The sequence below is a fragment of the Procambarus clarkii genome, chromosome 54 (assembly GCF_040958095.1).
Source record: "Procambarus clarkii isolate CNS0578487 chromosome 54, FALCON_Pclarkii_2.0, whole genome shotgun sequence".
NCBI classification, from domain to species: Eukaryota; Metazoa; Arthropoda; class Malacostraca; order Decapoda; family Cambaridae; genus Procambarus; species Procambarus clarkii.
Window position 1 is genome coordinate 12,093,005 of NC_091203.1, and position 72,089 is coordinate 12,165,093.

General features: G+C 39.2%; 4 protein-coding genes and 2 long non-coding RNA genes across 6 annotated transcripts in view; 3 read left to right on the plus strand and 3 right to left on the minus strand.

The window, feature by feature from the left end:
• The first annotated feature begins 12,359 nt into the window (after positions 1-12,359).
• Positions 12,360-13,288, plus strand: LOC123771398 (uncharacterized). The gene is made up of 2 exons (XR_011222812.1): positions 12,360-12,403; positions 12,580-13,288. It is a non-coding gene; the product is annotated as an uncharacterized lncRNA (long non-coding RNA).
• A 7,786-nt stretch (positions 13,289-21,074) lies between these two features.
• Positions 21,075-22,097, minus strand: LOC138352522 (adhesive plaque matrix protein-like). The gene is made up of 2 exons (XM_069305019.1): positions 21,961-22,097; positions 21,075-21,784 (listed from the first exon to the last, which is right to left on the minus strand). The coding sequence occupies exons 1-2, from the start codon at positions 21,970-21,972 to the stop codon at positions 21,323-21,325; spliced, it is 474 nt and encodes a 157-aa protein (XP_069161120.1). The 5' UTR covers positions 21,973-22,097; the 3' UTR covers positions 21,075-21,322.
• A 16,580-nt stretch (positions 22,098-38,677) lies between these two features.
• Positions 38,678-39,700, plus strand: LOC138352523 (adhesive plaque matrix protein-like). Its single transcript, XM_069305020.1, has 2 exons — positions 38,678-38,814; positions 38,991-39,700. The coding sequence occupies exons 1-2, from the start codon at positions 38,803-38,805 to the stop codon at positions 39,450-39,452; spliced, it is 474 nt and encodes a 157-aa protein (XP_069161121.1). The 5' UTR covers positions 38,678-38,802; the 3' UTR covers positions 39,453-39,700.
• A 7,220-nt stretch (positions 39,701-46,920) lies between these two features.
• LOC123771397 (adhesive plaque matrix protein-like) lies at positions 46,921-47,938 on the minus strand. Its single transcript, XM_045763904.2, has 2 exons — positions 47,807-47,938; positions 46,921-47,630 (listed from the first exon to the last, which is right to left on the minus strand). The coding sequence occupies exons 1-2, from the start codon at positions 47,816-47,818 to the stop codon at positions 47,169-47,171; spliced, it is 474 nt and encodes a 157-aa protein (XP_045619860.2). The 5' UTR covers positions 47,819-47,938; the 3' UTR covers positions 46,921-47,168.
• Positions 47,939-64,523: 16,585 nt separating this feature from the next.
• LOC123771396 (adhesive plaque matrix protein-like) lies at positions 64,524-65,546 on the plus strand. The gene is made up of 2 exons (XM_045763903.2): positions 64,524-64,660; positions 64,837-65,546. Exons 1-2 carry the CDS (start codon positions 64,649-64,651, stop codon positions 65,296-65,298), a joined length of 474 nt encoding a protein of 157 aa, XP_045619859.1. The 5' UTR covers positions 64,524-64,648; the 3' UTR covers positions 65,299-65,546.
• A 5,945-nt stretch (positions 65,547-71,491) lies between these two features.
• The window catches only part of LOC123771395 (uncharacterized), a 926-nt gene continuing 328 nt past the window's right edge, over positions 71,492-72,089 (minus strand). Inside the window, exon 2 of the long non-coding RNA XR_006774472.2 lies at positions 71,492-72,089. This exon is cut by the window's right edge and continues 110 nt beyond it. This is a non-coding gene — a long non-coding RNA (uncharacterized lncRNA).

The following is a 72,089-nucleotide window of genomic DNA, read 5'->3' on the forward strand; positions in this document are numbered from 1 at the left end:
GGCTATCACTTCCTTATGTCCGATCGTGATGGTCAAGCGGATTAAGGCGTCCCTGTACATACCAGTTGTGGGAGTATGGGTTCGAGTCACTTCTGGGGTGTGAGTTTTCAGTTGTATATAGTCCTGGGGACCATTCAGGCTTGTTTGCATTTGTGTTCCTCACGTGTGCCCCAAAGAATGAGGTGATTTGATAAAATGCTATGCCCAAGATTACCATCCGAGTGCCGGCGGGGAAGTGGTTCATATAGCCTCGGCTATCACTTCCTTATGTCCGGTCGTGATGGTCAAGCGGATTAAGGCGTCCCTGTACATACCAGTTGTGGGAGTATGGGTTCGAGTCACTTCTGGGGTGTGAGTTTTCAGTTGTATATAGTCCTGGGGACCATTCAGGCTTGTTTGCATTTGTGTTCCTCACGTGTGCCCCAAAGAATGAGGTGATTTGATAAAATGCTATGCCCAAGATTACCATCCGAGTGCCGGCGGGGAAGTGGTTCATATAGCCTCGGCTATCACTTCCTTATGTCCGGTCGTGATGGTCAAGCGGATTAAGGCGTCCCTGTACATACCAGTTGTGGGAGTATGGGTTCGAGTCACTTCTGGGGTGTGAGTTTTCAGTTGTATATAGTCCTGGGGACCATTCAGGCTTGTTTGCATATATATATATATATATATGTCGTACCTAGTAGCCAGAACACACTTCTCAGCCTACTATGCAAGGCCCAATTTGCCTAATAAGCCAAGTTTTCATGAATTAATGTTTTTTCGACTACCTAACCTACCTAACCTAACCTAACCTATAAAGATAGGTTAGGTTAGGTTAGGTAGGGTTGGTTAGGTTCGGTCATATATCTACGTTAATTTTAACTCCAAAAAAAAAAAATTGACCTCATACATAATGAAATGGGTAGCTTTATCATTTCATAAGAAAAAAATTTGAGAAAACATAATAATTCAGGAAAACTTGGATTATTAGGCAAATCGGGCCTTGCATAGTAGGCTGAGAAGTGCGTTCTGGCTACTAGGTACGACATATATATATATATATATATATATATATATATATATATATATATATATATATATATATATATATATATATATATATATATATATATATATATATATATATATATATATATATATATATATATATATATATATATATATATATATATATATATATATATATATATATATATATATATATATATATATATATATATATATATATATGACAATGTCAGACCACGGAGGAAAAAAGAAACAGGAAATTTCCTTAAGTACTTTCGTATATTAAATACATCTTCAGAAGGTCATTTTACAGATCGAGTGATGGGTATAAATAGGCAGGAAGGAGTGGTGAAGTAAGGTGAGGTACAATACTTGGACAACGCAGAAGGCCCATTGGCCCATCAGATGCACCCAATTGGCACATCCGATGTAGCACAATGGCCCATCTGATACAGCAGACATACAAGCATAATATATAGGTAATTATAACATAAAGAAGTAAATATATACAATAAATTAGTGAGACAAATGTTTTTCAATGATTCTACTTAAATCGCCCTTTAGCTGATCTATTAGAAATGGATCTAAGTTATATAGACCACTGCTAATATTCAAATTACTTTCTTTGGTGATCTGTATCAAAGCAGATTCAATTATGTTTCTGTTATAGGTGCTTTTACAATTTGTTATTGAAGAAGCACTCTCCCAATCAATTTGGTGAGCTTTTTCTGACAAATGCACAAACAAAGCATTAGACAATTGGCCATGTTTTACAGAGTATTTATGTTGCGATATTCTACATTTTAAATCTTTAGATGTTTGCCCGACATAGAACTTATTACATTCCTTACAAGGTATTTTATAAATGACGCAATTATCACTACGAGGGCTGTTCCTTACTAATAGCTTACCAACAGTGTTTTCGTAGCTAAACCTTGAAAGCTTTTCTTGAAAGTTTCGTAGCTAAACCTTGAAAGTTTTCGTAGCCTTGAAACTTTTTAATATAGATGTAATGTTTAGCTACGAAAACACTGTTGGTAAGCTATTAGTAAGGAACAGCCCTCGTAGTGATAATTGCGTCATTTATAAAATACCTTGTAAGGAATGTAATAAGTTCTATGTCGGGCAAACATCTAAAGATTTAAAATGTAGAATATCGCAACATAAATACTCTGTAAAACATGGCCAATTGTCTAATGCTTTGTTTGTGCATTTGTCAGAAAAAACTCACCAAATTGATTGGGAGAGTGCTTCTTCAATAACAAATTGTAAAAGCACCTATAACAGAAACATAATTGAATCTGCTTTGATACAGATCACCAAAGAAAGTAATTTGAATATTAGCAGTGGTCTATATAACTTAGATCCATTTCTAATAGATCAGCTAAAGGGCGATTTAAGTAGAATCATTGAAAAACATTTGTCTCACTAATTTATTGTATATATTTACTTCTTTATGTTATAATTACCTATATATTATGCTTGTATGTCTGCTGTATCAGATGGGCCATTGTGCTACATCGGATGTGCCAATTGGGTGCATCTGATGGGCCAATGTGCCTTCTGCGTTGTCCAAGTATTGTACCTCACCTTACTTCACCACTCCTTCCTGCCTATTTATACCCATCACTCGATCTGTAAAATGACCTTCTGAAGATGTATTTAATATACGAAAGTACTTAAGGAAATTTCCTGTTTCATTTTTCCTCCGTGGTCTGACATTGTCACATTCTTAATCACGTGTTTATTTTCGTGATATACACACATATATATATATATATATATATATATATATATATATATATATATATATATATATATATATATATATGTATGGAAACAAGCTTGAATGGTCCCCAGGCATACATACAACCGAAAACTAACACCCCAGATGTGACTCGAACCCATACAAACCATATATATTAAATATGACCGAAAAAGTAAGATTAATAATTCTAACACGAATTATCCCAATATTTCTTATGTTTCTTTTCACTGTCGATAATAACTGAAAAATCAATTCTCCAAAATTCATTTTTATTTCTAGTCTGATGCGACACTTGAACGCGTTTCTTAATAGTTTATTACATTTTCAATGACTTTAGTTTACACACACACAACTATAACCTGCAAACACTAAACAGAATTCTACTATGCTATAAATTAAACGGTTTTCATTTTATATACCTGCATTTGGGTGAGGTGATATGTTACAACAGTTTTTAATGAGGTGAAAACAAACTTTATATGTTTATTTTATATATATATATATATATATATATATATATATATATATATATATATATATATATATATATATATATATATATATATATATATATATATATAAAAAATAAACATATAAAGTTTGTTTTCACCTCATTAAAAACTGTTGTAACATATATATATATATATATATATATATATATATATATATATATATATATATATATATATATATATATATATATATATATATATATATATATATATATATATTTGAGTGAGGTGGGAAGGGTGATGTGGCATTACATTTGAGTGAGGTGGGAAGGATGATGTGGCATTAACACAAGACAGAACACTAGAGGATATTAATAGGGTATTAAAAGTATCAACACAAGACAGAACAGAAACAATGGGTATTGAATAGAAGTGTTTGTAGAAAGCCTATTGGTCCATATTTCTTGATGCTTCTATATTGGAGCGGAGTCTTGAGGTGGGTAGAATATAGTTGTGCAATAATTGGCTGTTGATTGCTGGTGTTGACTTCTTGATGTGTAGTGCCTCGCAAACGTCAAGCCGCCTGCTATCGCTGTATCTATCGATGATTTCTGTGTTGTTTACTAGGATTTCTCTGGCGATGGTTTGGTTATGGGAAGAGATTATATGTTCCTTAATGGAGCCCTGTTGTTTATGCATCGTTAAACGCCTAGAAAGAGATGTTGTTGTCTTGCCTATATACTGGGTTTTTTGGAGCTTACAGTCCCCAAGTGGGCATTTGAAGGCATAGACGACGTTAGTCTCTTTTAAAGCGTTCTGTTTCGTGTCTGGAGAGTTTCTCATGAGTAGGCTGGCAGTTTTTCTGGTTTTATAGTAAATCGTCAGTTGTATCCTCTGATTTTTGTCTGTAGGGATAATGTTTCTATTAACAATATCTTTCAGGACCCTTTCAGGAAAGGGTCCTGAAAGATATTGTTAATAGAAACGTTATCCCTACAGACAAAAATCAGAGGATACAACTGACGATTTACTATAAAACCAGAAAAACGGCCAGCCTACTCATGAGAAACTCTCCAGACACGAAACAGAACGCTTTAAAAGAGACTAACGTCGTCTATGCCTTCAAATGCCCACTTGGGGACTGTAAGCTCCAAAAAACCCAGTATATAGGCAAGACAACAACATCTCTTTCTAGGCGTTTAACGATGCATAAACAACAGGGCTCCATTAAGGAACATATAATCTCTTCCCATAACCAAACCATCGCCAGAGAAATCCTAGTAAACAACACAGAAATCATCGATAGATACAGCGATAGCAGGCGGCTTGACGTTTGCGAGGCACTACACATCAAGAAGTCAACACCAGCAATCAACAGCCAATTATTGCACAACTATATTCTACCCACCTCAAGACTCCGCTCCAATATAGAAGCATCAAGAAATATGGACCAATAGGCTTTCTACAAACACTTCTATTCAATACCCATTGTTTCTGTTCTGTCTTGTGTTGATACTTTTAATACCCTATTAATATCCTCTAGTGTTCTGTCTTGTGTTAATGCCACATCATCCTTCCCACCTCACTCAAATATATATATATATATATATATATATATATATATATATATATATATATATATATATATATATATATAATTTATAATTTATTCCTGAAACCTGTTAAACTGCTTGCCTCTATAATAAAAGAGGGTAACCCATACGACTTATCCTCAACTCCATTTCCAATTCAGAACTTTCTAATATTCCTCCAAGGTTAAATTCTAATTTAATTTTGTGTATATTGTCCCTACGTTCCTGATGGTGGCATCTGCTTTGTTTCGTTGGTAACAATCATTGCTCTACCAATGAATTAAAAATAAAGTAACCAATAATGTAATTTTTAGTATGGAATTAACATTTTTAATTATATTCATTGAATCCATTGCCAATTATCTCTATACCTCTAACATATATTTCAACGTCTTAGATAAGAACTCTCCATTACTGACAGCAAAGATAAAAACCCTATACAGGGTAAGTTGTTGAGATTTATTATTGTTATTCCAACAAGTGAAGGCAAATAGTTCTTAATGCACTCAATCACGTCAACATAGGACTTGTTCACAAACAATCTAATTTTACATGCAGTTGAATGCACCTAGCATTCTTCTACATGATACAAGAATATATAATGGTGAAATTCATTGTTTGTGGATTATATACTAACAATTTAATTGCTTTGTTTGGGCCCTTGGCAGGTACTTTTTTATTTATGTGCTCTACCCAGATTTTGCAAGCACAAGCCTATTGATCAGACTCGCAGTTTTTGTTCAATCCTGATTCCATGAATGACAAACCATCATGCGAGCTAATGATAGAGCTCCCTAAGATGAGCTCGCAGCTAGCTTTTGATCTACACTCTACAATCTTTCATAAAATAAGGTAGCAGCATACTAAGGTTGTTGAAAAAGACACTTTTTCTTGGCTATGTGAGCCGCAGGTGATGAAAGGAAGCTAATGACACAGTCTGAGGCAACATAACTTCGTACTGAATCTCTGTTCTTCATTTATGAACAGGAAGCATTATGAAATCCTTTAGACATTAATCTATAAACTGTCTCCCTCTACGGTAACACTAATGTCTAATTATGTTGGTAATGTTGGCTAAACCACACAATAGAAAGTGAAGAGTCGACGACGTTTCGGTCCGTCTTTGACCATTATCATGTCGATCAAAGACCATTATCACATTTGTCTTGATAATGGTCCAGCACTGACCGAAACGTCGTCGTCTCTTCACTTTCTAGTGTGTGGTTTGGTCAACATTTTTCAGCCACGTTATTGTTACTCCTCATCTGCATGATGGTAATCATTTCCCGCATACTGTCACATATTGCGCTTCTGGCAGAGTCGAGGAGCTGTAGATACCAAGAGAGGTCCTTTCAGGGCGCGCTCCCACGAGTAGCTCACACTTTCTTCTTTCAAATTCTTTTGACGAATTTTGCTGTTTTATATCATCAAACAACAGTTTTCTAATAGCCTTGCACCATTACATTCTTTCTCCATGTGTTTATTTGAATGTGAATTTAATGTAAGCATTTTTGCTCAATCTTTTTTCTCATATATATATATTTTAAGTAATAGCCTGTATAATTAGATAAAAACATTATCTATATGACTAAAAATAAATGATTTGAGTGTGTTACAATTTACTTGGAAATAAACTTAAGTTTTGCTCGTCATTCACTATTATCATGAAACACTTAAATTTCTCGAGTTCATCTCCAATCTCTGGCGTGTTGGTGTGGCCTTCTCTCCTTAACTAGGAAGACTTTCAGACAAATTTAGCTACAGACGGCTTCCGGCAAGATCATATTCGTGATGTGTACAGCCTTGAAAGAGAGAGCGGATTCTTAGTGGCAATATGTAATGCTTGAATGAAATATTGCGAGGGAGTGGGACGTTAAGGTCTTGGTGGAGTGAGAAAAGCTGGGAGTGGGACAGGATGTGGGTAGGTTGAGGTATGGTGTTGGAGGAGTGAGGTTAAATGTGGGTGGGTTAAGGTAAAGTGTGGGTGGGGTACTGCAAGATGTGGGTGGGGTGAAGTTATATCATGTTTAGGTGAAGTAAAGTGTTGCTAGAATGGGGTAATATGTGGGTGTGGAGAGAAAAGATGACGTGGAGTAAGTTTTTATGTGAGGGAAGGGTGTGGGTTGAGTTTGGGTAGAATGAAGTAAAGTGTTGTTAGAGTGTACTAAGGTGTGGGTAAGGTGTGGTAAGGGTGAAGTGAGGAGTGGTTAGGGTGAAGTAGGGTATGGTTAAGTGGAAGCACGGTGTGGGTAGGGTGAAGTAAGCTGTGGTTAGGGAGAAGTAAAGAGTGGGTAGGGCGAAGTAAAGTGTGGTTAAGGTGAAGTGTGTGTGTGTGTAAGAACTAAATAAAATGACAATCAAATCTTACAAATATAAGTTAAAGAGCAAAAACAATGGAACATAAAAGCAGAGAGGAAGAGTCTATAACTGACCGACCTTGTGAATCACAGTAATACAAATGTTACATTCTTCACTCACCTATGTGAATGACCTTGAGATACCACTGAAATAAAAGCTCTGGCCACAATGTATATCAAGGAACCTTTGATGGTTGACTCAGTAAATTACTCACTTACCGCGCAGTTTACTGAAGAGGAAAACACGCACTAATAACAGCGAGCTTGTAGAGATCTTGTAGCAGTACTTATTACCTTTATTGTGTCAAGTAAGATGATTTTTATGTAATTGTTTTAACCTGTTTCAACACAAGTTAAGCTTCCTTAATTTATAAATGATTCAGTATAACTTATTGTAAAGAGAGATTCAATCCACTCTAAATATCATCTTTATTGCCTCAATTCAAGTGTGTCAATTTTTTTTAATCTTTTCACAATGAAAAGTTTTATACATAGTGTACCACGAGCATCATTGTCTCTTATCACTAGTAAGGCCTCCATAAGGTCATTCTGATCGTGTTCTCTGGTTTCTCGCGTTTAAGGTCTACCTCACTACATGATTACGCTCATCCTTGCCACAGCTCTGAGTGCTTCCAAGGATTTTATAAGCGAAACACAAAGCGTTACTCTTCATGATTCCATCCGTTGCATCACGAAAATATTTCTATCCGCCTCTTACCATCTCCGCTCTGAACTATTGCTGATGTTGTATATTAATCAACTCATTATTTATCACTGATATTTTCGGAAAATAAGAATATGAGATGCATGGTAACAAATAAGTTTACAAGTGAACACACTAAAAAAAAAGTCACAATGGAAAATAACTAAATCAGATTTCTAAATCATATTGAGAGTGTTACTGAGAGCACGAGTGAGAGGAGATGGAGAATGGCCGGGAGAGAAAGCGTGACAGAGAGGGAGCATGGCTGAGAGAGAGAGCATAGCCGTGAGAGGGAACCAACCCTTTTTCGCACTCTCTTACAGTCAATATTGACTTATTAAATACGTGCATATGTGACATACTAAACGTACTAGTTTATCTTGAAAAGCTTCACAGAAAACACCGACCTTGCCTAACCTTCTTAGTATGTTAAGATAAGCATGTTATTGCTTCGTAATTACAATTATTACTTAACCTATACCTATAATAGATTAAGTAATAATTGTAATTACGAAGCAATAAGATGCTTATCTTAACATACTAAGAAGGTTAGGTATTGTCGGTGTTTTCTATGAAGCTTTTCAAGGTAAACTAGTATGTTAAGTATGTCACATATGCACGTATTTAATAAGTCAATATTGACTGTACGAAAGTGCGATAACGGGTTGAGGGAACATATGGTAAGGAGAGGCAACATAGCGGCGATATGAAATAGAAAAATGCTTCAGGCATGTGAAGGAATGGGAGCGTGTCAGAGAGAGAGAGAGATTATTAGTAGTGTAAACGGGGCCTATTGGGTGCTAGTTTGATGGTTTCGACATCACCTCGTAGGTCCACTAAAACTTTCCGTGAATAACGTCGACCGTACCTCGTAGCCCACTAAAATATTCCGGGAATGACGTCGACAGCACCTCGTAGGCGTACTAAAATATTTCGTGAATGACAGCGACATCACCTCTTAGGACCACCAAAATATTCCGCGAATGACGTCAACAGCACCCGGTAGGCCTGTTAAATTTCATGTGAATAACATTGTAAACCACTCGTAGGTTCGTTAAAATATTCCATGAATGACGTCATCAGCAACTCACTATATTCTTTTGTGAATAACGCCGACAGCACCCTATTGGCCCACTAAAATATTCCGTGAATGACGTCGACAACACCTTGTAGGCCCACTAAAATATTTCGTGAATGAATTCAACATCACCTCCTAGGCCTGCCAAAATATTCCGTGAATGATGTCATCAGCAGCTCGAAGACGTATTAAAATATTCTGTGAATGACGTCGACAGCACCCCGTAGGTCTGTTAAATATTCTGTGAATGACGTCGAGAGCTACTCGTTGGCCCGCTAAAATATTCCATGAATGATCTCGACAGCACCTCACTATATTCTCTGGTGAAAAACGTCGACAGCACCCTATAGGCCCACTGAAATATTCCGTGAATGACGTCGACAGCACCCCATAGGCCTGTTAAATATTCCGCGAATGACGTCGACATCACTTCGTGTTCCAATAAAATATTTCGTGAATGACGTCGACATCACCTCGTAGGTGCACTAAAATATTTCGTGAAATGCGTCGACAGCACCCTGTAGGCTCACTAAAATACTGCAAAACAAAATGGACTGCTGATTTAATACAGCCCCAATAAACAATACAACCATCTGCAAAAAACAAACTTTTTGTATACAAATTTACATGCCACAATGAAGGATGTCATACCCGATCTAATTTTGGCATGACCACCACAAAGCTTTCAAGAAGAATGACCTGCCGTCAACAAGCTGGAGCCCCTGGAAACCATATTACGAAAACTCCCTTTTGGCTTCCTTACTCCACTCCACCTCCACTTCTACTTACCAACACTCACTGTTGGCTTCCTTACCAACATTCCATGTTGGCTTACATATCAATATTCCCTGTTGACTTACTTACCAACACACCTTTTTTAGCTTCCTTATAGCACTCCCCCCAGTTGGCTTCCTTACTACAACTCAACTTGTTGGCTTCCTAATCAGCACTCCATTTTGGCTTCCTTTTCAACACTCCCCTGTAGGCTTCCTTACCAACACTCCCCTGTAGGCTTCCTTACCAACACGCCCTGTAGGTTTCCTTACTAACACTCCCTGCATGCTTCCTTGCCAAAACTTCCCCCTTTAGACTTCCTTAACCAACAATCTCCCAATTGACCCTATCAACACTCAGTCTGTTAGCTTCTTTACCAAACTCCCTGTTGACTTCTTTACCAACACTTTTTTATTATTAACATCTTTATTGACAAAATTTAATTACAGTTTTGCCTAATCTGAAGATTTCAATTAAGTCTTATTAAATTAAGGATAATGCTGGTATTCACTGTCGTACAGGACAGAGGGTCATACACAAGACAATAGGTCTAAATTGTATGCTGAAGCAGATATATAATATCACGATTACAGTCATTGTTTTAATGTATGAATATGTAAAATCAACTTTCTATTGTGCACTGCCACACAAGGCAGAGATGGGTTTATAAGAGATGCATCCTAAAAAAATTAAATAAAATTGTTCTTCATTCTTAAAATACCCAAGCAAATTTTGAATAAATTGTTACGATGTCGTCCAGTAAACCAGATTAAATGAAATAGTTACACAGTTGGTGGTACAATAGGCCAGGAGGTCTAAAATCTTTTACGGCTTCACATACAACAATATTGTGTTCTAATGAATGTATTAAAGGTTTGTCACTGAGTTTAGAATCTGAATATTCTAGTAGTGGCTCAGCCTGACTAACCTGCCAGATATGCCTATAGATAAGGCGAATTCGCGTAATGACTACATCAAATTGCCTGGTCCGATTACTGCGCTGACCATACAAATACCTATTATTACAAAAGATGCCATATCTTTTAATACTGCAGCTTTCAAGTCACTGGGTATTTCTTAGTTCTTATAAATCTTAATTAATTTCTTTAATTTGTATGTTTCTAATAATTGCATTAGATAATCCAAAGTCATAATCAGTTTTTTTCATTTCTGCAAGCGTCATTAGCCAGTTGATATACCGAGTTAATATTTTCCAACTCCTACATGGGATGGGATCCACACCAATTTTATACAATAGTTATTATCATCGGCAAAAATTACATTACATTTAATATTACAAGCTACTTCAGACATAAATTGTGATGGGTTATTTAAGGACTGCAGAACACTTTTAGAATCACAGAATATCACTCCACCACAATTGAGCTTAATGTAGTCAGTGGCCAGATAAATACCCAATAGCTCAGTCTGTGTCATGCTTGACCAGTTGTCCAATCTCTGTGTACTAGACATGATCATTTCATTCCCATTATATATTGCCCGAAACGCTTTGCGTAATAGTGGCTTTAGGCATTGTATGTACTAGCCCTAACTATAAATACATCACTCTTTGTAAAATCTCTTTTATGTATGTACCTTACCTAAATAAACATTTTGATTTTGATTTTGATTTTGATTGCACATGCACAAACTGTTCTACCAGTGCCTAATTGCACAGAGCCATTATTAAAGGCATAGGATTCAGTTGATTTGAGATTTTGAAGAAGACTGTCAATAGCTTTTAATGTTATACATCTCATATTTTCAGTGTTATACATATCTTTGATATTGATGTGGGTATAATGAAAAGAGACCTGAACATCTTTCCAAGGGGGAATATAGTGAACATTTTTATCAGGATTAAGAGGCACATCCAGTTTCATAAGAATAATGGCACATCCACTGAGCCACACACAGTAACGAGTTTTTTTGCGGCGGATTCAGGGAAGTCAAAATTGTTTAGATTGGATCTGAATTTAATATGAATAGAGCTGGGGGACCATTATTTTTTAAAGTTTAATAAATAAAAAAAAACAGGAATTAACAAAAAATTATTTTAGCTTTCTTTGTAAATCTCATTAAAGTATATTACCAAATTCGCCAGAATATCTAGAATATACTATAAACTACTTACAACGTCTAGCACTAGTTGGTATGGCGTTATGTTTAAGGCATTTAAACCGCAGATAGGTTATTAAAACTCCAACATGAGATTACTTGACAACCACTAAACATATTTCAGTCTTGAGCATACTCAAGGACCAAGGTCAAATATTCGTGCACATATTGAATATTGTGAGACGCCTTTTGGTGTATATGTAATACTTGCTAAGATTAACACGGAATTGTAAAAGTTGCATTCTCTTAACGAGAAGTAAAACATATTCATATATTTAATATTTGACATTTAACAAGGGAATTTTAATTATTAACTTAAGAGAAAACCTTATATTAAAATAAGGATTTTATTATATATTTAATTATTTAATATAATAAAGAAATAAGAAACAATAATAATTATATATTTCTCAGTGGAACGTCATTATAACCTCGAGTTACAATTCAAGGACTCAGGACTCTCCCGTATAAAAGCCCCGGCATCACTGCTGCAAGACACACTCGCACAGCTGTGGCCACAGCTAACCAACGTTCAGTCATGAAGCTCTTGGTAAGTTGCACTAACAATCGGTCTCTCTGATATTGGTTCATATTTATTATAATGCATTATATTTAATATCAAGGAAAGTGGTGGTATTTTTAAAGAATATTTCGTATACGAGAACTGCAATACAGTACTTTACTGCAAAATATTATATGACTATACGTGTAATTTTTCATATTTAGGTGTTTGTGATCCTGGCGGCTGCCGCTTGCGCTTCTGTGATTGAGAAGCGAGATGCGGAGCCCAGTTACGTGACGAGCAATTACGGTAGTGCTTACCCACCATACAGTCACCGTTACCACAATGGAAAGAGGTCTGCCGAGCCAGAGCCTGAACCGTCATACCCAATTTACTCTTACGACTCACGACTTGGTTATGGCCGCCATTACAACAAGAGGTCTGCCGAACCAAAGCCTGAACCATCGTATCCTGTCTACTACGCTCCTCGTCACGTTTATATCCGCCATTTCTACAAGAGATCTGCCGAACCAGAGCCTGAACCGTCGTATCCTGTCTACTACGCTCCCCGTCACGGTTATGGCCCCCATTTCTACAAGAGGTCTGCAGATCCTGAACCATCCTACTCAGTCTTCTCAAATTACGGTTACCGGCCACTCAACGCTTATAGCCACCACCTTTACTAGACTTCTGCTAATCCAAATGACACCATCTATACCTACATTTAGGCCTACGAAAAACCAAACCATCTCAACAATAATTTTTCAGAATATGAGGCCTACATTACAAACAATTGCAAAGATCCCATTCATCGCCAGGATTACTACACTATGATATCCATGAGCTGAATTATAAATTTAATTATACAACAAGATCAGTGTTGCTCTGACGATTGTTATGTTCTACAACAAAGAAATATATCTATATAATGACTTTAAGTCTATTATTAATTATCATTTGTATCATAAATATCAAAGTGGTAATATGATGCTAATGCGATTCAGTGTGTTACTGGTTTGTTGACATTGGCTAGGATGCTTAATATTCTAAATAATTATAATTGATTTATTTATAATTAATAACAATAATTTAATAACTAATCATAGTGTCATTGGGAACTGCTGCCGTGTAATTGCCGCCCGACATTTTCATGATCTGCTATGGTGTAATGGTTAGTGTACTGGCTAGCTTCCTGGTTAGCCTGAGTTCAATTCTCACATAGAAGAAGAAGAGTTTTTGTGTTATATATAACTTGAAATTCATGTATGTGTGTGATAAAATATGGGCTCGAGTTTTCCCCTAGCAAATATAATTGAGTTGGGAGTACGTATGTCTGATCTGTCACCAGTAGCTAGTGTCATTGGGAGCTGTTGTCGGGGAATTGCCGCCCGACAAGCAGGTCTTTTATTGATCTGTTTAGGAATTTGACTACAGATTCTCTGCATAGCAGAAAAGCTGAAGTCCATCAACTTATTTAGTTTTCACACACACACACACGCGCGCGCGCGCGCACACACACACACACATGCAAAAATTGTGACGAAGCAAAAATTATGAGGAGGATTGAAACATAGGATGATAGTAGGAGGCTACAAGATGACCTAGATAGACTGAGTAAATGGTCCAACAAATGGCTGTTGAATTTCAACCCGAGTAAATGCAAAGTAATAAACTAGGCAGTGGAAACAGGAGGCCAGACACAGGATACGGAATAGGAGATGAAGTACTTATTGAAACAGACAGAGAGAAAGATCTAGGAGTTGATATCACACCAAACCTGTCTCCTGAAGCCCACATAAAGAGCATAACGTCTGCGGCATATGCGAGACTGGCTAACATCAGAACGGCGTTCAGGAACCTGTGTAAGGAATCATTCAGAATCTTGTACACCACATATGCAAGACCAATCCTGGAGTATGCGGCCCCAGCATGGAGCCTGTACCTTGTCAAGCACAAGACGAAGCTGGAAAAAGTCCAAAGGTATGCTACTAGACTAGTCTCAGAACTAAGAGGCATGAGTTATGAGGAAAGGCTGCGGGGAATGCACCTTACGACACTGGAAGACAGAAGAGTAAGGGGGGGACATGATCACAACCTACAAAATCCTCAGGGGAATCGACCGGGTAAACAAGGATGAACTATTCAACACTGGAGGGATGCGAACAAGGGGACACAGGTGGAAGCTGAGTACCCAAATGAGCCACAGAGACATTAGAAAGAACTTTTTCAGTGTCAGAGTAGTTAGTAAATGGAATGCACTAGGAAGTGATGTGGTGGAGGCTGACTCCATACACAGTTTCAAATGTAGATATGATAGAGCCCAGTAGGCTCAGGAATCTGTACACAAGTTGATTGACGGTTGAGAGGCGGGACCAAAGAGCCAAAGCTCAACCCCCGCAAGCACAATTAGGTGAGTGCAATTAGGTGAGTACACACATACAGAGTTCGTTCGCCTGTCTGGAGAGAGTCACACGTGGTGTCCGGTCCGTGGATAACATCAATTATCTCGAGACATTGAAGTGTTACGGAGACAAGAAACATAGTTTTTTGTCACGGGAGTGTACGCAAACGCAGTGATTAAGGTTATAGTGAGCTCCTACAGCGGTAGAGCAATTAAGAAAGCAAAAATAAGGTCGAGTGGCAAGATCAGTGTGTATCGATGGGTCAGCCTAGCCACCCAGCCTAGCCAGGACCTACGATTTGCTTGCTGAGTGATGTGTTGTGAAGCGAATTGTAGCATACATAGTGATTGATCCCCCAAAGTGTGTGCACCGTGTAGGATCGTATACTAAGTGCACATAGTGGCTGACGACCAGTGAGGAAGAAAGGAACGAATGTTATACCAGGAGCACGTGGAGACAACCAGTAGCACGTGGAGACAACATTGATACCAGGGAGAGGAGAGGACAGGCGACCAACCCCGTCATAAAGACATCTTTTCAAACTCACCTAGGCGGTGTTGCTCGGGGTGAGCATAAGGTGTACAGAGTGACTTAAAATAATTAATTTAAAGTAGGTCTCAATATGTCAAATATACAACTCCGTGAGTAGCGTAAATTGAGACTAGAGCGACGCGCACCATCAAGCCAGGTGGGACCCCTGCGACTAGAACGACGCACAGCATCTGGCCAGGTGGGACCCCTGCGACTAGAACGACGCACAGCATCTGGCCAGGTGGGACCCCTGTGACTAAAACGACGCGCACCATCTGACCAGGTGGGACCTCTGCGACTAGAACTGCGCGCACCATGTGGCCAAAGGGTTTGGGGGAATTTTCCCAGAAGTTTGGCGTGTGTCGGACGCGTGTGAGCGTCCGGTGTTTGGGTATGCGGTCAGGAAAGATGGGGGGTTATGTTGTTGGGGGTGTAGGAGAGTATGTGGGCTATGTGGTATGTGGTATAGTAAGGAATTTGAGAATATGATGATAATAGTAAATAAATATGTATGTGTGTTTGCTGTAGACTTAATCCTGTGTGTAGATAATAGTTTTGATTAAAAAGATGATAGTAAGTAAGCTATGTAGAGGCTGTGTTTAGGTGTGAGGGGTCCCAACATAGGCGTTTAGTTTAAAGTTTTCCATCTTAAATTAAATACTACTATCATCATCAACAACGTATTGGGTGTCTTAGACATTCAGTTTACAACTCAGTAAGTGTTTACTGAGCATGGGAATCACTTCATGTGGGATTATTTAGTTTAGTTTAAAGTTTTCCATCTTAAATTAAATACTACTATCATCATCATCATCAACAACGTATTGGGTGTCTTAGACATTCAGTTTACAACTCAGTACGTTTTTACTGAACGTGGGAATCACTTCATGCATGCTCATTTTTTAGTTTAGTTTAAAGTTTTCCATCTTAAAATAAATACTACTATCATCATCAACAACGTATTGGGTGTCTTAGACATTCAGTTTACAACTCAGTACGTTTTTACTGAACGTGGGAATCACTTCATGCATGCTCATTTTTTTAGTTTAATTTAAAGTTTTCCATCTTAAATTAAATACTACTATCATCATCCATGTCAGCAATTACTATTCGTATCATCAAAGCTCTTTCAGTCATCAAAACAAGCAGAAGTGCAGCATAAACCACTAAAGATCTGATGTATGCAAGGTACATCATTTTGACAATTCTGTCACCGACCCGCCTTAGCGAGATGACTGTGTGCAACAGTACCCTAGCACTCCTAATAATTTTACTCAAGCACTGTTAACATAGCATAATGTAAGATTTTTTTTCACATTTCATATCGCGTGTGTAGATTTAGTTTTAACAAAAAGTGGAACACGAGAGCATGAACTAATAGGGTTGAGATAGGAGGAAAGGCTTTGTGGAAGATAAAAGAGCCGAGGAGACATGTTCCCTACCTACATTACTATTATTTCTTGCAGACCTGCAGACCTGACCAGAAAAGCAGTCAGTCAGTCAAACATTTTTATAGTTAAAAGTTTTTCATCTTAAAAAACAGGGACTACTAGTCTTCATTTTTTTCTTCTATCAAATCAAATAGACGCAAGGGCCACTACCTATTGTTGTTGTCTGTCTGTCTATGGCTTGACTAGGTTAAGGACCGCAATAGCAAACACCATACATGCTACGGGCTCTCACTAGTCAATAAACACAATTTTGTATCATTTCTCTACTAAATAGCACTCCGAATCATCTTTGCACATTTTAATTTTACATTGTCACGTGCTTATGACTCTCGATATTCTTAAAAATGCTATTTGAGCAAAGAATGATGATACCATGTTGGTCACGTTGCGATACAAGGTTATACATATGACTAGAAATAATACTAAAGGCTTTGCACAGAACATCCGGTCTGGGAAGGGTGAAGTGATGCTTAATGGTTTGGGTTTGGAAGGGGGGGTGGGAGGGGGGTAGGGGTTTGGTGGGGGTTGATGGGGAGAGGGTAAGGTCATCCCAGTACCTCGTCCATCTCACTATGCCTTAAACCACCACGAAGGTTAGACCCCTAACGAGACGGATTGCTGTTTCACTCATTCAGGAGTCTTGAACATTCTGTGACATTGTCTTACTTGCTATGATAACGCCGTTGTGTGTTACAAGGTCTGCACAGCAGTAATGGGTGTAGGAAGAAGAGGTGAAGGAGATTGAGTAGACACGCATACATTTCAATGATATTTATTTGGGCAGCAGATGTTGCGATCACAGTTAACAAGAACAATTTGTAGGTAGAGATCACGTCTCCCGTGAGGATGTGTTGACTTATATTCAATTTTGTAACTAGCTCGTCATGATTGTAACTTGCTTAGCTAAATGTGAATTGTGGGGTTCAGTCCTGGACTCCTTTGTGCATCTCTGCAAGCCTTTACTGCCCATATAACTGCCTTGTGTGAGATTGGACTGTTTAGCAACATGTAGGTAGTTCTTGATGGAATTTGTATGTTGTGCTCATGGCACGCCTTTGCTATGTCCCAGTGTGAGTGTCAGGAGAGAGAGAGAGAGAGACAGAGAGAGAGAGATGGTACACCTCAGGCTCGCTCCCCGCCAAAAAATGTTTCCCTCTTTTAGTAAACGCTAACCTACTGACTTTGACTGAGTTTACTAAGTGATGTGGCATGTAGTGACACTTCTCAGGTCGATGTGACGGTATGTGGTCCTGGTCTGTACCACTCTAGAAGGTAAGGGGAAGAGAGGGGTGCCCCACTCTAGAAGGTAATGGAGGGGAGGGAGAGGGGGGCCCCTGATGGAATGGGGTGAGGAGGGGATGAGGGGTGGGAGTGATTGACGATGACAGGTGTGGACCTGCCGGCAGTAGTAAGAACGTCGCTCCTTAACGAATCCGCAGTGTTGGGAGAGGCCTGTTGGGGTGAACATCTCCAGACCACCCTAAAGACATTGAAAAACGATTAAGGTAGTGGACCACATCCTTCCTGCTGCAGCTCTCATCTCCTCCTGGACTCTGCTCTCTCCTACCCTCCTCTCACTTCCGGCTGTGTGCATAACTCAAAGAAAACCACAAAACCACAACTGGCCCTAAACACTCTCCAGCCAAGTGGAAGCTCCCCTCACCCTTCCTTCACCCTCCCTCACCCATCCCCCACCCCAAACAACATATCCGCCTATGTTGGAACCCCTCACACCTACACACAGCCTCTACATAGCTTACTTACTATCATCTTTTTAATCAAAACTATTATCTACACGCAGGATTAAGTCTACGGCAAACACACATACATATTCATTTACTATTATCATCATATTCTCAAATTCCTTACTATACCACATACCACATAGCCCACATACTCTCCTACACCCCCAACAACATAACCCTCCATCTCTCCTGACCGCATACCCAAACACCGGACGCTCACACGCGTCCGACACACGCCAAACTTCCGGGAAAATTCCCCCAAACCCTTTGGCCACATGGTGCGCGCGGTTCTAGTCGCAGGGGTCCCACCTGGCCAGATGGTGCGCGTCGTTCTAGTCGCAGGGGTCCCACCTGGCCAGATGCTGTGCATCGTTCTATTCGCAGGGGTCCCACCTGGCCAGATGGCGCGCATCGCTCTAGTCGCAGGGGTCCCACCTGGCCAGATGGTGCGCGTTGCTCTAGTCTCAATTTACGTAACTCACGGAGTTGTATATATGAGATATTGAGACCTACTTTAAATTAATTATTTTAAGTCACTCAGTACACCTTATGCTCACCCCGAGCAAGCACGCCTAGGTGAGTTTGAAAAGATGTCTTTATGACGGGGTTGGTCGCCTGTCCTCTCCTCTACCTGGTATCAATGTTGTCTCCACGTGCTACTGGTTGTCTCCACGTGCTACTGGTTGTCTCCACGTGCTCCTGGTATAACATTCGTTCCTTTCTTCCTCACTGGTCGTCAGCCACTATGTGCACTTAGTATAAGATCCTAAACGGTGCACACACTTTGGGGGATCAATCACTATGTATGCTACAATCCGCTTCACAACACATCACTCAGCAAGCAAATCGTAAGTCCTGGCTAGGCTGGGTGGCTAGGCTGACCCATCGGTACACACTGATCTTGCCACTCGACCTTATTTTTGCTTTCTTAATTGCTCTACCGCTGTAGGAGCTCACTATACACTTGATCACTGCGTTTGCGTACACTCCTGTGACAAAAAACTATGTTTCTTGTCTCCGTAACACTTCAAGTGTCTCGAGATAATTGATGTTATCCACGGACCGGACACCACGTGTGACTCTCTCCAGACAGGCGAACGAACTCTGTGTGTGTGTACTCACCTAATTGTACTCACCTAATTGTGCTTGTGGGGGTTGAGCTTTGGCTCTTTGGTCTCGCCTCTCAACAATCATTCAACTGGTGTACAGATTCCTGAGCCTACTGGGCTCTATCATATCTACATTTGAAACTGTGTATGGAGTCAGCCTCCACCACATCACTTCCTAGTGCATTCCATTTACTAACTACTCTGACACTGAAAATGTTCTTTCTAATGTCTCTGTGGCTCATTTGGGTACTCAGCTTCCACCTGTGTCCCCTTGTTCGCGTCCCTCCAGTGTTGAATCGTTCATCCTTGTTTACCCGGTCGATTCCCCTGAGGATTTTGTAGGTTGTGATCATGTCCCCCCTTACTCTTCTGTCTTCCAGTGTCGTAAGGTGCATTCCCCGCAGCCTTTCCTCATAACTCATGCCTCTTAGTTCTGAGACTAGTCTAGTAGCATACCTTTGGACTTTTTCCAGCTTCGTCTTGTGCTTGACAAGGTACAGGCTCCATGCTGGGGCCGCATACTCCAGGATTGGTCTTACATATGTGGTGTACAAGATTCTGAATGATTCCTTACACAGGTTCCTGAACGCCGTTCTGATGTTAGCCAGTCTCGCATATGCCGCAGACGTTATTCTCTTTAAGTGGGCTTCAGGAGACAGGTTTGGTGTGATATCAACTCCTAGATCTTTCTCTCTGTCTGTTTCATTAAGTACTTCGTCTCCTATTCTGTATCCTGTGTCTGGCCTCCTGTTTCCACTGCCTAGTTTTATTACTTTGCATTTACTCAGGTTGAACTTAAACAGCCATTTGTTGGACTATTCACTCAGTCTATCTAGGTCATCTTGTAGCCTCCTACTATCATCCTATGTTTCAATCCTCCTCATATTTTTTGCATCGTCACAATTTTTGCATGTGTGTGTGTGTGTGTGTGTGTGTAAACTAAATTAGTTGATGGACTTCAGCTTCTCTGCTATGCAGAGAATCTGTAGTCAAATTCTTAAACAGATCAATAAAAGAACTGCTTGTCGGGCGGCAATTCCCCGACAACAGCTCCCAATGACACTAGCTACTGGTGACAGATCAGACATACGTACTCCCAACTTAATTATATTTGCTAGAGGAAAACTCGAACCCATATTTTATCACACATATACATGAACGTCAAGTTATATATAACACAAAAACTCTTCTTCTATGTGAGAATTGAACTCAGGCTAACCAGGAAGCTAGCCAGTACACTAACCATTACACCATAGCAGATCATGAAAATGTCGGGCGGCAATTCCACGGCAGCAGTTCCCAATGACGCTATGATTAATTATTAAACTATTGTTATTAATTATAAATAAATCAATTATAATTATTTATAATATTAAGCATCCTAACCAATGTCAACAAACCAGTAACACACTGAATCGCATTAGCATCATATTACCACTTTGATATTAATGATACAAATGATAATTAATAATAGACTTAAAGTCATTATATAGATATATTTCTTTGTTGTAGAACATAACAATCGTCAGAGCAACACTGATCTTGTTGTATAATTAAATTTATAATTCAGCTCATGGATATCATAGTGTTAGTAATCCTGGCGATGAATGGGATCTTTGCAATTGTTTGTAATGTAGGCATCATATTCTGAAAAATTATTGTTGAGATGGTTTGGTGTCTCGTAGGCCTAAATGTAGGTATAGATGGTGTCATTTGGATTAGCAGAAGTCTAGTAAAGGTGGTGGCTATAAGCGTTGAGTGGCCGGTAACCGTAATAGGAGAGGACTGAGTAGGATGGGTCAGGATCTGCAGACCTCTTGTAGAAATGGGGGCCATAACCGTGACGGGGAGCGTAGTAGACAGGATACGACGGTTCAGGCTCTGGTTCGGCAGATCTCTTGTAGAAATGGCGGATATAAACGGGACGAGAAGCGTAGTAGACAGGATACGATGGTTCAGGCTTTGGTTCGGCAGACCTCTTGTTGTAATTTCGGCCATAACCAAGTCGTGAGTCGTAAGAGTAAATTGGGGATGACGGTTCAGGCTCTGGCTCGGCAGACCTCTTTCCATTGTGGTAACGGTGACTGTATGGTGGGTAAGCACTACCGTAATTGCTCGTCCCGTAACTGGGCTCCGCATCTCGCTTCTCAATCACAGAAGCGCAAGCGGCAGCCGCCAGGATCACAAACACCTAAATATGAAAAATTACACGTATAGTCATATAATATTTTGCAGTAAAGTACTGTATTGCAGTTCTCGTATACGAAATATTCTTTAAAAATACCACCACTTTCCTTGATATTAAATATAATGCATTATAATAAATATGAACCAATATAAGAGAGTCCGATTGTTAGTGCAACTTACCAAGAGCTTCATGACTGAACGTTGGTTAGCTGTGGCCACAGCTGAGTGAGTGTGTCTTGCAGCAGTGATGCCGGTGCTTTTATACGGGAGAGTCCTGAGTCCTTGAACTGTAACTCGAGGTTATAATGACGTTCCACTGAGAAATATAAAATTATTATTGTTTCTTATTTCTTTATTATATTAAATAATTAAATATATAATAAAATCCTTATTTTAATAAGGTTTTCTTTTAAGTTAATAATTAAAATTCCCTTGTTAAATGTCAAATATTAAATATATGAATATGTTTTACTTCTCGATAAGAGAATGCACCTTTTACAATTTCATGTTAATCTTAGCAAGTATTAAATATACACCAAAAGGCGTCTCACAATATTCAATATGTGCACGAATATTTGACCTTGGTCCTTGAGTATGCTCAAGACTGAAATATGTTTAGTGGTTGTCAGGTAATCTCATGTTGGAGTTTTAATAACCTATCTGCGGTTTAAATGCCTTAAACATAACGCCATACCAACTAGTGCTAGACGTTGTAAGTAGTTTATAGTATATTCTAGATATTCTGGCGAATTTGGGAATACACTTTAATGAGATTTACAAAGAAAGCTCAAATAATTTTTTGTTAATTCCTGTTTATTTTTTATTTATTAAACTTTATAAAATAATGGTCCCTCCTGCTCCATTCATATTAAATTCAGATCCATTCTAAACAATTTTGACTTCCCTGAATCCGCCGCAAAAAAACTCGTTACTGTGTGTGGCTCAGTGGATGTGCCATTATTCTTATGAAACTGGATGTGCCTCTTAATCCTGATAAAAATGTTCACTATATTCCCCCTTGGAAAGATGTTCAGGTCTCTTTTCATTATACCCACATCAATATCAAAGATATGTATAACACTGGAAATATGAGATGTATAACATTAAAAGCTATTGACAGTCTTCTTCAAAATCTCAAATCAACTGAATCCTATGCCTTTAATGATGGCTCTGTACAATTAGGCACTGGTAGAACAGTTTGTGCATGTGCAATATATAATGGGAATGAAATGATCATGACTAGTACACAGAGATTGGACAACTGGTCAAGCACGACACGGACTGAGCTATTGGGTATTTATCTGGCCACTGACTGCATTAAGCTCAATAGTGGTGGAGTGATATTCTGTGATTCTAAAAGTGTTCTTCAGTCCTTAAATAACCCATCACAATTTATGTCTGAAGTAGCTTGTAATATTAAATGTAATGTAATTTTTGCCGATGATAATAACTATTGTATAAAATTGGTGTGGATCCCATCCCATGTAGGAGTTGGAAAACATAACTTTGTATATCAACTGGCTAATGACGCTTGCAGAAATGAAAAAAACTGATTATGACTATGGATTATCTAATGCAATTATTAGAAACATACAAATTAAAGAAATTAATTAAGATTTATAAGAACTAAGAAATGCCCAGTGACTTGAAAGCTGCAGTATTAAAAGATATAACAACTTTTGTAATAATAGGTATTTGTATGGTCAGCGCAGTAACCGGACCAGGCAATTTGATGTAGTCATTACGCGAATTCGCCTTATCTATAGGCATATCTGGCAGGTTAGTCAGGCTGAGCTACTACCAGAATATTCAGATTCTAAACTCAGTGACAAACCTTTAATACATTCATTAGAACACAATATTGTTGTATGTGAAGACGTAAAAGATTTTAGACCTCCTGGCCTATTGTACCACCCACTGTGTAACTATTTCATTTAATCTGGTTTACTGGACGACATCGTAACAATTTATTCAAAATTTGCTTGGGTATTTTAAGAATGAAGAACAATTTTATTTAATTTTTTTAGGATGCATCTCTTATAAACCCATCTCTGCCTTGTGTGGCAGTGCACAATAGAAAGTTGATTTTACATATTCATACATTAAAACATTGACTGTAATCATGATATTATATATCTGCTTCAGCATACAATTTAGACCTATTGTCTTGTGTATGACCCTCTGTCCTGTATGACAGTGAATACCAACATTATCCTTAATTTAATAAGGCTTAATTGAAATCTTCAGATTAGGCAAAACTATAATTAAATTTTGTCTATAAAGATGTTAATAATAAAAAAGGTGTTGGTAAAGAAGTCAACAGGGAGTTTGGTAAAGAAGCTAACAGATTGAGTGTTGATAGGGTCAATTGGGAGATTGTTGGTAAGGAAGCCTAAAGGGCGAAGTTTTGGTAAGGAAGCATGCAGGGAGTGTTAGTAAGGAAACCTACAGGGCGTGTTGGTATAGAAGCCAACCGGAATTGTGTTGGTAAGGAAGCCTACAGGGGAGTGTTGAAAAGGAAGCCAAAAGGGAGTGCTGATTAGGAAGCCAACAGGTTGAGTTGTAGTAAGGAAGCCAACTGGGGGGAGTGCTATAAGGAAGCTAAAAAAGGTGTATTGGTAAGAAAGTCAACAGGGAATATTGATATGTAAGCCAACATGGAATGTTGGTAAGGAAGCCAACAGTGAGTGTTGGTATGTAGAAGTGGAGGTGGAGTGGAGAAAGGAAGCTAAAAAGGAGTTTTCGTAATATGGTTTCCAGGGGCTCCAGCTTGTTGACGGCAGGTCATTCTTCTCGGAAGCTTTGTGGTGGTCATGCCAATATTAGATCGGGGATGACATCCTTCATTGTGGCATGTAAATTTGTATACAAAGTTTGTTTTTTGCAGATGGTTGTATTGTTTATTGGGGATGTATTAAATCAGCAGTCCACTTTGTTTTGCAATATTTTAGTGAGCCTAGAGGGTGCTATCGACGCCATTCACGGAACATTTTTGTGCACCTACGAGGTGATGTCGACGTCATTCACGAAATACTTTATTGGAATACGAAGTGATGTTGACGTCATTCGCGGAATATTTAACAGGCCTATGGGGTGCTGTCGACGTCATTCATGGAATATTTCAGTGGGCCTATAGGGTGCTGTCGACGTTTTTCACCAGAGAATATAGTGAGGTGCTGTCGACATCATTCATGGAATATTTTAGCGGGCCAACGAGTTGCTCTCGACGTCATTCACAGAATATTTAACAGACCTACGGGGTGCTGTCGACGTCATTCACGGAATATTTTAATACATCTTCGAGCTGCTGATGACATCATTCACGGAATATTTTGGTAGGCCTAAGAGGTGATGTTGATGTCATTCACGAAATATTTTAGTGGGCCTACAAGGTGTTGTCGACGTCATACACGGAATATTTTAGTGGGCCAATAGGGTGCTGTCGGCGTTATTCACAAAAGAATATAGTGAGTTGCTGATGACGTCATTCATGGAATATTTTAACGGGCCTACGAGTGGTTTTCAATGTTATTCACATAAAATTTAACTGGCATACCGGGTGCTGTCGACGTCATTCACGGAATATTTTGGTGGTCCTAACAGGTGATGTCGATGTCATTCACGAAATATGTTAGTGGGCCTACGAGGTGCTGTCGACGTCATTCCCGGAATATTTTAGTGGGCTACGAGGTCCTGTTGACATCATTAATCGAGTATTTTAGTAAGCCTACGAGGTACGGTCGACATTATTCACGGAAAGTTTTAGTGGACCTACGAGGTGATGTCGAAACAATCAAACTAGCACCCAATAGGCCCCGTTTACACTACTAATAATCTCTCTCTCTCTCTCTGACACGCTCCCATTCCTTCACATGCCTGAAGTATTTTGCTATTTCATATCGCCGCCATGTTGCCTCTCCCTACCATATGTTCCCTCAACCCGTTATCACACTTTCGTATAGTCAATATTGACTTGTTAAATACGTGCATATGTGACATACTTAACATACTAGTTTACCTTGAAAAGCTTCTTAGAAAACACCGACCATACCTAACCTTCTTAGTATGTTAAGATAAGCATCTTATTGCATCGTAATTACAATTATTACTTAACCTATTATAGGTATAGGTTAAGTAATAATTGTAATTACGAAGCAATAACATGCTTATCTTAACATACTAAGAAGGTTAGGCAAGGTCGGTGTTTTCTGTGAAGCTTTTCAAGGTAAACTAGTATGTTTAGTAGGTCACATATGCACGTATTTAATAAGTCAATATTGACTGTAAGAAAGTGCGAAAACGGGTTGGTTCTCTCTCCCGGCTATGCTCTCTCTCTCAGCCATGCTCCCTCTCTGTCACGCTTCCTCTCCCGGCCATTCTCCATCTCCTCTCATCGCTCGTGCTCTCAGTTACACTCTCAATATGATTTAGAAATCTGATTTTGTTATTTTCCATTGTGACTTTTTTTTTAGTGTTTTCACTTGTAAACTGATTTGTTACCATGCATCTCATATTCTTATTTTCCGAAAATATCAGTGATAAATAATGAGTTGATTAATATACAACATCAGCAATAGTTCAGAGCGGAGATGGTAAGAGGCGGATAGAAATATTTTCGTGATGCAAGGGATGGAATCATGAAGAGTAACGCTTTGTGTTTCGCTTATAAAATCCTTAGAAGCACTCAGAGCTGTGGCAAGGATGAGCGTAATCATGTAGTGAGGTAGACCTTAAACGCGAGAAACCAGAGAACACGATCAGAACGACCTTATGGAGGCCTTACTAGTGATAAGAGACAATGATGCTCGTGGTACACTATGTATAAAACTTTTCATTGTGAAAAGATTAAAAAAAATTGACACACTAGAACTGAGGCAGTAAAGAGGATATTTAGAGTGGATTGAATCTCTCTTTACTATAAGTTATACTGAATCATTTTTAAATTAAGGAAGCTTAACTTGTGTTGAAACAGGTTAAAACAATTACATAAAAATCATCTTACTAGACACAATAAAGTTAATAAGTACTGCTACAAGATCTCTACAAGCTCGCTGTTATTAGTGCGTGTTTTCCACTTCAGTAAACTGCGTGGTAAGTGAGTAATTTACTGAGTCAACCATCAAGACTTCCTTGATATACATTGTGGCCAGAGCTTTTATTTCAGTGGTATCTCAAGGTCATTCACATAGGTGAGTGAAGAATGCAACATTTGTATTACTGTGATTCACAAGGTCGGTCATTTATAGACTCTTCCTCTCTGCTTTTATGTTCCATTGTTTTTGCTCTTTAACTTATATTTGTAAGATTTGATTGTCATTTTATTTAGTTCTTCCACACACACACACTTCACCCTAACCACACTTTACTTCGCCCTACCCACTCTTTACTTCTCCCTAACCACAGCTTACTTCACACTACCCACAAAGTGCTTCCACTTAACCATACCCTACTTCACCCTAACCACTCCTCACTTCACCCTTACCACACCCTACCCACACCTTAGTACACTCTAACAACACTTTACTTCATTCTACCCAAGCTCAACCCACACCCTTCTCTCACATAAAAACTTACTCCATGTAATCTTTTCTCTCCATACCCACATATTACCCCATTCTCGCAACACTTTACTTCACCTAAACATAATATAACTTCACCCCACCCACATCTTGCAGTACCCCACCCACACTTTACCTTAACCCACCCACATTTAACCTCACTCCTCCCACACCATACCTCAACCTACCCACATCCTGTCCCACTCCCAGCTTTTCTCACTCCACCAAGACCTTAACGTCCCACTCCCTCGCAACATTTCATTCAAGCATTACATATTGCCACTAAGAATCCGCTCTCTCTTTCAAGGCTAGGGTTGTCAAGGATTATTGACAACCCTAGATTATGGGCTTCTTTTCCTATGTTTTGGATTTATGTGAGGAGTTGTATATTACCTCTGTGTTGACTGGATAACAATGGCTGGAACGATGATTTAGACTCGATATGAATGATGACATCATGTAAATTATTCTCAATTGTATAGTTCATGGCCTCCTTCAGGGCATATCATTCTGTCTGCAATGTTGAGCACCCACTATTCAAGTTCCAGTAAGCTTCACGGTTGGTAGTGTAAACTGCTGCCCAGCAGATCCTCTTTCTTGATCAAATGATCCATCTGTGAAAATGTGAGTCGTTGTCGGTCTTGAGATGGTTTCCATTTGTCGTTTTATGACATCTTTGCGAGTCACATGCTGATTTTTTAACTGGTAATCCTTCAATGGTAATCTTTAGTCTCGATTCTTCCCATGGAGGAGGCTGCCGAAAGTGTTGATATGGTCGATCTTCTCCTTTGTTTTTATTGGTCCATTTCAAGTCCACTTTCTCTAGAATCTTTACTAGATTATCCGTCCATGCACTTGTTCTATATTGAAGGATTCTCTGAAGCGATCTGTGTAAGCTATCTTTGATTGACAGTCAGGCGGTGGTGAAAAAAAAATTATGGCTGGAGCTGCTATTATAGCGTGAAGTTAGGTGTCCTAGGGAGAGGTGTATTTATTGGGTAATAACTTCCTTGTTACATAATCGCTCACCAGATCTGGTAACCACTACCCTGAGGAGATGCTGTTAAAGAAAATTAAAATACTACAACATATTCATTGTTTAATATCCATTGTAAAAAATCTTAATGCAGTTATTTAGAAACTGTTGAGGCAGTTGATGAGATTGAATTTGGGTATCTATTCAGAACTGTAATTTCATCGTAATTAATTAATATTTTTATCATCATATGTTATAAACATTTAAAATCGATAGATGCAAAGTACACCCTGTAAATTTTTCAAGTGATTTTCTCATTAATAGTCTCGTTTTTCTAGTTATGCTAACATATTGTTAGATTGCTTAATATTATAATATGAAATTGATGGAGGGTAGATAATCTCCAGGATTTTTGGGGCTCTCACAGAAGTTTATAAATATCAAATTATTATTAATAAATAGATATATAAAGAGAATTGATTATTATCTATATAAATAAAAATGGAAATGTTCGTTTGTTCAAAATCGCTAATCTCCGAAAGTTCTTCACCAATTGCTTTGAAATTTTCACACAATGATCCATTCGCATTCCGCCGGGTTTTTATATACATACTATGTAGATGTCACGTTTGTGACAGTAAAAAAAAACATGCTTTTTCTGAAAAACAGTGTTTTTCATGTGAGGGAAATCTTTGAAAAATCTTTACCGATTGCCTTAAAATTTTGACACAGCGTTGTGTTCGAATAGGTGCGTCTTTTTATAAATCCTCTATATACATGCCTCACCTGTGACAGGAAAAAACATGCTTTTTTTGAAAAACAGTACCATCTGTTGGACGTAAGTACAACACACGCCGTAATCTCCAAAAGTTTTCACCAATTGCTTTGAAATTTTGACACAATGTTGCATTCGAATAGGCCCTTCTTTTTATATACCTACTATATAGATGTTACCCCTGTGACATGTAAAAACCTGTGTTTTGAAAAACAGCGCCTTCTGTTGCACATAATAGCAACATTTACGCTACACTAAATATGTTACGAATTCCATTTCAATGTTTCCGATTCCATTAATTAATTTCGTTTTCATAGATTTCGATTTATTATATTTTTTTATTTAATTATTTTGTGTGACAATGTGTTGGAATTTAGCTGGGTTATTTACCATACCGTTCATTTCGTAAGTATAAGTATAGATGCCACACCTGTGGCTGGTAAAACTATGCTCTTCTTGACAAACAGCGCCATTTGTTGCATGTAAGAACAACACACATGCTATATCAAATATGCTACATTTCCATTTCATTGTTTCTAATTGCATTGAAAAATTAAATTTTCATAGATTTTTGTTTATTTTCATTTTGATTTAATTATTTTGTGTGAATTGCATTGGAATTCAGCTGTGTTGTTAACCATACCGTTCATTTCGTATGTATAGTTTATTTTTTTTCATATTTTCATTTCAGTTTTTAACTGTTTTTCTTATACTTCAGTGATGGGATCATCAGGTCAATTGATGTTCCCGATTTTCTGATGGGAACATCAGACCATTTAGGAAGATATCAGACGAAGGAGTGGGGAATGGTGGGTATGATGAGGGGATGGAAGTGAGAGATGGTGGGGAGGATGAGGTGACAAGGGAGGAGGTAATAGTCTGGAAGGACGAGTGGACGAGGGAGTTTGGGATTGTGGGGACGAGGGGATGGGGGAATGGAGAATGGTAGGAAGGACAAAGGGGCAGTGGGGGCATGGTGGGAAGGACGAGGGTATGGTGGAGTGGGGAATGATGGGGAGGAAGGGGGGACGATGGAGAGGGGAATGGTTGGGAGGTCGAGGAGGCAGGTGAAGAGAAAATGGTGGAGAGGACTGAGGGACAGGGAAGGTTGCTGTGGCTAAGCAACGCACATGCGTTGCTTAGCCACAGAAATCATCTATCGATGATTTCTGTGTTTTTTGTTAAGACTTCTCTGGTGATGGTCTGGTTGTGGGAAGAGATTATATGTTACTTAATGGAGCCCTATTGCTTATGCATCGTTAATCGCCTGGAAAGAGATGTTTTTGTCTTGTCTATATACTAAGTTCTATGAGGCTTACAGTCCCAAAGTGGGCATTTGAAGACATAGACGACATTGGTTTTTTTCAAAGCGTTCTGCTGTGTCTGGAGAGTTTCTCATTAGTAGGTTGGCCGTGTTTTGGTTTTATGGTAAACCGTCAATTGTATCTTCTGATTTTTGTCTGTAGGGATAACGTTCCTATTAGCAATATCTTTCAGGACCCTTTCCTCTGTTTTATGAGCTGTGGAAAAGAAGTTCCTGTAAAATAGTCTAATAGGGGGTACAGGTGTTGTGTTAGTTGTCTCTTCAGAGGTTGCATGGCGTTTTACCTTCCTTCTTATGATGTCTTCAACGAAACCATTGGAGAAGCCGTTGTTGACTAGGACCTGTCTTACCCTACAGAGTTCTTCATCGACTTGCTTCCATCCTGAGCTTAGGGTGAGAGCACAGTCGACATAAGCGTTAACAACACTCCTCTTGTACCTGTCTGAGCAGTACACTGTTGGCATTGAGGCACATTCCTATGTTTGTTTCCTTAGTTTCCTTAGACAACACTCCTCTTGTACTTGCCAATTAATACACAACTATATTCTACCCACTTCAAGACTCCGCACCAATATAGAAGCATCAAGAAATATGGGCCAATAGGCCTTTTGCAGTTACTTCCATGCTTCCCTTTAGCTTTCCCAATAATATACCCATTGTTTCGTGTTCTATCTTGTGTTGAAAGTTTGTTTTCAGCTCATCCAAAATTGTTGTAACATATCACCTCACCCAAATGCAGGTATATAAAATGAAAACCGTTTAAATTATAGCATAGTAATTATAGCAATATATATATATATATATATATATATATATATATATATATATATATATATATATATATATATATATATATATATATATATATATATATATATATATATATTATAATTCATTCCTGAAACCCGTTAAACTGCTTGCCTCTATAATAAAAGAGGGTAACCCATACCACTTATCCACAACTCCATTTCCAATTCAGAACTTTCTAATATTCCTCCAAGGTTAAATTCTAATTTAATTTTGTGTATATTGTCCCGACGTTCCTGATGGTGGCATCTGCTTTGTTTCGTTGGTAACAATCATTGCTCTACCCAATGAATTAAAAATAAAGTAACCAATAATGTAATTTTTAGTATGGAATTAACATTTTTAATTATATTCATTGAATCCATTGCCAATTATCTCTATACCTCTAACATATATTTCAACGTCTTAGATAAGAACTCTCCATTACTGACAGCAAAGATAAAAATCCTATACAGGGTAAATTGTTGAGATTTATTATTGTTATTCCAACAAGTGAAGGCAAATAGTTTTTAATGCACTCAATAACGTCAACATAGGCCTTGTTCACAAATTATCTAACTTTACGTGCAGTTGAATGCACCTAGAATTCTTCTACATGATACAAGAATGTATGATGGTGAAATTCATTGCTTGTGGATTATATACTAACAATTTAATTGCTTTGTTTGGGCCCCTGGCAGGTACTTTTTTATTTATGTGCTCTACCCAGATTTTGCAAGCACAAGCCTATTGATCAGACTCGCAGTTTTTGTTCAATCCTGATTCCATGAATGACAAACCATCATGTGAGCTAATGATAGAGTTCCCTAAGATGAGCTCGCAGCTAGCGTTTGATCTACACTCTACAATCTTTCATAAAATAAGGTAGCAGCATACTAAGCTTGTTTAAAAAAAGACACTTTTTCTTGGTTAGGTGAGCCGCAGGTGATGAAAGGAAGCTATTGACACAGTCTGAGGCAACATAACTTGGTACTGAATCTCTGTTCTTCATTTATGAACAGGAAGCATTATGAAATCCTTTAGACATTAATCTATAAACTATCTCCCTCCGTGGTAACACTAATGTCTAATTATGTTGGTAATGTTGGCTAAACCACACAATAGAAAGTGAAGAGTCGACGACGTTTCAGTCCGTCTTTGACCATTATCATGTCGATCAAAGACCATTATCACATTTGACTTGATAATGGTCCACCACTGACCGAAACGTCGTCGTCTCTTCACTTTCTAGTGTGTGGTTTGGTCAACACTTTTCAGCCACGTTATTGTTACTCCTCATCTGCATGATGGTAGTCATTTCCCGCATACTGTCACATATTGCGCTTCTGGCAGAGTCGAGGAGCTGTAGATACCAAGAGTGGTCCTTTCAGGGCGCGCTCCCACGAGTAGCTCACACGTTCTCCTTTCAAATTCTCTTGACGAATTTTGCTGTTTTATATCATCAAACAACAGATTTCTAATAGCCTTGCACCATTACATTCTTTCTCCATGTGTTTATTTGAATGTGAATTTAATGTAAGCATTTTTGCTCAATCTTTTTTCTCATATATATATATTTTAAATAATAGCCTGTATAATTAGATAAAAACATTATCTATATGACTAAAAATAAATGATTTGAGTGTGTTACAATTTACTTGGAAATAAACTTAAGTTTTGCTCGTCATTCACAATTATAATGAAACACTTAAATTTCTCGAGTTCATCTCCAATCTCTGGCGTGTTGGTGTGGCCTTCTCTCCTTAACAAGGAAAACTTTGAGACAAATTTAGCTACAGACGGCTTCCGGCAAGATCATATTCGTGATGTGTACAGCCTTGAAAGAGAGAGCGGATTCTTAGTAGCAATATGTAATGCTTGAATGAAATGTTGCGAGGGAGTGGGACGTTAAGGTCTTGGTGGAGTGAGAAAAGCTGGGAGTGGGACAGGATGTGGGTAGGTTGAGGTATGGTGTGGGAGGAGTGAGGTTAAATGTGGGTGGGTTAAGGTAAAGTGTGGGTGGGGTACTGCAAGATGTGGGTGGGGTGAAGTTATATCATGTTTAGGTGAAGTAAAGTGTTGCTAGAATGGGGTAATATGTGGGTGTGGAGAGAAAAGATGACGTGGAGTAAGTTTTTATGTGAGGGAAGGGTGTGGGTTGAGCTTGGGTAGAATGAAGTAAAGTGTTGTTAGAGTGTACTAAGGTGTGGGTAAGGTGTGGTAAGGGTGAAGTGAGGAGTGGTTAGGGTGAAGTAAGGTATGGGCCAGGTGAAGTAGGGTATGGTTAAGTGGAAGCACGGTGTGGGTAGGGTGAAGTAAGCTGTGGTTAGGGAGAAGTAAAGAGTGGGTAGGGCGAAGTAAAGTGTGGTTAGGGTAAAGTGTGTGTGTGTGTGTGGAAGAACTAAATAAAATGACAATCAAATCTTACAAATATAAGTTAAAGAGCAAAAACAATGGAACATAAAAGCAGAGAGGAAGAGTCTATAACTGACCAACCTTGTGAATTACAGTAATACAAATGTTACATTCTTCACTCAACTATGTGAATGACCTTGAGATACCACTGAAATAAAAGCTCTTGCCACAATGTGTATGAAGGAAGTCTTGATGGTTGACTCAGTAAATTACTCACTTACCGCGCAGTTTACTGAAGTGGAAAACACGCACTAATAACAGCGAACTTGTAGAGATCTTGTAGTAGTACTTATTAACTTTATTGTGTCTAGTAAGATGATTTTTATGTAATTGTTTTAACCTCTTTCAACACAAGTTAAGCTTCCTTAATTTATAAATGATTCAGTATAACTTATTGTAAAGAAAGATTCAATCCACTCTAAATATCATCTTTATTGCCTCAGTTCTATTGTGTCAATTTTTTTTAATCTTTTCATAATGAAAAGTTTTATACATAGTGTACCACGAGCATCATTGTCTCTTATCACTAGTAAGGCCTCCATGAGGCCGATCTGATCGTGTTCTCTGTTTTCTCGCGTTTAAGGTCTTCCTCACTACATGATTACGCTCATCCTTGCCACAGCTCTGAGTGCTTCCAAGGATTTTATAAGCGAAACACAAAGCGTTACTCTTCATGATTCCATCCCTTGCATCACGAAAATATTTCTATCCGCCTCTTACCATCTCCGCTCTGAACTATTGTTGATGTTGTATATTAATCAACTCATTATTTATCACTGATATTTTCGGAAAATAAGAATATGAGGTGCATGGTTGCAAATAAGTTTACAAGCGAACATACTAAAAAAAAAGTCACAATGGAAAATAACTAAATCAGATTTCTAAATCAAATGGAGTGTTACTGAGAGCACGAGCGATGAGAGGAGATGGAGAATGGCCGGGAGAGGAAGCGTGACAGAGAGGGAACATGGCTGAGAGAGAGAGCATAGCTGGGAGAGGGAACCAACCCGTTTTCGCACTTTCTTACAGTCAATATTGACTTATTAAATACGTGCATATGTGACATACTAAACATACTAGTTTACCTTGAAAAGCTTCTCTGAAAACACCGACCTTGCCTAACCTTCTTAGTATGTTAAGATAAGCATCTTTTGCTTCGTAATTACAATTATTACTTAACCTATACCTATAATAGGTTAAGTAATAATTGTAATTACGAAGCAACAAGATGCTTATCTTAACATACTAAGAAGGTTAGGTATGGTCGGTGTTTTCTATGAAGCTTTTCAAGGTAAACTAGTATGTTAAGTATGTCACATATGCACGTATTTAATAAGTCAATATTGACTATACGAAAGTGCGATAACGGGTTGAGGGAACATATGGTAGGGAGAGGCAACATGGCGGCGATATGAAATAGCAAAATGCTTCAGGCATGTGAAGGAATGGGAGCGTGTCAGAGAGAGAGAGAGATTATTAGTAGTGTAAACGGGGCCTATTGGGTGCTAGATTGATGGTTTCGACATCACCTCGTAGGTCCACTAAAACTTACCGTGAATAAAGTCGACCATACCTCGTAGGCCTATTAAAATACTCGATTAATGATGTCAACAGGACCTCGTAGCCTACTAAAATATTCCAGGAATGACGTCGACAGCAACTCGTAGGCGTACTAAAATATTCCGTGAATGACGTCGAAAGCACCTCGTAGGCCCACTAAAATATTTCGTGAATGACATCGACATCACCTCTTAGGACAACCAAAATATTCCGTGAATGACGTCGACAGCACCCGGTAGGCCTTTTAAATTTTTTGTGAATAACATTGAGAACCACTCGTAGGCCCGTTAAAATATTCCATGAATGACGTCATCAGCAAATCACTATATTTTTTTGTGAATAACGCCGACAGCACCCTATTAGCCCACTAAAATATTCCGTGAATGACGTCGACAACACCTTGTAGGCCCACTAAAATATTTCGTGAATGACATCAACATCACCTCTTAGGCCTACCAAAATATTTTGTGAATGATGTCATCAGCAGCTCGAAGACGTATTAAAATATTCCGTGAATGACGTCGACAGCACCCCGTAGGTCTGTTAAATATTCTGTGAATGACGTCCAGAGCTACTCGTTGGCCCGCTTAAATATTACACGAATGATGTCGACAGCACCTCACTATATTCTCTGGTGAAAAACGTCGACAGCACCCTATAGGCCCACTGAAATATTCCGTGAATGACGTCGACAGCACCCCACAGGCCTGCTAAATATTCCGCGAATAACGTCGACATCACTTCGTATTCCAATAAAATATTTCGTGAATGACGTCGACATCACCTCGTAGGTGCACTAAAATATTCCGTGAATGGCGTCGATAGCACCCTGTAGGCTCACTAAAATACTGCAAAACAAAATGGACTGCTGATTTAACACAGACCCAATAAAAAATTACAACCATCTGCAAAAAACAAACTTTGTATACAAATTTAAATGCCACAATGAAGGATGTCATCCCCGATCTAATATTGGCATGACCACCACAAAGCTTCCGAGAAGAATGACCTGCCGTCAACAAGCTGGAGCCCCTGGAAACCATATTACGAAAACTCTCTTTTGGCTTCCTTACTCCACTCCACCTCCACTTCTACTTACCAACACTCACTGTTGGCTTCCTTACCAACATTCCATGTTGGCTTACATATCAATATTCCCTGTTGACTTTCTTACCAACACACCTTTTTTAGCTTCCTTATAGCACTCCCCCCCAGTTGGCTTCCTTACTAAAACTCAACCCGTTGGCTTCCTAATCAGCACTCCCTTTTGGCTTCCTAATCAGCACTCCCTTTTGGCTTCCTTTTCAACACTCCCCTGTAGGCTTCCTTACCAACACAATTCCGGTTGGCTTCTTTACCAACACGCCCTGTAGTTTCCTTACTAACATTCCCTGCATGCTACCTTACCAAAACTTCCCCCTTTAGGCTTCCTTACCAACAATCTCTCCCAATTGACCCTATCAACACTCAATCTGTTAGCTTCTTTACCAAACTCCCTGTTGACTTCTTTACCAACACCTTTTTTATTATTAACATCTTTATTGACAAAATTTAATTATAGTTATGCCTAATCTGAAGATTTCAATTAAGCCTTATTAAATTAAGGATAATGCTGGTATTCACTGTCATACAGGACAGAGGGTCATACACAAGACAATAGGTCTAAATTGTATGCTGAAGCAGATATATAATATCATGATTACAGTCATTGTTTTAATGTATGAATATGTAAAATCAACTTTCTATTGTGCACTGCCACACAAGGCAGAGATGGGTTTATAAGAGATGCATCCTAAAAAAATTAAATAAAATTGTTCTTCATTCTTAAAATACCCAATCAAATTTTGAATAAATTGTTACGATGTCGTCCAGTAAACCAGATTAAATGAAATAGTAACACAGTTGGTGGTACAATAGGCCAGGAGGTCTAAAATCGTTTACGGCTTCACATACAATAATATTGTGTTCTAATGAATGTATTAAAGGTTTGTCACTGAGTTTAGAATCTGAATATTCTGGTAGTGGCTCAGCCTGACTAACCTGCCAGATATGCCTATAGATAAGGCGAATTCGCGTAATGACTACATCAAATTGCCTGGTCCGGTTACTGTGCTGACCATACAAATACCTATTATTACAAAAGTTGCCATATCTTTTAATACTGCAGCTTTCAAGTCACTGGGCATTTCTTAGTTCTTATAAATCTTAATTAATTTCTTTAATTTGTATGTTTCTAATAATTGCATTAGATAATCCAAAGTCATAATCAGTTTTTTCATTTCTGCAAGCGTCATTAGCCAGTTGATATACAAAGTTATGTTTTCCAACTCCTACATGGGATGGGATCCACACTAATTTTATACAATAGTTATTATCATCGGCAAAAATTACATTACATTTAATATTACAAGCTACTTCAGACATAAATTGTGATGGGTTATTTAAGGACTGCAGAAAACTTTTAGAATCACAGAATATCACTCCACCACCATTGAGCTTAATGTAGTCAGTGGCCAGATAAATACCCAATAGCTCAGTCCGTGTCGTGCTTGACCAGTTGTCCAATCTCTGTGTACTAGAGATGATCATTTCATTCCCATTATATATTACACATGCACAAACTGTTCTACCAGTGCCTAATTGCACAGAGCCATTATTAAAGGCATAGGATTCAGTTGATTTGAGATTTTGAAGAAGACTGTCAATAGCTTTTAATGTTATACATCTCATATTTTCAGTGTTATACATATTTTTGATATTGATGTGGATATAATGAAAAGAGACCTGAACATCTTTCCAAGGGGAAATATAGTGAACATTTTTATCAGGATTAAGAGGCACATCCAGTTTCATAAGAATAATGGCACATCCACTGAGCCACACACAGTAACGAGTTTTTTTGCAGCGGATTCAGGGAAGTCAAAATTGTTTAGAATGGATCTGAATTTAATATGAATGGAGCAGGAGGGACCATTATTTTATAAAGTTTAATAAATAAAAAATAAACAGGAATTAACAAAAAATTATTTTAGCTTTCTTTGTAAATCTCATTAAAGTGTATTCCCAAATTCGCCAGAATATCTAGAATATACTATAAACTACTTACAACGTCTAGCACTAGTTGGTCTGGCGTTATGTTTAAGGCATTTAAACCGCAGATAGGTTATTAAAACTCCAACATGAGATTACCTGACAACCACTAAACATATTTCAGTCGTGAGCATACTCAAGGACCAAGGTCAAATATTCGTGCACATATTGAATATTGTGAGACGCCTTTTGGTGTATATGTAATACTTGCTATGATTAACACGAAATTGTAAAAGGTGCATTCTCTTAACGAGAAGTAAAACATATTCATATATTTAATATTTGACATTTAACATGGGAATTTTAATTATTAACTTAAAAGAAAACCTTATATTAAAATAAGGATTTTATTATATATTTAATTATTTAATATAATAAAGAAATAAGAAACAATAATAATTTTATATTTCTCAGTGGAACGTCATTATAACCTCGAGTTACAATTCAAGGACTCAGGACTCTCCCGTATAAAAGCCCCGGCATCACTGCTGCAAGACACACTCACTCAGCTGTGGCCACAGCTAACCAACGTTCAGTCATGAAGCTCTTGGTAAGTTGCACTAACAATCGGACTCTCTAATATTGGTTTATATTTATTATAATGCATTATATTTAATATCAAGGAAAGTGGTGGTATTTTTAAAGAATATTTCGTATACGAGAACTGCAATACAGTACTTTACTGCAAAATATTATATGACTATATGTGTAATTTTTCATATTTAGGTGTTTGTGATCCTGGCGGCAGCCGCTTGCGCTTCTGTGATTGAGAAGCGAGATGCGGAGCCCAGTTACGTGACGAGCAATTACGGTAGTGCTTACCCAGCATACAGTAACCGTTACCACAATGGAAAGAGGTCTGCCGAGCCAGAGCCTGAACCGTCATACCCAATTTACTCTTACGACTCACGACTTGGTTATGGCCGCCATTACAACAAGAGGTCTGCCGAACCAAAGCCTGAACCATCGTATCCTGTCTACTACGCTCCTCGTCACGTTTATATCCGCCATTTCTACAAGAGATCTGCCGAACCAGAGCCTGAACCGTCGTATCCTGTCTACTACGCTCCCCGTCACGGTTATGGCCCCCATTTCTACAAGAGGTCTGCAGATCCTGAACCATCCTACTCAGTCTTCTCTAATTACGGTTACCGGCCACTCAACGCTTATAGCCACCACTTTTACTAGACTTCTGCTAATCCAAATGACACCATCTATACCTACATTTAGGCCTACGAGAAACCAAATCATCTCAACAATAATTATTCAGAATATGAGGCCTTCACTACAAACAATTGCAAAGATCCCATTCATCGCCAGGATTACTAACACTATGATATCCATGAGCTGAATTATAAATTTAATTATACAACAAGATCAGTGTTGCTCTGACGATTGTTATGTTCTACAACAAAGAAATATATCTATATAATGATTTTAAGTCTATTATTAATTATCATTTGTATCATTAATATCGAAGTGGTAATATGATGCTAATGCGATTCAGTGTGTTACTGGTTTGTTGACATTGGTTAGGATGCTTAATATTATAAATAGTTATAATTGATTTATTTATAATTAATAACAATAGTTTAATAATTAATCATAGCGTCATTGGGAACTGCTGCCGTGGAATTGCCGTCCGACATTTTCATGATCTGCTAAGGTGTAATGGTTAGTGTACTGGCTAGCTTCCTGGTTAGCCTGAGTTCAATTCTCACTTAGAAGAAAGTTTTTGTGTTATATATAACTTGAAGTTCATGTATATGTGTGATAAAATATGGGCTCGAGTTTTCCCCTAGCGAATATAATTGAGTTGGGAGTACGTATGTCTGATCTGTCACCAGTAGCTAGTGTCATTGGGAGCTGTTGTCGGGGAATTGCCGCCCGACAAGCAGTTCTTTTATTGATCTGTTTAGGAATTTGACTACAGATTCTCTGCATAGCAGAGAAGCTGAAGTCCATCAACTAATTTAGTTTACACACACACACACACACACACGCAAAAATTGTGAAGATGCAAAAATTATGAGGAGGATTGAAACATAGGATGATAGTAGGAGGCTACAAGATGACCTAGATAGACTGAGTGAATAGTCCAATAAATGGCTGTTTAAGTTCAACCTGAGTAAATGCAAAGTAATAAAACTAGGCAGTGGAAACAGGAGGCCAGACACAGGATACAGAATAGGAGACGAAGTACTTAATGAAACAGACAGAGAGAAAGATCTAGGAGTTGATATCACACCAAACCTGTCTCCTGAAGCCCAATTAAAGAGAATAACGTCTGCGGCATATGCGAGACTGGCTAACATCAGAACGGCGTTCAGGAACCTGTGTAAGGAATCATTCAGAATCTTGTACACCACATATGTAAGACCAATCCTGGAGTATGCGGCCCCAGCATGGAGCCCGTACCTTGTTAAGCACAAGACGAAGCTGGAAAAAGTCCAAAGGTATGCTACTAGACTAGTCCCAGAACTAAGAGACATGAGTTATGAGGAAAGGCTGCGGGAAATGCACCTTACGACACTGGAAGACAGAAGAGTAAGGGGGGACATGATCACAACCTACAAAATCCTCAGGAGAATCGACCGGGTAAACAAGGATGAACTATTCAACACTGGAGGGACACGAACAAGGGGACACAGGTGGAAGCTGAGTACCCAAATGAGCCACAGAGACATCAGAAAGAACTTTTTCAGTGTCAGAGTAGTTAGTAAATGAAATGCAGTAGGAAGTGATATGGTGTAGGCTGTCTCCATACACAGTTTCAAATGTAGATATGATAGAGCCCAGTAGGCTCAGGAATCTGTACACCAGTTGAATGACGGTTGAGAGGCGAGACCAAAGAGCCAAAGCTCAACCCCACAAGCACAATTAGGTGAGTACACACACACAGAGATCGTTCGCCTGTCTGGAGAGAGTCACACGTGGTGTCCGGTCCGTGGATAACATCAATTATCTCGAGACATTGAAGTGTTACGGAGACAAGAAACATAGTTATTTGTCACAGGAGTGTACGCAAACTCAGTGATCAAGTGTATAGTGAGCTCCTACAGCGGTAGAGCAATTAAGAAAGCAAAAATAAGGTCGAGTGGCAAGATCAGTGTGTACCGATGGGTCAGCCTAGCCACCCAGCCTAGCCAGGACTTACGATTTGCTTGCTGAGTGATGTGTTGTGAAGCGGATTGTAGCATACATAGTGATTGATCCCCCAAAGTGTGTGCACCGTTTAGGATCGTATAATAAGTGCACATAGTGGCTGACGACCAGTGAGGAAGAAAGGAACGAATGTTATACCAGGAGCACGTGGAGACAACCAGTAGCACGTGGAGACAACATTGATACCAGGGAGAGGAGAGGACAGGCGACCAACCCCGTCATAAAGACATCTTTTCAAACTCACCTAGGCGTGCTTGCTCGGGGTGAGCATAAGGTGTACAGAGTGACTTAAAATAATTAATTTAAAGTAGGTCTCAATATGTCAAATATACAACTCCGTGAGTAGCGTAAATTGAGACTAGAGCGACGCGCACCATCAAGCCAGGTGGGACCCCTGCGACTAGAACGACGCACAGCATCTGGCCAGGTGGGACCCCTGCGACTAGAACGACGCACAGCATCTGGCCAGGTGGGACCCCTGTGACTAAAACGACGCGCACCATCTGACCAGGTGGGACCTCTGCGACTAGAACTGCGCGCACCATGTGGCCAAAGGGTTTGGGGGAATTTTCCCAGAAGTTTGGCGTGTGTCGGACGCGTGTGAGCGTCCGGTGTTTGGGTATGCGGTCAGGAAAGATGGGGGGTTATGTTGTTGGGGGTGTAGGAGAGTATGTGGGCTATGTGGTATGTGGTATAGTAAGGAATTTGAGAATATGATGATAATAGTAAATAAATATGTATGTGTGTTTGCTGTAGACTTAATCCTGTGTGTAGATAATAGTTTTGATTAAAAAGATGATAGTAAGTAAGCTATGTAGAGGCTGTGTTTAGGTGTGAGGGGTCCCAACATAGGCGTTTAGTTTAAAGTTTTCCATCTTAAATTAAATACTACTATCATCATCAACAACGTATTGGGTGTCTTAGACATTCAGTTTACAACTCAGTAAGTGTTTACTGAGCATGGGAATCACTTCATGTGGGATTATTTAGTTTAGTTTAAAGTTTTCCATCTTAAATTAAATACTACTATCATCATCATCATCAACAACGTATTGGGTGTCTTAGACATTCAGTTTACAACTCAGTACGTTTTTACTGAACGTGGGAATCACTTCATGCATGCTCATTTTTTAGTTTAGTTTAAAGTTTTCCATCTTAAAATAAATACTACTATCATCATCAACAACGTATTGGGTGTCTTAGACATTCAGTTTACAACTCAGTACGTTTTTACTGAACGTGGGAATCACTTCATGCATGCTCATTTTTTTAGTTTAATTTAAAGTTTTCCATCTTAAATTAAATACTACTATCATCATCCATGTCAGCAATTACTATTCGTATCATCAAAGCTCTTTCAGTCATCAAAACAAGCAGAAGTGCAGCATAAACCACTAAAGATCTGATGTATGCAAGGTACATCATTTTGACAATTCTGTCACCGACCCGCCTTAGCGAGATGACTGTGTGCAACAGTACCCTAGCACTCCTAATAATTTTACTCAAGCACTGTTAACATAGCATAATGTAAAAAAAATTTTCACATTTCATATCGCGTGTGTAGATTTAGTTTTAACAAAAAGTGAAACACGAGAGCATGAACTAATAGGGTTGAGATAGGAGGAAAGGCTTTGTGGAAGATAAAAGAGCCGAGGAGACATGTTCCCTACCTACATTACTATTATTTCTTGCAGACCTGCAGACCTGACCAGAAAAGCAGTCAGTCAGTCACTCAGTCAAACATTTTTATAGTTAAAAGTTTTTCATCTTAAAAAACAGGGACTACTAGTCTTCATTTTTTTCTTCTATCAAATCAAATAGACGCAAGGGCCACTACCTATTGTTGTTGTCTGTCTGTCTATGGCTTGACTAGGTTAAGGACCGCAATAGCAAACACCATACATGCTACGGGCTCTCACTAGTCAATAAACACAATTTTGTATCATTTCTCTACTAAATAGCACTCCGAATCATCTTTGCACATTTTAATTTTACATTGTCACGTGCTTATGACTCTCGATATTCTTAAAAAATGCTATTTGAGCAAAGAATGATGATACCATGTTGGTCACGTTGCGATACAAGGTTATACATATGACTAGAAATAATACTAAAGGCTTTGCACAGAACATCCGGTCTGGGAAGGGTGAAGTGATGCTTAATGGTTTGGGTTTGGAAGGGGGGGTGGGAGGGGGGTAGGGGTTTGGTGGGGGTTGATGGGGAGAGGGTAAGGTCATCCCAGTACCTCGTCCATCTCACTATGCCTTAAACCACCACGAAGGTTAGACCCCTAACGAGACGGATTGCTGTTTCACTCATTCAGGAGTCTTGAACATTCTGTGACATTGTCTTACTTGCTATGATAACGCCGTTGTGTGTTACAAGGTCTGCACAGCAGTAATGGGTGTAGGAAGAAGAGGTGAAGGAGATTGAGTAGACACGCATACATTTCAATGATATTTATTTGGACAGCAGATGTTGCGATCACAGTTAACAAGAACAATTTGTAGGTAGAGATCACGTCTCCCGTGAGGATGTGTTGACTTATATTCAATTTTGTAACTAGCTCGTCATGATTGTAACTTGCTTAGCTAAATGTGAATTGTGGGGTTCAGTCCTGGACTCCTTTGTGCATCTCTGCAAGCCTTTACTGCCCATATAACTGCCTTGTGTGAGATTGGACTGTTTAGCAACATGTAGGTAGTTCTTGATGGAATTTGTATGTTGTGCTCATGGCACGCCTTTGCTATGTCCCAGTGTGAGTGTCAGGAGAGAGAGAGAGAGAGACAGAGAGAGAGAGATGGTACACCTCAGGCTCGCTCCCCGCCAAAAAATGTCACCCTGTCAATTCCTTCACCCTCCCTCACCCATCCCCCACCCCAAACAACATATCCGCCTATGTTGGAACCCCTCACACCTACACACAGCCTCTACATAGCTTACTTACTATCATCTTTTTAATCAAAACTATTATCTACACGCAGGATTAAGTCTACGGCAAACACACATACATATTCATTTACTATTATCATCATATTCTCAAATTCCTTACTATACCACATACCACATAGCCCACATACTCTCCTACACCCCCAACAACATAACCCTCCATCTCTCCTGACCGCATACCCAAACACCGGACGCTCACACGCGTCCGACACACGCCAAACTTCCGGGAAAATTCCCCCAAACCCTTTGGCCACATGGTGCGCGCGGTTCTAGTCGCAGGGGTCCCACCTGGCCAGATGGTGCGCGTCGTTCTAGTCGCAGGGGTCCCACCTGGCCAGATGCTGTGCGTCGTTCTATTCGCAGGGGTCCCACCTGGCCAGATGGCGCGCATCGCTCTAGTCGCAGGGGTCCCACCTGGCCAGATGGTGTGCGTTGCTCTAGTCTCAATTTACGTAACTCACGGAGTTGTATATATGAGATATTGAGACCTACTTTAAATTAATTATTTTAAGTCACTCAGTACACCTTATGCTCACCCCGAGCAAGCACGCCTAGGTGAGTTTGAAAAGATGTCTTTATGACGGGGTTGGTCGCCTGTCCTCTCCTCTACCTGGTATCAATGTTGTCTCCACGTGCTACTGGTTGTCTCCACGTGCTCCTGGTATAACATTCGTTCCTTTCTTCCTCACTGGTCGTCAGCCACTATGTGCACTTAGTATAAGATCCTAAACGGTGCACACACTTTGGGGGATCAATCACTATGTATGCTACAATCCGCTTCACAACACATCACTCAGCAAGCAAATCGTAAGTCCTGGCTAGGCTGGGTGGCTAGGCTGACCCATCGGTACACACTGATCTTGCCACTCGACCTTATTTTTGCTTTCTTAATTGCTCTACCGCTGTAGGAGCTCACTATACACTTGATCACTGCGTTTGCGTACACTCCTGTGACAAAAAACTATGTTTCTTGTCTCCGTAACACTTCAATGTCTCGAGATAATTGATGTTATCCACGGACCGGACACCACGTGTGACTCTCTCCAGACAGGCGAACGAACTCTGTGTGTGTGTACTCACCTAATTGTACTCACCTAATTGTGCTTGTGGGGGTTGAGCTCTTTGGTCTCGCCTCTCAACCATCATTCAACTGGTGTACAGATTCCTGAGCCTACTGGGCTCTATCATATCTACATTTGAAACTGTGTATGGAGTCAGCCTCCACCACATCACTTCCTAGTGCATTCCATTTACTAACTACTCTGACACTGAAAATGTTCTTTCTAATGTCTCTGTGGCTCATTTGGGTACTCAGCTTCCACCTGTGTCCCCTTGTTCGCGTCCCTCCAGTGTTGAATCGTTCATCCTTGTTTACCCGGTCGATTCCCCTGAGGATTTTGTAGGTTGTGATCATGTCCCCCCTTACTCTTCTGTCTTCCAGTGTCGTAAGGTGCATTCCCCGCTGCCTTTCCTCATAACTCATGCCTCTTAGTTCTGAGACTAGTCTAGTAGCATACCTTTGGACTTTTTCCAGCTTCGTCTTGTGCTTGACAAGGTACAGGCTCCATGCTGGGGCCGCATACTCCAGGATTGGTCTTACATATGTGGTGTACAAGATTCTGAATGATTCCTTACACAGGTTCCTGAACGCCGTTCTGATGTTAGCCAGTCTCGCATATGCCGCAGACGTTATTCTCTTTAAGTGGGCTTCAGGAGACAGGTTTGGTGTGATATCAACTCCTAGATCTTTCTCTCTGTCTGTTTCATTAAGTACTTCGTCTCCTATTCTGTATCCTGTGTCTGGCCTCCTGTTTCCACTGCCTAGTTTTATTACTTTGCATTTACTCAGGTTGAACTTAAACAGCCATTTGTTGGACTATTCACTCAGTCTATCTAGGTCATCTTGTAGCCTCCTACTATCATCCTATGTTTCAATCCTCCTCATATTTTTTGCATCGTCACAATTTTTGCATGTGTGTGTGTGTGTGTGTGTGTGTAAACTAAATTAGTTGATGGACTTCAGCTTCTCTGCTATGCAGAGAATCTGTAGTCAAATTCTTAAACAGATCAATAAAAGAACTGCTTGTCGGGCGGCAATTCCCCGACAACAGCTCCCAATGACACTAGCTACTGGTGACAGATCAGACATACGTACTCCCAACTTAATTATATTTGCTAGAGGAAAACTCGAACCCATATTTTATCACACATATACATGAACTTCAAGTTATATATAACACAAAAACTCTTCTTCTATGTGAGAATTGAACTCAGGCTAACCAGGAAGCTAGCCAGTACACTAACCATTACACCATAGCAGATCATGAAAATGTCGGGCGGCAATTCCACGGCAGCAGTTCCCAATGACGCTATGATTAATTATTAAACTATTGTTATTAATTATAAATAAATCAATTATAATTATTTATAATATTAAGCATCCTAACCAATGTCAACAAACCAGTAACACACTGAATCGCATTAGCATCATATTACCACTTTGATATTAATGATACAAATGATAATTAATAATAGACTTAAAGTCATTATATAGATATATTTCTTTGTTGTAGAACATAACAATCGTCAGAGCAACACTGATCTTGTTGTATAATTAAATTTATAATTCAGCTCATGGATATCATAGTGTTAGTAATCCTGGCGATGAATGGGATCTTTGCAATTGTTTGTAATGTAGGCATCATATTCTGAAAAATTATTGTTGAGATGGTTTGGTGTCTCGTAGGCCTAAATGTAGGTATAGATGGTGTCATTTGGATTAGCAGAAGTCTAGGAAAGGTGGTGGCTATAAGCGTTGAGTGGCCGGTAACCGTAATAGGAGAGGACTGAGTAGGATGGTTCAGGATCTGCAGACCTCTTGTAGAAATGGGGGCCATAACCGTGACGGGGAGCGTAGTAGACAGGATACGACGGTTCAGGCTCTGGTTCGGCAGATCTCTTGTAGAAATGGCGGATATAAACGGGACGAGAAGCGTAGTAGACAGGATACGATGGTTCAGGCTTTGGTTCGGCAGACCTCTTGTTGTAATTTCGGCCATAACCAAGTCGTGAGTCGTAAGAGTAAATTGGGGATGACGGTTCAGGCTCTGGCTCGGCAGACCTCTTTCCATTGTGGTAACGGTGACTGTATGGTGGGTAAGCACTACCGTAATTGCTCGTCCCGTAACTGGGCTCCGCATCTCGCTTCTCAATCACAGAAGCGCAAGCGGCAGCCGCCAGGATCACAAACACCTAAATATGAAAAATTACACGTATAGTCATATAATATTTTGCAGTAAAGTACTGTATTGCAGTTCTCGTATACGAAATATTCTTTAAAAATACCACCACTTTCCTTGATATTAAATATAATGCATTATAATAAATATGAACCAATATAAGAGAGTCCGATTGTTAGTGCAACTTACCAAGAGCTTCATGACTGAACGTTGGTTAGCTGTGGCCACAGCTGAGTGAGTGTGTCTTGCAGCAGTGATGCCGGTGCTTTTATACGGGAGAGTCCTGAGTCCTTGAACTGTAACTCGAGGTTATAATGACGTTCCACTGAGAAATATAAAATTATTATTGTTTCTTATTTCTTTATTATATTAAATAATTAAATATATAATAAAATCCTTATTTTAATAAGGTTTTCTTTTAAGTTAATAATTAAAATTCCCTTGTTAAATGTCAAATATTAAATATATGAATATGTTTTACTTCTCGATAAGAGAATGCACCTTTTACAATTTCGTGTTAATCTTAGCAAGTATTAAATATACACCAAAAGGCGTCTCACAATATTCAATATGTGCACGAATATTTGACCTTGGTCCTTGAGTATGCTCAAGACTGAAATATGTTTAGTGGTTGTCAGGTAATCTCATGTTGGAGTTTTAATAACCTATCTGCGGTTTAAATGCCTTAAACATAACGCCATACCAACTAGTGCTAGACGTTGTAAGTAGTTTATAGTATATTCTAGATATTCTGGCGAATTTGGGAATACACTTTAATGAGATTTACAAAGAAAGCTAAAATAATTTTTTGTTAATTCCTGTTTATTTTTTATTTATTAAACTTTATAAAATAATGGTCCCTCCTGCTCCATTCATATTAAATTCAGATCCATTCTAAACAATTTTGACTTCCCTGAATCCGCCGCAAAAAAACTCGTTACTGTGTGTGGCTCAGTGGATGTGCCATTATTCTTATGAAACTGGATGTGCCTCTTAATCCTGATAAAAATGTTCACTATATTCCCCCTTGGAAAGATGTTCAGGTCTCTTTTCATTATACCCACATCAATATCAAAGATATGTATAACACTGAAAATATGAGATGTATAACATTAAAAGCTATTGACAGTCTTCTTCAAAATCTCAAATCAACTGAATCCTATGCCTTTAATGATGGCTCTGTACAATAAGGCACTGGTAGAACAGTTTGTGCATGTGCAATATATAATGGGAATGAAATGATCATGACTAGTACACAGAGATTGGACAACTGGTCAAGCACGACACGGACTGAGCTATTGGGTATTTATCTGGCCACTGACTGCATTAAGCTCAATGGTGGTGGAGTGATATTCTGTGATTCTAAAAGTGTTCTGCAGTCCTTAAATAACCCATCACAATTTATGTCTGAAGTAGCTTGTAATATTAAATGTAATGTAATTTTTGCCGATGATAATAACTATTGTATAAAATTGGTGTGGATCCCATCCCATGTAGGAGTTGGAAAACATAACTTTGTATATCAACTGGCTAATGACGCTTGCAGAAATGAAAAAAACTGATTATGACTTTGGATTATCTAATGCAATTATTAGAAACATACAAATTAAAGAAATTAATTAAGATTTATAAGAACTAAGAAATGCCCAGTGACTTGAAAGCTGCAGTATTAAAAGATATAACAACTTTTGTAATAATAGGTATTTGTATGGTCAGCACAGTAACCGGACCAGGCAATTTGATGTAGTCATTACGCGAATTCGCCTTATCTATAGGCATATCTGGCAGGTTAGTCAGGCTGAGCTACTACCAGAATATTCAGATTCTAAACTCAGTGACAAACCTTTAATACATTCATTAGAACACAATATTGTTGTATGTGAAGACGTAAAAGATTTTAGACCTCCTGGCCTATTGTACCACCCACTGTGTAACTATTTCATTTAATCTGGTTTACTGGACGACATCGTAACAATTTATTCAAAATTTGCTTGGGTATTTTAAGAATGAAGAACAATTTTATTTAATTTTTTTAGGATGCATCTCTTATAAACCCATCTCTGCCTTGTGTGGCAGTGCACAATAGAAAGTTGATTTTACATATTCATACATTAAAACAATGACTGTAATCATGATATTATATATCTGCTTCAGCATACAATTTAGACCTATTGTCTTGTGTATGACCCTCTGTCCTGTATGACAGTGAATACCAGCATTATCCTTAATTTAATAAGGCTTAATTGAAATCTTCAGATTAGGCAAAACTATAATTAAATTTTGTCAATAAAGATGTTAATAATAAAAAAGGTGTTGGTAAAGAAGTCAACAGGGAGTTTGGTAAAGAAGCTAACAGATTGAGTGTTGATAGGGTCAATTGGGAGATTGTTGGTAAGGAAGCCTAAAGGGCGAAGTTTTGGTAAGGAAGCATGCAGGGAGTGTTAGTAAGGAAACCTACAGGGCGTGTTGATATAGAAGCCAACCGGAATTGTGTTGCTAAGGAAGCCTACAGGGGAGTGTTGAAAAGGAAGCCAAAAGGGAGTGCTGATTAGGAAGCCAACAGGTTGAGTTGTAGTAAGGAAGCCAACTGGGGGGAGTGCTATAAGGAAGCTAAAAAAGGTGTATTGGTAAGAAAGTCAACAGGGAATATTGATATGTAAGCCAACATGGAATGTTGGTAAGGAAGCCAACAGTGAGTGTTGGTATGTAGAAGTGGAGGTGGAGTGGAGAAAGGAAGCTAAAAAGGAGTTTTCGTAATATGGTTTCCAGGGGCTCCAGCTTGTTGACGGCAGGTCATTCTTCTCGGAAGCTTTGTGGTGGTCATGCCAATATTAGATCGGGGATGACATCCTTCATTGTGGCATGTAAATTTGTATACAAAGTTTGTTTTTTGCAGATGGTTGTATTGTTTATTGGGGCTGTATTAAATCAGCAGTCCACTTTGTTTTGCAATATTTTAGTGAGCCTAGAGGGTGCTATCGACGCCATTCACGGAATATTTTTGTGCACCTACGAGGTGATGTCGACGTCATTCACGAAATACTTTATTGGAATACGAAGTGATGTTGACGTCATTCGCGGAATATTTAACAGGCCTATGGGGTGCTGTCGACGTCATTCATGGAATATTTCAGTGGGCCTATACGGTGCTGTCGACGTTTTTCACCAGAGAATATAGTGAGGTGCTGTCGACATCATTCATGGAATATTTTAGCGGGCCAACGAGTTGCTCTCGACGTCATTCACAGAATATTTAACAGACCTACGGGGTGCTGTCGACGTCATTCACGGAATATTTTAATACATCTTCGAGCTGCTGATGACATCATTCACGGAATATTTTGGTAGGCCTAAGAGGTGATGTTGATGTCATTCACGAAATATTTTAGTGGGCCTACAAGGTGTTGTCGACGTCATACACGGAGTATTTTAGTGGGCCAATAGGGTGCTGTCGGCGTTATTCACAAAAGAATATAGTGAGTTGCTGATGACGTCATTCATGGAATATTTTAACGGGCCTACGAGTGGTTTTCAATGTTATTCACATAAAATTTAACAGGCATACCGGGTGCTGTCGACGTCATTCACGGAATATTTTGGTGGTCCTAACAGGTGATGTCGATGTCATTCACGAAATATGTTAGTGGGCCTACGAGGTGCTGTCGACGTCATTCCCGGAATATTTTAGTGGGCTACGAGGTCCTGTTGACATCATTAATCGAGTATTTTAGTAGGCCTACGAGGTACGGTCGACATTATTCACGGAAAGTTTTAGTGGACCTACGAGGTGATGTCGAAACAATCAAACTAGCACCCAATAGGCCCCGTTTACACTACTAATAATCTCTCTCTCTCTCTCTGACACGCTCCCATTCCTTCACATGCCTGAAGCATTTTGCTATTTCATATCGCCGCCATGTTGCCTCTCCCTACCATATGTTCCCTCAACCCGTTATCACACTTTCGTATAGTCAATATTGACTTGTTAAATACGTGCATATGTGACATACTTAACATACTAGTTTACCTTGAAAAGCTTCTTAGAAAACACCGACCATACCTAACCTTCTTAGTATGTTAAGATAAGCATCTTATTGCATCGTAATTACAATTATTACTTAACCTATTATAGGTATAGGTTAAGTAATAATTGTAATTACGAAGCAATAACATGCTTATCTTAACATACTAAGAAGGTTAGGCAAGGTCGGTGTTTTCTGTGAAGCTTTTCAAGGTAAACTAGTATGTTTAGTAGGTCACATATGCACGTATTTAATAAGTCAATATTGACTGTAAGAAAGTGCGAAAACGGGTTGGTTCTCTCTCCCGGCTATGCTCTCTCTCTCAGCCATGCTCCCTCTCTGTCACGCTTCCTCTCCCGGCCATTCTCCATCTCCTCTCATCGCTCGTGCTCTCAGTTACACTCTCAATATGATTTAGAAATCTGATTTTGTTATTTTCCATTGTGACTTTTTTTTTAGTGTTTTCACTTGTAAACTGATTTGTTACCATGCATCTCATATTCTTATTTTCCGAAAATATCAGTGATAAATAATGAGTTGATTAATATACAACATCAGCAATAGTTCAGAGCGGAGATGGTAAGAGGCGGATAGAAATATTTTCGTGATGCAAGGGATGGAATCATGAAGAGTAACGCTTTGTGTTTCGCTTATAAAATCCTTAGAAGCACTCAGAGCTGTGGCAAGGATGAGCGTAATCATGTAGTGAGGTAGACCTTAAACGCGAGAAACCAGAGAACACGATCAGAACGACCTTATGGAGGCCTTACTAGTGATAAGAGACAATGATGCTCGTGGTACACTATGTATAAAACTTTTCATTGTGAAAAGATTAAAAAAAATTGACACACTAGAACTGAGGCAGTAAAGAGGATATTTAGAGTGGATTGAATCTCTCTTTACTATAAGTTATACTGAATCATTTTTAAATTAAGGAAGCTTAACTTGTGTTGAAACAGGTTAAAACAATTACATAAAAATCATCTTACTAGACACAATAAAGTTAATAAGTACTGCTACAAGATCTCTACAAGCTCGCTGTTATTAGTGCGTGTTTTCCACTTCAGTAAACTGCGTGGTAAGTGAGTAATTTACTGAGTCAACCATCAAGACTTCCTTGATATACATTGTGGCCAGAGCTTTTATTTCAGTGGTATCTCAAGGTCATTCACATAGGTGAGTGAAGAATGCAACATTTGTATTACTGTGATTCACAAGGTCGGTCAGTTATAGACTCTTCCTCTCTGCTTTTATGTTCCATTGTTTTTGCTCTTTAACTTATATTTGTAAGATTTGATTGTCATTTTATTTAGTTCTTCCACACACACACACTTCACCCTAACCACACTTTACTTCGCCCTACCCACTCTTTACTTCTCCCTAACCACAGCTTACTTCACACTACCCACAAAGTGCTTCCACTTAACCATACCCTACTTCACCCTAACCACTCCTCACTTCACCCTTACCACACCCTACCCACACCTTAGTACACTCTAACAACACTTTACTTCATTCTACCCAAGCTCAACCCACACCCTTCTCTCACATAAAAACTTACTCCATGTAATCTTTTCTCTCCATACCCACATATTACCCCATTCTAGCAACACTTTACTTCACCTAAACATAATATAACTTCACCCCACCCACATCTTGCAGTACCCCACCCACACTTTACCTTAACCCACCCACATTTAACCTCACTCCTCCCACACCATACCTCAACCTACCCACATCTTGTCCCACTCCCAGCTTTTCTCACTCCACCAAGACCTTAACGTCCCACTCCCTCACAACATTTCATTCAAGCATTACATATTGCCACTAAGAATCCGCTCTCTCTTTCAAGGCTAGGGTTGTCAAGGATTATTGACAACCCTAGATTATGGGCTTCTTTTCCTATGTTTTGGATTTATGTGAGGAGTTGTATATTACCTCTGTGTTGACTGGGTAACAATGGCTGGAACGATGATTTAGACTCGATATGAATGATGACATCATGTAAATTATTCTCAATTGTATAGTTCATGGCCTCCTTCAGGGCATATCATTCTGTCTGCAATGTTGAGCACCCACTATTCAAGTTCCAGTAAGCTTCACGGTTGGTAGTGTAAACTGCTGCCCAGCAGATCCTCTTTCTTGATCAAATGATCCATCTGTGAAAATGTGAGTCGTTGTCGGTCTTGAGATGGTTTCCATTTGTCGTTTTATGACATCTTTGCGAGTCACATGCTGATTTTTTAACTGGTAATCCTTCAATGGTAATCTTTAGTCTCGATTCTTCCCATGGAGGAGGCTGCCGAAAGTGTTGATATGGTCGATCTTCTCCTTTGTTTTTATTGGTCCATTTCAAGTCCACTTTCTCTAGAATCTTTACTAGATTATCCGTCCATGCACTTGTTCTATATTGAAGGATTCTCTGAAGCGATCTGTGTAAGCTATCTTTGATTGACAGTCAGGCAGTGGTGAAAAAAAAATTATGGCTGGAGCTGCTATTATAGCGTGAAGTTAGGTGTCCTAGGGAGAGGTGTATTTATTGGGTAATAACTTCCTTGTTACATAATCGCTCACCAGATCTGGTAACCACTACCCTGAGGAGATGCTGTTAAAGAAAATTAAAATACTACAACATATTCATTGTTTAATATCCATTGTAAAAAATCTTAATGCAGTTATTTAGAAACTGTTGAGGCAGTTGATGAGATTGAATTTGGGTATCTATTCAGAACTGTAATTTCATCGTAATTAATTAATATTTTTATCATCATATGTTATAAACATTTAAAATCGATAGATGCAAAGTACACCCTGCAAATTTTTCAAGTGATTTTCTCATTAATAGTCTCGTTTTTCTAGTTATGCTAACATATTGTTAGATTGCTTAATATTATAATATGAAATTGATGGAGGGTAGATAATCTCCAGGATTTTTGGGGCTCTCACAGAAGTTTATAAATATCAAATTATTATTAATAAATAGATATATAAAGAGAATTGATTATTATCTATATAAATAAAAATGGAAATGTTCGTTTGTTCAAAATCGCTAATCTCCGAAAGTTCTTCACCAATTGCTTTGAAATTTTCACACAATGATCCATTCGCATTCCGCCGGGTTTTTATATACATACTATGTAGATGTCACGTTTGTGACAGTAAAAAAAAACATGCTTTTTCTGAAAAACAGTGTTTTTCATGTGAGGGAAATCTTTGAAAAATCTTTACCGATTGCCTTAAAATTTTGACACAGCGTTGTGTTCGAGTAGGCGCGTCTTTTTATAAATCCTCTATATACATGCCTCACCTGTGACAGGAAAAAACATGCTTTTTTTGAAAAACAGTACCATCTGTTGGACGTAAGTACAACACACGCCGTAATCTCCAAAAGTTCTTCACCAATTGCTTTGAAATTTTGACACAATGTTGCATTCGAATAGGCCCTTCTTTTTATATACCTACTATATAGATGTTACCCCTGTGACATGTAAAAACCTGTGTTTTGAAAAACAGCGCCTTCTGTTGCACATAATAGCAACATTCACGCTACACTAAATATGTTACGAATTCCATTTCAATGTTTCCGATTCCATTAATTAATTTCGTTTTCATAGATTTCGATTTATTATATTTTTTTATTTAATTATTTTGTGTGACAATGTGTTGGAATTTAGCTGGGTTATTTACCATACCGTTCATTTCGTAAGTATAAGTATAGATGCCACACCTGTGGCTGGTAAAACTATGCTCTTCTTGACAAACAGCGCCATTTGTTGCATGTAAGAACAACACACATGCTATATCAAATATGTTACATTTCCATTTCATTGTTTCTAATTGCATTGAAAAATTAAATTTTCATAGATTTTTGTTTATTTTCATTTTGATTTAATTATTTTGTGTGAATTGCATTGGAATTCAGCTGTGTTGTTAACCATACCGTTCATTTCGTATGTATAGTTTATTTTTTTTCATATTTTCATTTCAGTTTTTAACTGTTTTTCTTATACTTCAGTGATGGGATCATCAGGTCAATTGATGTTCCCGATTTTCTGATGGGAACATCAGACCATTTAGGAAGATATCAGACGAAGGAGTGGGGAATGGTGGGTATGATGAGGGGATGGAAGTGAGAGAAGGTGGGGAGGATGAGGTGACAAGGGAGGAGGTAAGAGTCTGGAAGGACGAGTGGACGAGGGAGTTTGGGATTGTGGGGACGAGGGGATGGGGGAATGGAGAATGGTAGGAAGGACAAAGGGGCAGTGGGGGCATGGTTGGAAGGACGAGGGTATGGTGGAGTGGGGAATGATGGGGAGGAAGGGGGGACGATGGAGAGGGGAATGGTTGGGAGGTCGAGGAGGCAGGTGAAGAGAAAATGGTGGAGAGGACTGAGGGACAGGGAAGGTTGCTGTGGCTAAGCAACGCACATGCGTTGCTTAGCCACAGAAATCATCTATCGATGATTTCTGTGTTTTTTGTTAAGACTTCTCTGGTGATGGTCTGGTTGTGGGAAGAGATTATATGTTACTTAATGGAGCCCTATTGCTTATGCATCGTTAATCGCCTGGAAAGAGATGTTTTTGTCTTGTCTATATACTAAGTTCTATGAGGCTTACAGTCCCAAAGTGGGCATTTGAAGACATAGACGACATTGGTTTTTTTCAAAGCGTTCTGCTTTGTGTCTGGAGAGTTTCTCATTAGTAGGTTGGCCGTGTTTTGGTTTTATGGTAAACCGTCAATTGTATCTTCTGATTTTTGTCTGTAGGGATAACGTTCCTATTAGCAATATCTTTCAGGACCCTTTCCTCTGTTTTATGAGCTGTGGAAAAGAAGTTCCTGTAAAATAGTCTAATAGGGGGTACAGGTGTTGTGTTAGTTGTCTCTTCAGAGGTTGCATGGCGTTTTACCTTCCTTCTTATGATGTCTTCAACGAAACCATTGGAGAAGCCGTTGTTGACTAGGACCTGCCTTACCCTACAGAGTTCTTCATCGACTTGCTTCCATCCTGAGCTTAGGCTGAGAGCACAGTCGACATAAGCGTTAACAACACTCCTCTTGTACCTGTCTGAGCAGTACACTGTTGGCATTGAGGCACATTCCTATGTTTGTTTCCTTAGTTTCCTTAGACAACACTCCTCTTGTACTTGCCAATTAATACACAACTATATTCTACCCACTTCAAGACTCCGCACCAATATAGAAGCATCAAGAAATATGGGCCAATAGGCCTTTTGCAGTTACTTCCATGCTTCCCTTTAGCTTTCCCAATAATATACCCATTGTTTCGTGTTCTATCTTGTGTTGAAAGTTTGTTTTCAGCTCATCCAAAATTGTTGTAACATATCACCTCACCCAAATGCAGGTATATAAAATGAAAACCGTTTAAATTATAGCATAGTAATTATAGCAATATATATATATATATATATATATATATATATATATATATATATATATATATATATATATATATATATATATATATATATATATATATATATATATATATTATAATTCATTCCTGAAACCCGTTAAACTGCTTGCCTCTATAATAATAGAGGGTAACCCATACCACTTATCCACAACTCCATTTCCAATTCAGAACTTTCTAATATTCCTCCAAGGTTAAATTCTAATTTAATTTTGTGTATATTGTCCCGACGTTCCTGATGGTGGCATCTGCTTTGTTTCGTTGGTAACAATCATTGCTCTACCCAATGAATTAAAAATAAAGTAACCAATAATGTAATTTTTAGTATGGAATTAACATTTTTAATTATATTCATTGAATCCATTGCCAATTATCTCTATACCTCTAACATATATTTCAACGTCTTAGATAAGAACTCTTCATTACTGACAGCAAAGATTAAAATCCTATACAGGGTAAATTGTTGAGATTTATTATTGTTATTCCAACAAGTGAAGGCAAATAGTTTTTAATGCACTCAATAACGTCAACATAGGCCTTGTTCACAAATAATCTAACTTTACGTGTAGTTGAATGCACCTAGAATTCTTCTACATGATACAAGAATGTATGATGGTGAAATTCATTGCTTGTGGATTATATACTAACAATTTAATTGCTTTGTTTGGGCCCCTGGCAGGTACTTTTTTATTTATGTGCTCTACCCAGATTTTGCAAGCACAAGCCTATTGATCAGACTCGCAGTTTTTGTTCAATCCTGATTCCATGAATGAGAAACCATCATGTGAGCTAATGATAGAGTTCCCTAAGATGAGCTCGCAGCTAGCGTTTGATCTACACTCTACAATCTTTCATAAAATAAGGTAGCAGCATACTAAGCTTGTTTAAAAAAAGACACTTTTTCTTGGTTAGGTGAGCCGCAGGTGATGAAAGGAAGCTATTGACACAGTCTGAGGCAACATAACTTCGTACTGAATCTCTGTTCTTCATTTATGAACAGGAAGCATTATGAAATCCTTTAGACATTAATCTATAAACTGTCTCCCTCCGTGGTAACACTAATGTCTAATTATGTTGGTAATGTTGGCTAAACCACACAATAGAAAGTGAAGAGTCGACGACGTTTCAGTCCGTCTTTGACCATTATCATGTCGATCAAAGACCATTATCACATTTGACTTGATAATGGTCCACCACTGACCGAAACGTCGTCGTCTCTTCACTTTCTAGTGTGTGGTTTGGTCAACACTTTTCAGCCACGTTATTGTTACTCCTCATCTGCATGATGGTAGTCATTTCCCGCATACTGTCACATATTGCGCTTCTGGCAGAGTCGAGGAGCTGTAGATACCAAGAGTGGTCCTTTCAGGGCGCGCTCCCACGAGTAGCTCACACGTTCTCCTTTCAAATTCTCTTGACGAATTTTGCTGTTTTATATCATCAAACAACAGATTTCTAATAGCCTTGCACCATTACATTCTTTCTCCATGTGTTTATTTGAATGTGAATTTAATGTAAGCATTTTTGCTCAATCTTTTTTCTCATATATATATATTTTAAATAATAGCCTGTATAATTAGATAAAAACATTATCTATATGACTAAAAATAAATGATTTGAGTGTGTTACAATTTACTTGGAAATAAACTTAAGTTTTGCTCGTCATTCACAATTATAATGAAACACTTAAATTTCTCGAGTTCATCTCCAATCTCTGGCGTGTTGGTGTGGCCTTCTCTCCTTAACAAGGAAAACTTTGAGACAAATTTAGCTACAGACGGCTTCCGGCAAGATCATATTCGTGATGTGTACAGCCTTGAAAGAGAGAGCGGATTCTTAGTAGCAATATGTAATGCTTGAATGAAATGTTGCGAGGGAGTGGGACGTTAAGGTCTTGGTGGAGTGAGAAAAGCTGGGAGTGGGACAGGATGTGGGTAGGTTGAGGTATGGTGTGGGAGGAGTGAGGTTAAATGTGGGTGGGTTAAGGTAAAGTGTGGGTGGGGTACTGCAAGATGTGGGTGGGGTGAAGTTATATCATGTTTAGGTGAAGTAAAGTGTTGCTAGAATGGGGTAATATGTGGGTGTGGAGAGAAAAGATGACGTGGAGTAAGTTTTTATGTGAGGGAAGGGTGTGGGTTGAGCTTGGGTAGAATGAAGTAAAGTGTTGTTAGAGTGTACTAAGGTGTGGGTAAGGTGTGGTAAGGGTGAAGTGAGGAGTGGTTAGGGTGAAGTAAGGTATGGGCCAGGTGAAGTAGGGTATGGTTAAGTGGAAGCACGGTGTGGGTAGGGTGAAGTAAGCTGTGGTTAGGGAGAAGTAAAGAGTGGGTAGGGCGAAGTAAAGTGTGGTTAGGGTAAAGTGTGTGTGTGTGTGTGGAAGAACTAAATAAAATGACAATCAAATCTTACAAATATAAGTTAAAGAGCAAAAACAATGGAACATAAAAGCAGAGAGGAAGAGTCTATAACTGACCAACCTTGTGAATTACAGTAATACAAATGTTACATTCTTCACTCAACTATGTGAATGACCTTGAGATACCACTGAAATAAAAGCTCTTGCCACAATGTGTATGAAGGAAGTCTTGATGGTTGACTCAGTAAATTACTCACTTACCGCGCAGTTTACTGAAGTGGAAAACACGCACTAATAACAGCGAACTTGTAGAGATCTTGTAGTAGTACTTATTACCTTTATTGTGTCTAGTAAGATGATTTTTATGTAATTGTTTTAACCTCTTTCAACACAAGTTAAGCTTCCTTAATTTATAAATGATTCAGTATAACTTATTATAAAGAGAGATTCAATCCACTCTAAATATCATCTTTATTGCCTCAGTTCTATTGTGTCAATTTTTTTTAATCTTTTCATAATGAAAAGTTTTATACATAGTGTACCACGAGCATCATTGTCTCTTATCACTAGTAAGGCCTCCATGAGGCCGATCTGATCGTGTTCTCTGTTTTCTCGCGTTTAAGGTCTTCCTCACTACATGATTACGCTCATCCTTGCCACAGCTCTGAGTGCTTCCAAGGATTTTATAAGCGAAACACAAAGCGTTACTCTTCATGATTCCATCCCTTGCATCACGAAAATATTTCTATCCGCCTCTTACCATCTCCGCTCTGAACTATTGTTGATGTTGTATATTAATCAACTCATTATTTATCACTGATATTTTCGGAAAATAAGAATATGAGGTGCATGGTTGCAAATAAGTTTACAAGCGAACATACTAAAAAAAAAGTCACAATGGAAAATAACTAAATCAGATTTCTAAATCAAATGGAGTGTTACTGAGAGCACGAGCGATGAGAGGAGATGGAGAATGGCCGGGAGAGGAAGCGTGACAGAGAGGGAACATGGCTGAGAGAGAGAGCATAGCTGGGAGAGGGAACCAACCCGTTTTCGCACTTTCTTACAGTCAATATTGACTTATTAAATACGTGCATATGTGACATACTAAACATACTAGTTTACCTTGAAAAGCTTCACTGAAAACACCGACCTTGCCTAACCTTCTTAGTATGTTAAGATAAGCATCTTTTGCTTCGTAATTACAATTATTACTTAACCTATACCTATAATAGGTTAAGTAATAATTGTAATTACGAAGCAACAAGATGCTTATCTTAACATACTAAGAAGGTTAGGTATGGTCGGTGTTTTCTATGAAGCTTTTCAAGGTAAACTAGTATGTTAAGTATGTCACATATGCACGTATTTAATAAGTCAATATTGACTATACGAAAGTGCGATAACGGGTTGAGGGAACATATGGTAGGGAGAGGCAACATGGCGGCGATATGAAATAGCAAAATGCTTCAGGCATGTGAAGGAATGGGAGCGTGTCAGAGAGAGAGAGAGATTATTAGTAGTGTAAACGGGGCCTATTGGGTGCTAGATTGATGGTTTCGACATCACCTCGTAGGTCCACTAAAACTTACCGTGAATAAAGTCGACCATACCTCGTAGGCCTATTAAAATACTCGATTAATGATGTCAACAGGACCTCGTAGCCTACTAAAATATTCCAGGAATGACGTCGACAGCAACTCGTAGGCGTACTAAAATATTCCGTGAATGACGTCGAAAGCACCTCGTAGGCCCACTAAAATATTTCGTGAATGACATCGACATCACCTCTTAGGACAACCAAAATATTCCGTGAATGACGTCGACAGCACCCGGTAGGCCTTTTAAATTTTATGTGAATAACATTGAGAACCACTCGTAGGCCCGTTAAAATATTCCATGAATGACGTCATCAGCAAATCACTATATTTTTTTGTGAATAACGCCGACAGCACCCTATTAGCCCACTAAAATATTCCGTGAATGACGTCGACAACACCTTGTAGGCCCACTAAAATATTTCGTGAATGACATCAACATCACCTCTTAGGCCTACCAAAATATTTTGTGAATGATGTCATCAGCAGCTCGAAGACGTATTAAAATATTCCGTGAATGACGTCGACAGCACCCCGTAGGTCTGTTAAATATTCTGTGAATGACGTCCAGAGCTACTCGTTGGCCCGCTAAAATATTACACGAATGATGTCGACAGCACCTCACTATATTCTCTGGTGAAAAACGTCGACAGCACCCTATAGGCCCACTGAAATATTCCGTGAATGACGTCGACAGCACCCCACAGGCCTGCTAAATATTCCGCGAATAACGTCGACATCACTTCGTATTCCAATAAAATATTTCGTGAATGACGTCGACATCACCTCGTAGGTGCACTAAAATATTCCGTGAATGGCGTCGATAGCACCCTGTAGGCTCACTAAAATACTGCAAAACAAAATGGACTGCTGATTTAATACAGACCCAATAAAAAATTACAACCATCTGCAAAAAACAAACTTTGTATACAAATTTAAATGCCACAATGAAGGATGTCATCCCCGATCTAATATTGGCATGACCACCACAAAGCTTCCGAGAAGAATGACCTGCCGTCAACAAGCTGGAGCCCCTGGAAACCATATTACGAAAACTCTCTTTTGGCTTCCTTACTCCACTCCACCTCCACTTCTACTTACCAACACTCACTGTTGGCTTCCTTACCAACATTCCATGTTGGCTTACATATCAATATTCCCTGTTGACTTTCTTACCAACACACCTTTTTTAGCTTCCTTATAGCACTCCCCCCAGTTGGCTTCCTTACTAAAACTCAACCCGTTGGCTTCCTAATCAGCACTCCCTTTTGGCTTCCTAATCAGCACTCCCTTTTGGCTTCCTTTTCAACACTCCCCTGTAGGCTTCCTTACCAACACAATTCCGGTTGGCTTCTTTACCAACACGCCCTGTAGTTTCCTTACTAACATTCCCTGCATGCTACCTTACCAAAACTTCCCCCTTTAGGCTTCCTTACCAACAATCTCCCAATTGACCCTATCAACACTCAATCTGTTAGCTTCTTTACCAAACTCCCTGTTGACTTCTTTACCAACACCTTTTTTATTATTAACATCTTTATTGACAAAATTTAATTATAGTTTTGCCTAATCTGAAGATTTCAATTAAGCCTTATTAAATTAAGGATAATGCTGGTATTCACTGTCATACAGGACAGAGGGTCATACACAAGACAATAGGTCTAAATTGTATGCTGAAGCAGATATATAATATCATGATTACAGTCATTGTTTTAATGTATGAATATGTAAAATCAACTTTCTATTGTGCACTGCCACACAAGGCAGAGATGGGTTTATAAGAGATGCATCCTAAAAAAATTAAATAAAATTGTTCTTCATTCTTAAAATACCCAATCAAATTTTGAATAAATTGTTACGATGTCGTCCAGTAAACCAGATTAAATGAAATAGTAACACAGTTGGTGGTACAATAGGCCAGGAGGTCTAAAATCGTTTACGGCTTCACATACAATAATATTGTGTTCTAATGAATGTATTAAAGGTTTGTCACTGAGTTTAGAATCTGAATATTCTGGTAGTGGCTCAGCCTGACTAACCTGCCAGATATGCCTATAGATAAGGCGAATTCGCGTAATGACTACATCAAATTGCCTGGTCCGGTTACTGTGCTGACCATACAAATACCTATTATTACAAAAGTTGCCATATCTTTTAATACTGCAGCTTTCAAGTCACTGGGCATTTCTTAGTTCTTATAAATCTTAATTAATTTCTTTAATTTGTATGTTTCTAATAATTGCATTAGATAATCCAAAGTCATAATCAGTTTTTTCATTTCTGCAAGCGTCATTAGCCAGTTGATATACAAAGTTATGTTTTCCAACTCCTACATGGGATGGGATCCACACCAATTTTATACAATAGTTATTATCATCGGCAAAAATTACATTACATTTAATATTACAAGCTACTTCAGACATAAATTGTGATGGGTTATTTAAGGACTGCAGAAAACTTTTAGAATCACAGAATATCACTCCACCACCATTGAGCTTAATGTAGTCAGTGGCCAGATAAATACCCAATAGCTCAGTCCGTGTCGTGCTTGACCAGTTGTCCAATCTCTGTGTACTAGAGATGATCATTTCATTCCCATTATATATTACACATGCACAAACTGTTCTACCAGTGCCTAATTGCACAGAGCCATTATTAAAGGCATAGGATTCAGTTGATTTGAGATTTTGAAGAAGACTGTCAATAGCTTTTAATGTTATACATCTCATATTTTCAGTGTTATACATATTTTTGATATTGATGTGGATATAATGAAAAGAGACCTGAACATCTTTCCAAGGGGGAATATAGTGAACATTTTTATCAGGATTAAGAGGCACATCCAGTTTCATAAGAATAATGGCACATCCACTGAGCCACACAAAGTAACGAGTTTTTTTGCGGCGGATTCAGGGAAGTCAAAATTGTTTAGAATGGATCTGAATTTAATATGAATGGAGCAGGAGGGACCATTATTTTATAAAGTTTAATAAATAAAAAATAAACAGGAATTAACAAAAAATTATTTTAGCTTTCTTTGTAAATCTCATTAAAGTGTATTCCCAAATTCGCCAGAATATCTAGAATATACTATAAACTACTTACAACGTCTAGCACTAGTTGGTCTGGCGTTATGTTTAAGGCATTTAAACCGCAGATAGGTTATTAAAACTCCAACATGAGATTACCTGACAACCACTAAACATATTTCAGTCGTGAGCATACTCAAGGACCAAGGTCAAATATTCGTGCACATATTGAATATTGTGAGACGCCTTTTGGTGTATATGTAATACTTGCTATGATTAACACGAAATTGTAAAAGGTGCATTCTCTTAACGAGAAGTAAAACATATTCATATATTTAATATTTGACATTTAACATGGGAATTTTAATTATTAACTTAAAAGAAAACCTTATATTAAAATAAGGATTTTATTATATATTTAATTATTTAATATAATAAAGAAATAAGAAACAATAATAATTTTATATTTCTCAGTGGAACGTCATTATAACCTCGAGTTACAATTCAAGGACTCAGGACTCTCCCGTATAAAAGCCCCGGCATCACTGCTGCAAGACACACTCACTCAGCTGTGGCCACAGCTAACCAACGTTCAGTCATGAAGCTCTTGGTAAGTTGCACTAACAATCGGACTCTCTAATATTGGTTTATATTTATTATAATGCATTATATTTAATATCAAGGAAAGTGGTGGTATTTTTAAAGAATATTTCGTATACGAGAACTGCAATACAGTACTTTACTGCAAAATATTATATGACTATATGTGTAATTTTTCATATTTAGGTGTTTGTGATCCTGGCGGCAGCCGCTTGCGCTTCTGTGATTGAGAAGCGAGATGCGGAGCCCAGTTACGTGACGAGCAATTACGGTAGTGCTTACCCAGCATACAGTAACCGTTACCACAATGGAAAGAGGTCTGCCGAGCCAGAGCCTGAACCGTCATACCCAATTTACTCTTACGACTCACGACTTGGTTATGGCCGCCATTACAACAAGAGGTCTGCCGAACCAAAGCCTGAACCATCGTATCCTGTCTACTACGCTCCTCGTCACGTTTATATCCGCCATTTCTACAAGAGATCTGCCGAACCAGAGCCTGAACCGTCGTATCCTGTCTACTACGCTCCCCGTCACGGTTATGGCCCCCATTTCTACAAGAGGTCTGCAGATCCTGAACCATCCTACTCAGTCTTCTCTAATTACGGTTACCGGCCACTCAACGCTTATAGCCACCACTTTTACTAGACTTCTGCTAATCCAAATGACACCATCTATACCTACATTTAGGCCTACGAGAAACCAAACCATCTCAACAATAATTATTCAGAATATGAGGCCTTCACTACAAACAATTGCAAAGATCCCATTCATCGCCAGGATTACTAACACTATGATATCCATGAGCTGAATTATAAATTTAATTATACAACAAGATCAGTGTTGCTTTGACGATTGTTATGTTCTACAACAAAGAAATATATCTATAAAATGATTTTAAGTCTATTATTAATTATCATTTGTATCATTAATATCGAAGTGGTAATATGATGCTAATGCGATTCAGTGTGTTACTGGTTTGTTGACATTGGTTAGGATGCTTAATATTATAAATAGTTATAATTGATTTATTTATAATTAATAACAATAGTTTAATAATTTATCATAGCGTCATTGGGAACTGCTGCCGTGGAATTGCCGTCCGACATTTTCATGATCTGCTAAGGTGTAATGGTTAGTGTACTGGCTAGCTTCCTGGTTAGCCTGAGTTCAATTCTCACTTAGAAGAAAGTTTTTGTGTTATATATAACTTGAAGTTCATGTATATGTGTGATAAAATATGGGCTCGAGTTTTCCCCTAGCGAATATAATTGAGTTGGGAGTACGTATGTCTGATCTGTCACCAGTAGCTAGTGTCATTGGGAGCTGTTGTCGGGGAATTGCCGCCCGACAAGCAGTTCTTTTATTGATCTGTTTAGGAATTTGACTACAGATTCTCTGCATAGCAGAGAAGCTGAAGTCCATCAACTAATTTAGTTTACACACACACACACACACACACGCAAAAATTGTGAAGATGCAAAAATTATGAGGAGGATTGAAACATAGGATGATAGTAGGAGGCTACAAGATGACCTAGATAGACTGAGTGAATAGTCCAATAAATGGCTGTTTAAGTTCAACCTGAGTAAATGCAAAGTAATAAAACTAGGCAGTGGAAACAGGAGGCCAGACACAGGATACAGAATAGGAGACGAAGTACTTAATGAAACAGACAGAGAGAAAGATCTAGGAGTTGATATCACACCAAACCTGTCTCCTGAAGCCCAATTAAAGAGAATAACGTCTGCGGCATATGCGAGACTGGCTAACATCAGAACGGCGTTCAGGAACCTGTGTAAGGAATCATTCAGAATCTTGTACACCACATATGTAAGACCAATCCTGGAGTATGCGGCCCCAGCATGGAGCCCGTACCTTGTTAAGCACAAGACGAAGCTGGAAAAAGTCCAAAGGTATGCTACTAGACTAGTCCCAGAACTAAGAGACATGAGTTATGAGGAAAGGCTGCGGGAAATGCACCTTACGACACTGGAAGACAGAAGAGTAAGGGGGGACATGATCACAACCTACAAAATCCTCAGGAGAATCGACCGGGTAAACAAGGATGAACTATTCAACACTGGAGGGACACGAACAAGGGGACACAGGTGGAAGCTGAGTACCCAAATGAGCCACAGAGACATCAGAAAGAACTTTTTCAGTGTCAGAGTAGTTAGTAAATGAAATGCACTAGGAAGTGATGTGGTGTAGGCTGTCTCCATACACAGTTTCAAATGTAGATATGATAGAGCCCAGTAGGCTCAGGAATCTGTACACCAGTTGAATGACGGTTGAGAGGCGAGACCAAAGAGCCAAAGCTCAACCCCACAAGCACAATTAGGTGAGTACACACACACAGAGATCGTTCGCCTGTCTGGAGAGAGTCACACGTGGTGTCCGGTCCGTGGATAACATCAATTATCTCGAGACATTGAAGTGTTACGGAGACAAGAAACATAGTTATTTGTCACAGGAGTGTACGCAAACTCAGTGATCAAGTGTATAGTGAGCTCCTACAGCGGTAGAGCAATTAAGAAAGCAAAAATAAGGTCGAGTGGCAAGATCAGTGTGTACCGATGGGTCAGCCTAGCCACCCAGCCTAGCCAGGACTTACGATTTGCTTGCTGAGTGATGTGTTGTGAAGCGGATTGTAGCATACATAGTGATTGATCCCCCAAAGTGTGTGCACCGTTTAGGATCGTATAATAAGTGCACATAGTGGCTGACGACCAGTGAGGAAGAAAGGAACGAATGTTATACCAGGAGCACGTGGAGACAACCAGTAGCACGTGGAGACAACATTGATACCAGGGAGTGGAGAGGACAGGCGACCAACCCCGTCATAAAGACATCTTTTCAAACTCACCTAGGCGTGCTTGCTCGGGGTGAGCATAAGGTGTACTGAGTGACTTAAAATAATTAATTTAAAGTAGGTCTCAATATCTCAAATATACAACTCCGTGAGTAGCGTAAATTGAGACTAGAGCGACGCGCACCATCTGGCCAGGTGGGACCCCTGCGACTAGAGCGACGCGCGCCATCTGGCCAGGTGGGACCCCTGCGAATAGAACGATGCACAGCATCTGGCCAGGTGGGACCCCTGCGACTAGAACGACGCGCACCATCTGGCCAGGTGGGATCCCTGCAACTAGAACCGCGCGCACCATGTGGCCAAAGGGTTTGGGGGAATTTTCCCGGAAGTTTGGCGTGTGTCGGACGCGTGTGAGCGTCCGGTGTTTGGGTATGCGGTCAGGAAAGATGGAGGGTTATGTTGTTGGGGGTGTAGGAGAGTATGTGGGCTATGTGGAATGTGGTATAGTAAGGAATTTGAGAATATGATGATAATAGTAAATGAATATGTATGTGTGTTTGCCGTAGACTTAATCCTGCATGTAGATAATAGTTTTGATTAAAAAGATGATAGTAAGTAAGCTATGTAGAGGCTGTGTGTAGGTGTGAGGGGTTCCAACATAGGCGGATATGTTGTTTGGGGTGGGGGATGGGTGAGGGAGGGTGAGGGAAGGGTGAGGGGAGCTTCCACTTGGCTGGAGAGTGTTTAGGGCCAGTTGTGGTTTTGTGGTTTTCTTTGAGTTATGCACACAGCCGGAAGTGAGAGGAGGGTAGGAGAGAGCAGAGTCCAGGAGGAGATGAGAGCTGCAGCAGGAGGGATGTTGTCCATTACCTTAATCGTTTTTCAATGTCTTCAGAGTGGTCTGGAGATGTTCACCCCAACAGGCCTCTCCCAACACTGCGGATTCGTTAAGGAGCGACGTTCTTACTACTGCCGGCAGGTCCACACCTGTCATCGTCAATCACTCCCACCCCTCATCCCCTCCTCACCCCATACCATCAGGGGCCCCCCTCTCCCTCCCCTCCATTACCTTCTAAAGTGGGGCACCCCTCTCCCCCCCCCCCCCACTTACCTTCTAGAGTGGTACAGACCAGGACCACATACCGTCACATCGACCTGAGAAGTGTCACCACATGCCACATCACTTAGTAAACTCAGTCAAAGTCAGTAGGTTAGCGTTTACTAAAAGAGGGAAACATTTTTTGGCGGGGAGCGAGCCTGAGGTGTACCATCTCTCTTTCTCTCTCTCTCTCACTCTCTCTCTCTCTCTCTCTCTCTCTCTCTCTCTCTCTCTCTCTCTCTCTCTCTCTCTCTCTCTCTCTCTCTCTCTCTCTCTCTCTCTCTCTCTCTCTCTCTCTCTCTCTCTCTCTCTCTCTCTCTCTCTCTCTCTCTCTCTCTCTCTCTCTCTCTCTCTCTCTCTCTCTCTCTCTCTCTCTCTCTCTCTCTCTCTCCTGACACTCACACTGGGACATAGCAAAGGCGTGCCATGAGCACAACATACAAATTCCATCAAGAACTACCTACATGTTGCTAAACAGTCCAATCTCACACAAGGCAGTTATATGGGCAGTAAAGGCTTGCAGAGATGCATAAAGGAGTCCAGGACTGAACCCCACAATTCACTTGTAGCTAAGCAAGTTACAATCATGACGAGCTAGTTACAAAATTCAATATAAGTCAACATATTGTCACGGGAGACGTGATCTCTACCTACAAATTGTTCTTGTTAACTGTAATCGCAACATCTGCTGGCCCAAATAAATATCATTGAAATGTATGCGTGTCTACTCAATCTCCTTCACCTCTTGTTCCTACACCCATTACTGCTGTGCAGACCTTATAACACACAACGGCGTTATCATAGCAAGACAATGTCACAGAATGTTCAAGACTCCTGAATGAGTGAAACAGCAATCCGTCTCGTTAGGGGTCTAACCTTCGTGGTGGTTTAAGGCGTAGTGAGATGGACGAGGTACTGGGATGACCTTACCCTCTCCCCATTAACCCCCACCAAACCCCTACCCCCCTACCACCCCCCCATCCAAACCCAAACCATTAAGCATTACTTCACCCTTCCCAGACCAGATGTTCTGTGCAAAGCATTTAGTATTATTTCTGGTCATATGTGTAACCTTGTATCGCAACATGACCAACATGGTATCATCATTATTTGCTCAAATAGCATTTTTTAAGAATATCGAGAGTCATAAGCTGGTCTTCAATCTTATTATTATAGCAAATCATAATTTGTTGTAAACACAACTGCATGGGATACACATAGCAGTCAGTGGTTTCTCTCTCTCTATTCAGATCATTTAATAGTTGGGGAGAAAAGTAACATCAATTCCTTTCTCCTGCCACCGTTGTTCACATATCTTTTTTCATTTCACTTAGACTCGCAGCGCACCAGAGGATGGAAGACTAATGTCAATTTTTCGAGCCCCCATCACTCTCACCCTTATAACCTTGTAACGTAACACAACCAACATGATGACATCGTTCTTTGCCCATCGTTCTTTGATGTCTAATGTCTCTGTGGCTCATTTGGGTACTCAGTTTCCACCTGTGTCCCCTTGTTCGCATCCCTCCAGTGTTGAATAGTTCATCCTTGTTTACCCGGTCGATTCCCCTGAGGATTTTGTAGGTTGTGATCATGTCCCCCCTTAATCTTCTATCTTCCAGTGTCGTAAGGTGCATTTCCCGCAGCCTTTCCTCATAACTCATGCCTCTTAGTTCTGGGACTAGTCTAGTAGCATACCTTTGGACTTTTTCCAGCTTCGTCGTGTGCTTGACAAGGTACGGGCTCCATGCTGGGGCCGCATGCTCCAGGATTGGTCTTACATATGTGGTGTACAAGATTCTGAATGATTCCTTACACAGGTTCCTGAACGCCGTTCTGATGTTAGCCAGTCTCGCATATGCCGCAGACGTTATGCTCTTTATGTGGGCTTCAGGAGACAGGTTTGGTGTGATATCAACTCCTAGATCTTTCTCTCTGTTTGTTTCATTAAGTACTTCATCTCCTATTCTGTATCCTGTGTCAGGGCTCCTGTTTCCACTGCCTACTTTATTACTTTGCATTTACTCGGGTTGAACTTCAACAGCCATTTGTTGGACCATTCACTCAGTCTATCTAGGTCATCTTGTAGCCTCCTACTATCATCCTATGTTTCAATCCTCCTCATAATTTTTGCATCGTCACAATTTTTGCATGTGTGTGTGTGTGTGTGCGTGTGTGTGTGTGTATGTGTGTGTGTGTGTGTGTGTGTGTGTGTGTGTGTGTGTGTGTGTGTGTGTGTGTGTGTGTGTGTGTGTGTGTGTGTGTGTGTGTGTGTGTGTGTGTGTGTGTGTGTGTATGTATGTGTGTGTGTGTGTGTGTGTGTGTGTGTGTGTGTGTGTGTGTGTGTGTGTGTGTGTGTGCGCGCGCGCGTGCGCGTGTGTGTGTGTGTATAAACTAAATTAGTTGATGGACATCAGCTTCTCTGCTATGCAGAGAATCTGTAGTCAAATTCCAAAACAGATCAATAAAAGAACTGCAATTCCCCGACAACAGCTCCCAATGACACTAGCTACTGGTGACAGATCAGACATATGTACTCCCAACTCAATTATATTTGCTAGGGGAAAACTCGAGCCCATATTTTATCACACACATATATGAATTTCAAGTTATATATAACACAAAAACTCTTCTTCTTCTATGTGTGAATTGAACTCAGGCTAACCAGGAAGCTAGCCAGTACACTAACCATTACACCATAGCAGATCATGAAAATGTCGGGCGGCAATTCCACGGCAGCAGTTCCCAATGACACTATGATTAATTATTAAACTATTGTTATTAATTATAAATAAATCAATTATAATTACTTAGAATATTAAGCATCCTAGCCAATGTCAACAAACAATTAACACACTGAATCGCATTAGCATCATATTACCACTTTGATATTTATGATACAAATGATAATTAATAATAGACTTAAAGTCATTATATAGATATATTTCTTTGTTGTAGAACATAACAATCGTCAAAGCAACACTGATCTTGTTGTATAATTAAATTTATAATTCAGCTCATGGATATCATAGTGTAGTAATCCTGGCGATGAATGGGATCTTTGCAATTGTTTGTAATGTAGGCATCATATTCTGAAAAATTATTGTTGAGATGCTTTGGTGTCTCGTAGGCCTTAATGTAGGTATAGATGGTGTCATTTGGATTAGCAGAAGTCTAGTAAAGGTGGTGGCTATAAGCGTTGCCTGGCCGGTAACCGTAATAGGATAAGACTGAGTAGGATGGTTCAGGATCTGCAGACCTCTTGTAGAAATGGGGGCCATAACCGTGACGGGGAGCGTAGTAGACAGGATACGACGGTTCAGGCTCTGGTTCGGCAGATCTCTTGTAGAAATGGCGGATATAAACGTGACGAGGAGCGTAGTAGACAGGATACGATGGTTCAGTCTTTGGTTCGGCAGACCTCTTGTTGTAATTTCGGCCATAACCAAGTCGTGAGTCGTAAGAGTAAATTGGGTATGACGGTTCAGGCTCTGGCTCGGCAGACCTCTTTCCATTGTGGTAACG